At 42.1% G+C, this 72,089-nt stretch overlaps 1 protein-coding gene across 1 annotated transcript; it reads right to left on the bottom strand.

The window, feature by feature from the left end:
- Positions 1-15,855: 15,855 nt before the first annotated feature.
- Positions 15,856-70,166, bottom strand: Pah (phenylalanine hydroxylase). Its single transcript, XM_076919881.1, has 13 exons — positions 69,972-70,166; positions 64,566-64,673; positions 55,254-55,437; positions 40,434-40,522; positions 34,610-34,677; positions 30,659-30,855; positions 28,255-28,390; positions 27,219-27,288; positions 22,444-22,500; positions 20,225-20,320; positions 19,631-19,764; positions 17,444-17,559; positions 15,856-16,107 (listed from the first exon to the last, which is right to left on the bottom strand). The coding sequence occupies exons 1-13, from the start codon at positions 70,029-70,031 to the stop codon at positions 16,061-16,063; spliced, it is 1,362 nt and encodes a 453-aa protein (XP_076775996.1). The 5' UTR covers positions 70,032-70,166; the 3' UTR covers positions 15,856-16,060.
- Between the last annotated feature and the right edge of the window lie 1,923 nt (positions 70,167-72,089).

Raw genomic sequence — 72,089 nt, 5'->3', positions numbered from 1 at the left:
CAGCAAGCACATCTGGGCAGTGCTCCCAAATTCTCTCTTGGAGTCTCCTTTACAATATGGTGTTTGGCTACAGTGTGAAGGTTATACACACAAGTCCTGAGGCTAGAAGGTCTCGATTTTAAACCCAGCCATTGCTTCTAAGCCTTGTGCCTCTGTTTCTTCATTTGTAGAACATGCCATAATACTAGTTGTTCTCTTGGGTGTTACCATGGAGATGTGATAGTCGTATAGGTGAAGCACTTAGCGCTGTAAGCATGCTGCCATGCTGGGGATTTTCCATCATCAAATTTATCTTCCAACTAATTCATAAAACATCGAAGTCACACACATCGGTAGAACAGTGTGACATTGCTGTGCCTGTTTCATCATGCAATGTTTGAGTCAGGTTAAACATGTGTTCTCAAACAATCACGTCTTTATGGTGAAAACATCTGAATCTTTCTTCTTTTTCACCATGAAAGAATATTAAAAGTTCTGGAAAGTCCTGCTTAACCTGATTAACCCTCAGTTTCCCAATCTCACCTGACTTTAGGATTGTCTTTTTCATGAGTATTTCTTCAGAGTACTTCTGTAATTTGGGAAACAGATTGTGTTCAAAAGCCAGGAGCTCGAAAGGCTTGGTTCCTCTAAGGTCCTTCTCTGTGTAAGGGTATGCTGCCCCCAGCTGGACAGAAGTCAGAGCGACACTCACAGGTGAAGTGAGAAAGTCAAATGAATAAAATAACTATTATGTTTTCGGTTCTCCTGTGATTTTAAAAGAGCTTGCAAGGCATTCTTTATTAAAGCACCGGGTATAAAAGCAGACATTGTAGGCAGAGGATTCAGCCACACCTAAAGCTCTGGTGAAAGTACAGTGCTTGACACCTGTGGTTCCTGCATAGAAACCTATTCATACAGAAGATAAAGGTTTATGGTAGGTGACCAGTAAGCATTTGCAGGATAAATGGCTGACCAGTGGTTTCTTGACAAAGAGGGACAGAAAGTTCTGGAAGCCCAGGGAATTGATCTGGACTCCTGTGACCCTCCAACTACTCTGACTGGGAACCTTTCCTCCGGGAGGTGTCAGCACTCACTGAGGGAGGACATCAGCTCAATGCTGAACAAAGTTATGAAGATGCAGGGGTGCTGGACCACTAGCTAGAAAATTCAACTAACAGGAACAGCCAGCCTCAGCAAAGCTACACAGCCCTCTAATCCGTTTTTTTTTTTTTCATTGAAACAGCTGTGTTACAAAAGTAGAGACCCAACCACTGTTTCTTCCCAACATCATCTTTGAGAAGATTCCACCCATCAAAATTCTCCAACCAACTAACTTCACTTTCCTTTTGTTTTCTGTCTACCTCTTTTTATATGGCTGCTGAATATGAGCTCTTTTGTCAAGAGAGTTGGGAATATACTCACGCTAACCCCAGAGAAGATAGACTGGGAGAAATCCTGGGCATTGTTTAGACAGGGACATTGAGCATCAGCTGGCCTTACGTGTTGCCAGTGAGGCAGTGAAGAACTCTGAAGGAGGACAAGGAGAGGAATGCGGTAGCTGTTCTGCGAATTCTTTCCCTGCTGGGGCCTGTGTTCTCCCTCCACTCCAAGTCACCGCTCCTCCAACAGGTCTTTCACCGTAAGGATAGGACCTGGGCATGTTTCTCCCATTTAGATTCCCTTGGGCACCACCTATTCCTTGTACCTAGTCTCTTTCATTTACCCTGATTAGGCAAGTGCCCTGACTCCTGCTGAATCCCGATGGATATTAAAGATGTGTTTCAAAACCCATTGGCTAAATTCTTGACTTCTATGGGCTGTGGTTTTCCCAGCTGAAAGCTTAGGTTCATACTTTATAGCGTTATAGCAAGGCTTAAGTGACTGAATAGAAAGATCAGTATATTAAACAAATCTCAATAGAACTAGACAAGTATTTTCATCACTTTATCTCTGCAAAGGGATAATGGGCGTGCCTCTTCCATCCTGCATGGCCACCCATGGCTAAGCATGAGAGCCAAGCCTCAGACAGGCACCAAAGGCTCATGCAGTTCTCTCGTGAAGAATGTAATTCTCCTTCCAGTGAAAGCTCTGGATCCAAGGCCATTGTCTGAGGGGTCTGCCTATTCTCTGTAACCCAGTTAGCTTCCAAGGTCCTATCCCTCCCCTCCTACACTCTAGTTCTAGTTCTGTGTCCTTCGAAGGACAGGCTTGTTAATAAGCCCCTCTGATAGGCACTGCACTGAGATCTTTATTACCGTTTTCCAGCCTAGTATTCAAAATATTTTAGGCCAGAAGTTCTTGACCCCTTTGTGAGTTAAACACCCCTTTCACGGGGATTGCCTAAGACCATCGGAAAACACAGATATTTACATTAAAATTTGTAACAGTGGCAAATTACAGTTATGAAGTAGCAATGAATATACTTTTATGGTTGGGGGTCACCACAGCATGAGGAACTGTACTGAAGGGTCGCAGCATTAGGAAGGTTGAAAGCCACTGATCTAGGCCAGTATCATTCCTACCATTGCCTCCGGTCCCCACATGATGAAATTAGGGCTCAACTGAATGAGTTACCTGATGTCACACCACCCATAATTAAAGTCAGATATTCATCTGACACAGCATGATCTCAGAGCTCTGACCCATCCTCAACGCCTCTGCCATATTACCTCAAAATAATGGTAAAAAGACAATGGGGAAAAAGCCATAGAATATTCATGCCAAGATGGCTGTTGGAGTGGAACTGATAAATCAGCAAAGCATGTGACATGTATTAGAAATGAAGGGGTATCTTATAGACCAAAGGGTCTCAGCTATGACAGGATATCGTTATAGCTGCTTTTCTTTCAAAAACAAAATAAAACAAAACAACAATATACTCTAAACCTGGGCATCACTGAAAGAAATTCTGGATCAACTGCTGTGGGTGGACTCTTGGCATAGAGTTTTAAAACTTCCATGCAACACTAATGAGCAGCCAGTGATAAACCAGTGGTGTGCCCTCTCCTTGCCCCTGAAGGTGTCTCTTAGTCACATGACTTCTTGGAATTCTTTAAGAACTGGGTTTGTTTATCTTGGCATTTGGTTCCCAACTAATTAGATGATCTTCACAGGCTAGGCAATAACACATTGTGTAAATTCTGAGTTGAGACACCACTTTGCATAGAAATATGAGACTTCTCAAGGATATTGTTCTCTATCCCTGACCATAGTCAAGTTTCCTTTGGAAAATGGCAACATCCAAATCGTTTTCTTCCTGCTAATTATGTATTGAAAAAAAAAAAAGTTGTCTTGAAGCATTGCGAGGCAGCCAGCACCATTCAGTAAATTACACCATGTAACTGGCTCACTCCTCATTAGGCTTGCCCTCCTTGGCCTTATGGAGGGAACAGTCACTTCCCTTTGCAAACCCTCCTGGGAGTAGATTTCTTCAGTCTTCTCTGAAAGGTCAGACATCCGCCTTTCCCTGAATCCCTCATCAAGTGGTGATGGTTCAGCCCTTTGTTATCTTCTTGTGTTGTTCCCAAGAGGGTTTGTACTTACAAACTAAAGATGTCTGCAGTTTCAGATAATTTATATTTGGAAGAGATGCAGAATAACTTTATTTTGAAGGATTCCACACTCACAGTGAATCCTGCTGGCCATCCACAGAGCCTTCCCCTTCTGCCTCCCAAGTCATAATTTTATGTGTGTACCCCCTTCCTCCTCTGCACCCCACACATGTTCAGCACCCACTTGTGCTAATGTCCCTTTACTCCTGCAAATGCACTCTTGTCCTTCTCTCTTCCAACCCATTCCGTGTGCCTGTTCTGGAAATAGCCTTGTATTAATGGCTTCCTTGCATTGTAGCTTTCAGAATGATGTCACCCATCTTTCTGTTGGCTTTTTCCTTGACTAGTAGCCTCAGGTTCACAGAGTCCTCCTATAAATGGACAAAGATACTCAATAGTAATGTTCTCTATGCACGTCTTAGGACCTATGTCCTAATACCAGCTTTCCCTTCTTGCAGCTCAGGGAAGCACCACCTCTGGTGGACTCTCTCATAATATTTGTCTACCACTTTGGTCATTTTATTAAATTCTCCTCATTTTACTATATTAAAATATCACCTGCTTTCTGCTAAGACCCTATCTAAGATATTGTATGACTCATATCCCAGTTCATGGATGGTGATTGGTTCATCTAGTCTTGGTATCACAGTTATCAGTTCAGACACTGGTGTTAAGGCAATCCGTGTATGAATACTCCATTAAAAAATAGTTTGGCTAAGACATGTGGCTGCTGCCTTTAATACCACCATTCCAGAGGTAGAAGCAGGAGGATCTCTAAATTTAAGACCAACCTGGTCTATAGAGCTTGTTCCAGGACAGCTGGTGCCACACAGAGAACCTTGTCTGGTGGAGGGGGGGGAAGGATAAGAGAGGGAGGTGGGAGAGAGAAGAAGGAGAAAGAAAAGAAGAAAGGGATGAAGGGAGGGAAGGAGGGAGAAACAGAGGGATGGAAAGTAAATATTTGGAAACTGATGTGAGGTCCTGACTGGTGTTGGTCAGTTAGTTGGAAGACAAGGAAAGCAGCTGACCTTGTAGTATATGATCAGCTTTCCTGTAAGCAGAAGACAGTGTTAGCACAAAGGAAGACACTGATGGAATAGAGCCTGGAATAGTGTCACTAGACTTACACTTTCTATTATAGAAAGAGATTTCCTCAAGGGTTAAGCCTTTTCTACTTTATCTTTGTTTGTTCGTAAGCAGGAGTGTTCTGTGATTTGCTCCTGTCTTAGTCAGGGTTTCTATTCCTGCTCAAAACATCATGACCAAGAAGCAAGTTGGAGAGGAAAGGGTTTATTCAGCTTACACTTCCACATTGCTGTTCATCAGCAAAGGAAGTCAGGACTGGAACTCAAGCAGGTCAGGAAGCAGGAGCTGATGCAGAGGCCATGGAGGGATGTTACTTACTGGCTTGCTCAGCTTGCTTTCTTATAGAACCCAAGACTACCAGCCCAGGGATGGCACCACCCACAAGGGGCCCTCCCACTCTTGATGACTAATTGAGAAAATGCCTTATAGCTGGATCTCATGGAGGCATTTTCTCAACTGAAGCTCCTTTCTCTGTGATAACTCCAGCTTGTGTCAAGTTGACACACAAAAAAAGGGATTACGAAGAGCTTCTGCAGGTTTAGTGATATCTCTCTGATGCACAAAATATCCTCTTGTTTAACACGTTCCCCCCCCCACACACACACACAACCTCATTTGATTTCCTCGGTGAATGCTAATGGTTGTGGTCATGGTGATGTTAAAGTCATTGGTTACAGTGCCAGGCAGTACTTCTGAAGTGCTTCCCCTTTAAATGTTACTTTTCTTCCTTATCACAGGAAGTCTCTCCTAGGCACTGTGATTATTCTGAGGGCAAGGCAGAGAACAAAAGCACAGTACAGCACCCCGGTTCCTCTCTCATAATGGAGGGAAAAGCTCCTGAAACCCCAAAGGTAAGCAAAAACATCACATGACTCAGAAAGTGGAAACTCAGAAGATTCTCAAAGACCCCTCTCCTGTACCAGTAAGCAGCTGCTGGGAGAAGTGGTAGGGGGCTTTGACCAATTGAGCTGCAAGAAGCTTTCCTAGACCAGTCCAGCTGCCTGCAAGTGGTGCAGAGGTCCAGGGTTGTAACTTTCATGAGTGGTTAGCCATATTGGCATGAGCTTTTTCTGATATAACTGCTGTTCTGAGCCATCTCTGCTTTTATAAATAATCCCTCACCTACATTCTCATTATTAACCCCAATAAAAATTCATCATCTCACCAGGTTAACTTTGGTGTGATCTTTGGTCTGTTTTGCTTGCTTGGTTTTGTTTTTTTGTTTGTTTGTTTGGGGTTTTTTGGGTTTTTTTAGGGTTTTTTTTTGTTTAGTTGATTTTTGTTGTTTTTTTGCCAGCAGACATGTATGTGCTTTATCTCCCCAGGAAAAGCTTGTCCTATCTGGATCCTTTATAAGACTCCAATAAATAGTGAATTGTTTAAGATTGTAATTTTGCCATAAGAATAATAGTTTTATTTTATTTTTTTGTTTTATGTGTATGAGTGTTTGCCCTCATGTTTGTATGTGTAACAAACACATGCATGTGGTGCCTATGGAGGTAAAGGAGGAAACCAGATGCCCTGGAAGTGGAGTTACAGGTGTTAGTGAACTGTCATGTCACTGGGAACCAAACCTGCGTCATCTAAAAGAGCAGCAAGAGCCTTTCATTACCGTGTCTTCATACCAGTTCCCACATTAATGGATCTTCAGAAAAAGTAATATACACAGAAGTTCATGGGGCAACCTGGGTTAGTTTGCATTAACATTTCTAAACAATTCCAGTAGCTGACTTTGAACAGTTCCTCCCAGGCACAAGATTTAAGGAAATGTCCAAAACTTCCTATAGCAAATCCCACTGTCTGCTCCTGACAGTGACAGGCCTGTGCATTATGGGTATCTTTCTGTCCTAGAACCTAGTTGATTAAGACATAAGTCCACCGAGAACGTGTAAACAGAAGGAAGCTATGCTTCCTTTGTTGTTCCCTCGTCTGCACCTCAGCGTTTATCCAGTTATACCGTGTTTCCTTCTAGAAAACTATACACTGTAAGACTCAGTTCCCATCCTCAGTAAACAGACTCCTGGCAATCGCCTCGCCTATAAAATAGAAGTAGCCTTCTATTTTTAGCAGGTGTTTGGTGTTACTGCTGATCTCCTGCAGTGCGTGGTATTTACACAGACCTACAGACTTTTTACTTTCTAACAAGGTCTCGCCTTTGTCTATAGTGGCTGTGTAATAACCCTAGAACCAATAATTCTAAGACATGTTGCTTGTTAAATCATGTCTGTCACATCTTCTCAACTCAATCCAGTCAGGAGTGTTGTGTTCTGAGATAGCATGGTCCTTTTCCATCTTCAGGATCTATAAATTCCATTGTGATATGTGACCCTTTGTGGTCTAACAAAATGATGCTATTGCTGTCCATAGGGAGACTGAGGACTAACACATCCCATATGTTCAAGTACTTGGAATGCATTGGGTGTAGTGGTGGTAGGAATTAAATAAATTGGTTACATACCTAGCAACGAAGTAGGCAGGTTATAAAACTAGTCTTTCTCTAGACCACTCAGGCTAGTTTGTAGAAAGATGTTTCTTGGGTATATATGAGCAGGAGAGCTCAGTTGTCAGCTGTCTATGCATGTGGGGTTGAAGTGTAGCATGTGTACTGACCTGAATCTATGTTCATATGCCACATACTTTTAGAAAAGATAAGAGTTTACTGGTCAAAATCCTACATGACTGTGACCTTAGCAGATTTATTTTGGGTACAGATTATCAGTCACTTGGAATCCTCTACTAACTGCTGGAGAGATAAATGATAAGTGAGAGGATGAAATGATGGCCAAGGTGGTGCTTGTGGACTGATAGTTGTCTATAAAGATTTTTTTTTTACTTAGTTAACAGCTAGTGGTTGTGTAGTCTGGAAACCATGGAGCTACAGAAAACAGATGAGAATATATCTAAATTTCGAAAGAAAATGGAAACGTGGAAATCAAATTGTTTCCTTAGATAAGAGCTTGTTACTATGAATCTTGAAAGGCAACTACTCTGGACTGTGTATGAACAATCTATGACACCATTGTCATGGCTGCCACCATCAGTGTCATCAGCCTTTTCATCATTGTTGCCATTGTGTTGTGATTGCCTCTGTCACAGTGTTGGTTCTCCCATGGGTGGGCACTAAGGGAAGGATTGTACTACAAATGGTTTCTTTATTACCTGGAGAGAAGAAAGTGGGAGATGGGGTCAGGGAAAGGAAAACAAAGGTTAAATGCTCAATGACTGAGCAGCTACTATTATAGGCAACTGAGCTCAGTCCCACGGGTGACACTTGGGAGTCGGTGAGAAAATATTTGTCAGTTCTCCCGGTCATTGGTGGAGAACCACTGGGGTTTATTCATTTTCATGCATTCCTGGTTCACCATAAGGAGAAGTAAATTGCCTTGGAATACAACTAAACTTTTAACAAAAGCCTTTAGGAGCTGTGATATATCACACCAAAGAATAACTCAAGAAAGAAACTGACTGATGACAGCATCAGGAACCAGTTGCTTTGACAGGACAAGGCATGCAGTTAACACTGTATGCATAAAGCTTGTCATTCCATGTAATGCAGGGTCCGGTTTTTTTCGGCACTTTGTGGTTAAGAAAAAGACAGAGTTATGATGTGACTGGCAGTGCAGAGGTGGCTGGTACTTGCTTAAGTCAGGAGTTGAACCCAGTGATCCTGACTCTGAAATCAATCATGTTATTCTATCTATCTTTATGCAGGACTGTAGCTGTCCTCAAAGTAATGATTGTTTCTCCTGCCTCAACCTCCCAAATGCTGAGATAGTGAGAATGAGCCACTACTCTGGCTTCTTAATCTATGCTTGCGTCTCCAGCTTCAGCTTTCTTGTCTATACTAGATAATTTTTTTTTCTGGAAAAACATGCAGCTTATTTCTCAAAGCTTCTTCTGCAAATAAATTTGAATTATCCTAGGCAGGGCTAGTAATAAAGACTGGTGGCAATTAGAATTCTCCTAAACTCTATGGATCTTTCATTTCCCTTATTACACCTATACTGTTGTTCCTATTGTCTTCCCTGTACTGATGTAAAAGGCAAACTACAGGTAATGAAAACAACTTGCCTGAGCCCGTATACTCCGTACTGAGAAAGCCATGGTTCAGCCTCTGTGACTTACTTGCTTAACTATTATGTTCTGCTGCCCCTTTGTCTGGACTGCAGCACTCCACGGTGCCGAGAACAACCTTTAAAATGAAACAAGCTTAGTACACATAGCCAGTCCACGACAAATGACAGAGTATTGTCTCTATCCTGTTTGCTTTATAAAGTCTGAAACGCAATGAGATGCCCTTCCCTTTTGAGGCAGGCTTGCACATAACTGGGCCTTGTTTTAGGACATAGATATATAGGCTAGCACCAGACTTAGGAATATCTTATTTCTTGTGAATTTCCCCCAGGCCAAATCACTCCTGGTTTTGGAAGCAGTTCTGGGCTATAGATGGGAAATCTTTCTCCAGGGGGCTAAAAGAAGGTACCACATTAGTGAATAACTTCACGTACTGGGGTCTTCTCTGGTTTCAATAGTATTTGTCACGTATAAGCTATTGGAATAAAATCAACAGCCAAAATCAGATTCACATCACTTCAACTGCATCATATTTTTCTCTTTAAAACAATGTCTTTTGTTCAACCTTTGTTGCTTATTAATAACACAATCACAAAAACTGAGTTAAAATATACAAATGTAAATAAATACACCACACATTTTACACATACATACACATTCATACAGATATACACACACATACTCGTATAACACATAATACAAGCACATACATACACACACACACATATCACACACATACACACACATATACACATATACACACATACATCACACACATACACACACATATACACACACATACATCACACACATACACACTCACATACACACACATATACACACACATACATCACACACATACACACACATATCACATACATACATCACACACATACACACTCACATACACACACATATATACACACATATATCACACACATACACACTCACATACACACACATATACACACACATACAACACACACATACACACTCACATACACACACATATACACATATACACACACATACATCACACACATACACACATACACACACACATACACATATACACACATATACACATATACACACATACACACACATATATCACATACATACTCACACACACATATACACATATATACACATATATCACACACATACACACAAATATACACATATACACACATATATCACACACATACACACACATATACACATATACACACACATACATCACACACATACACACTCACATACACACACATATACACACACATACATCACACACATATACACACACATACAACACACACATACACACTCACATACACACACATACACACATATACACACACATACATACTCACATACACACACATATACACATACACACACATATATACACATGTACATACATTGATGACAATTAGCATTTTCTTAAACTCGACATAAGCATACATACATATATCTACAAATACACACAAATATATACAGACATACATGTACATATACACACATGTGCACACACTATAAGAAAAGGAGAAGATTATTTAGACAAACACATATCACATGACAAGCACAGAGCAACCAAGAGACCTAGCCGAACTGGTTCTTACAGCAAGATCTGTCAAGAAATCCACTGAACTCATTAATCACACAAATGATTGATCCACAAACCCTAACCACCTCTGACGATGCTATCTGTTTCCACCATTTACTATCTCATAACTGGAATTAATTTTCAACATGAATTTTGAAAGAGACAAAAGATAGTATAAGGTAAAGAAAGAAATCAGCTTTTAGCTTGGATCCCAGCCACAGCGGTGACCACTGTTGACATTCCTAATTGCCATGCTATTTCTTCTATGAGCTATACTTCTAAGATGTTACTATCTTCTAAAAACTGAAAATGTGCTCTTTTCTTCATTTTGCAATATATACTAGACTTCCTTAGTCAGGATTTATATGTACCATATCCCGCTACACACACTATATCTAACCAACGTCTTCCTGATAGATGCCTGCCTGGCTTGTTTAAAGATACTTACTAATATAACATATAAGCTTCTTTTTGCAGTGGGTGGGGTTTGATGCAGAGACTTACAACCTATCAAGTGCTGACTGTGAGGTGATGTGGATGCTCAGCTGTGGAAGGTCATCTGCATCAACCTCTTCCCTATTCGAAGCTCAGGAATACAGCAGAAGAGGGTGAGGAGAGTGCGAGCCAGTGAAGGGGGCTGTGCTGTCCTTTGATTCTGTTCCTTTGATAAAACATTCTGACTAAAAGGAACTTGGGAAGGACAGAGTCTATTCCAGCTTACATGTCTAATCATTCAGAGCATCCAGTGTAGAAATTTATGCAGGAACTCACAGCAGGACCAGTAGAGAAATGATTCTCTCTAGCTTGTTTGGGTAGCTTTTAATACAACCCAGGTCTACCTGTCTAAGGCTGGACCATCCTCCATCAACTAACTATCAATAAAGACGATGTCCCACAGACATGTTCACAGGCCATTCTGATGGACTCAGTTCTTCACTTGAGGTTTTCTCTTCCCAGGTGATGCTAGGTTGTGACAAGTTGTCATTCAAAACTAACTAGAGCAGGAGGATAGCTGTGAAATGCTGGCTTCTGAGTGACATGACATGGCTGCTGTACACATCAACTCACAGCAACTATAGTGGGTATCTGCACAAGACCTAAACAAGATTGAGCCAGTCAAAAAATTCCAGCATGGATGGGGACAGAACCCTTGAGGCATCACCTCTAGTGGATGAGTTGTTGGTTGTGACAATTGATGGTTGCTGAGGGAGGGATGTCACTCACCTTTGGTGATGTGACTACTGGTAGATTGTCCATGCTCCAATAGATGGTTCCATACCCATGCACATGTGGGTAGCACTAAGGACATTATTAATAACAGTAAAATGGAAGACATAAAGTTAGAAAGTTGAAGAGGCTTGAGAGCATGAGAGGGAGTCAGAGGAAGGCAGTAGCTGTGACCAAAATGCATTGTATAAACACATGAGATTTTCAAAGACTAAATAAGAATAATAATTTTAAAAGAAAAAAAGGGAGTTGAAGAATGTTAAGACCTTTCGATGGTGGCTGAAATATGGACATTGAAATATGGATATTAAAGAGAAAGACCCATATAAGAGCATATAAGAAGGTCTTGGGGAAGGACAAGAAGATGGGTGAGGAAGAGGGAGAAGGAGAGAGGCATTGTCAATTCTGACTAACAATCTCAGCTCCATCCTTAGCCAGTCATATTCACCCAGTTGGGGAGCTCTAGGTTCAGTGAGAGACTCTGTCTCAGAAAATGAGGTGGAGAGCAATTGAAAAAAACACTCAACATTGACTTCCTGCCTCCATGTGAGCAAGCACATATACATGTAACCACACAGACACTAACAGAAAAACTAACTTTGTCTGTCTACCTGCCTATCTATCTGTCTATCTGTCTGTCTATCTATCTATCTATCTATCTATCTATCTATCTATCTATCGATCTAATGCATCCCTATTCATATATCTACTGTGTGGAGGACTCTGACATGTCTCTCTTTCATCTTTTCCATTCTAGGATATGAGTCAAACCACAAAGGAAGCAGGCCTGGCATCTTTTCAAGAAGTCATTTCATCCTCAATATCACCCACTAAAGAAAGAGCAGTGATTTAAGCCCTAATATCTCTAGCCCTCTATCTGCTACTTTCTCTGTTGTGTGTCCTAGTAAATTATCACTTGTCATATGAGGACAAGGACAATGAGCTCCAGCTTGCTGCAAACATTGTCCTTGGCAGGGAATTCCTTCTTCAGTTTTTTGGTTCTGGAACTGTGGGGCTCCTAGCTCAAGGCTGAAGTCCAGCAGTTAAGAACACATAGGGGTGAGTAGACAGTTCTGTAACGAGTGAAAGACAGTTCCATCAGTGTAGTACTTATTCCAATGGTTAGACTGGAGACTGATTCATACACAATTCAAGGACAGGAAGTGGGAGCTGTCCTTGGTCCTGGCCAGCATTGCCAAGTGGGTATCTAAAGCCATGGTCAGTCCCACCTAGGGGCAACCTCTGAGAGGAGTTTGGAGTTGCTGGATTTGGTTCTTTACATATTTTGCAATCAGATATTTTTCTTGCCTTTTAGTTGAGCTTTTTATATATTTTTGATCGATGGGTAGATACATAGATAGATAGATAGATAGATAGATAGATAGATAATATTTTTATTCCACAGGTTGCCTTTTCACTGTTGGTTGTCTTGCTATGTTTCTTTAATCCATTTTGAACTGATTTTCAAATATGGTATGAGATAAAACATTAGCTGAATCCCCCTGTATTTGTATATTTATCTTTTACAATATTGTATTTTAAAATTTGTCTTTTCCCCTCGGTATATCTGTGACACATTTGTCAAATTTCAATTGACCATAAATGTGGATTTATTGCTGAGATCGCTATTCTGTTATTTCTCTATATGTCTTTTTCAAATGACAATTCCATGACATTTTGGTCATTAGAATTTATAGGACATTATGAGATCAAGCTTTATTCTTTTTGCTCAAGATTTCCTTAGCTAATAAAGATCTTGGAGAGGTCTTACAAATTTTAGGATATACATTTCCATTTTGTCAACAGATCAGTGGAATTTTGGCAGGTATTACATTATATCTGTTAATTGCTTTAGATTAGATGGACACTTTAAATTATTTTTTTTAGATTTCATATGATATGTTTTAATCATATTCACCCCACTCTCCTCTCCATGACTTTTTCCTGATCCAGTCCCTTGCCCCCGCACTTCCCAACTTCAATACCTCACCAAGTCCATTTGTGCTTTCCGTATACTCTTGACCATGGAGGGGGAAAACATCCTTAGATGGACTAAACAATATTATTTCTTCTAATCCATGAACATAGTACATCTCTCCATTTGTCTTTCTTCTTAGTAATTTCCAATTTGGGATACAGGGTAGAGAGTTAGTATGGTGAGTGAAGTTCTTGCTGTATTAGCAATAGAGAGTAGAGAGGTAGAGATAGCATGGTAGGTAAAGTTCTTACCATGTAAGCATAAGAACCTTAGTTCAGATCCCCAGCACCCAAGCAAAAGGGCAGGTGAGACTGCATCCACTTGTAATCCCAGCACTGAGGAGTAGAGACCAGAGGATCATGATATAATTGGCTGCCCATCATAGACAATCAGTTCAATGAGAGACGATGCCTCAAAAATTAAGGTAAGCAATATTAAGGGGAGAAACCTAACATTGATTTCTAACCTTCAAATGAATAAGCACAGGCAAACACATCTGCATATGTATATATTGCTTACACATAAACACACAGATGTATGCATATATTACCCATGCACATAGACCCCAAATAAATAAGTAAATAAGTGAATGTAAAAGAAAGAATAACTTGGGGTGTCTCAAAATGTGGCTCTCTGAGCATCTTGCCCAGTAACTGTAATTGGGAAGAGATAGAAGAGTAGCCAGGTTTATTGTTGATACTATAACTGGTCTTAGCAATACACTTGAAGAAGCACCATATAAATCCCTAAGAATTAACTACTTTAATGATCAATTTTGTAATCATGTAAAAATGTTAAATCACAGCATTAAAGACCCTGACATCTCCTCTTTGCATCTCATATGTTACATGTATTCATGTATGTAGAGGAATTTTAGTCCAGTACTATGGCTGCTCTGGCAAGGGATCACATCCAAAAATACGATCAAGCCAGAATGCATACACACCCTGGATTACACTATGATCTGGCTGGAATACAGACACACCCTGAGTACCTTTAATTTCTAACTATAAAGGTAAGGTTAGTCTGTAGAAGGAAGCAGCCATGTTTGAATGTGACATCTAATTGAGGGGCAGACAAAATGATGAATCAGAGAGATATTTGGCAGAATGAGTCAGAGATAGGATAGGCCCAACTCACACGAGAATAACAGAGGAAAGAGAGGCAACTTAAGAGCAGCAAGAGAGAGCAAAGGGGTGTGTGTATGTGTGGCAGTTTCACCAGGACAGTTTTACAGGCACAGGTCACAGAGAGAACAAGCTAGACACAGGTGAAGACAGAAGGAGCCAGAAACTTAGAACATATTGCCAAAGTTAATTTAAGACCAGACAGAGTAATTCATTCAGAAGCCAAGAGAAGCCAATTTAGTCAGTCAGCTTGGAAGATTAGATTGTATAGAGGTTAGAAGCTTCCAGGCCTAGGACCAGAAATAGTTAATCAAAGAAGGAAATGTTCTGGACTCAGCCCAAGCCATGCATTCACACAGGTTGAGTATGGCTTTCTCATCTGGAGAAATAAAAGCAATATATACACTCATAAGATTCATAACCAACAAAGATCAGGATCTGTTGACCCTCCACAACTGACTTCAATTATCACAATGATTCATGCAGTGGACTGGGCTCTCGAGCATCTTATTTGTGTCACAAAATTTTCCAGCTAATAGATTTCTAAAGCAGTAAGAGAAATATTTCATTCATTTGAAACTTTAAATTTTGTGATACTAATATTATTTATATTTTTCTCCAACATAGATAAAACTCTCACTTCTCTAATGAATTTACTATTTTAAAATGTATCCAACTAGTTTCCCAGAGTTTCACAAATATCTACTGTGTCTTTGGCTAATGTCTGCTGAATCACAAGTATCCAAATATCTCTCAAACATATTTGAAAAATACCATAAAAATGGCGTCAGAAGTTGTGGGATCAGGTGGGCAGGCCTATATCTCCCAACACTTTGCAGCACATATAATAAAGCACACAGAATGTTTTATATAATGCTCTAAAACTTTATTGCTTATAACTATCTTAATAGGGTCTTAGATCCGAGGAGATTTACATAAGCAGGATAACAAAGCAGTTCTCAGAGCCATAATGAGGGAATGTAGAAACTAAGCTTTGTAGATTACAATCTGTACTGAGCAGAATGATTCACTCCTGATGACAGCCTTACATTTTACACTCAGCCGTATGTATTCTGTCAGAGCTTACCTGAGAGGTTAAAAATGAACAGACGAAGCCCAAAGGATATGAACCCTAAATCTGATGAATGTTGATGAGAGCTGAGAAATTACATTTTAAACCAAATTGAAGGTATGAGATAACTAAATCAAATGTGACTCTGAAAGATCTACCACTGGAGGATTTTAATATACTTTCATTCCAGAGAATTTTGATTTATTTGGTGATACTCCACTGTGTTAGCAAAAATAATAAAAGCTGACATTTCAAATAAAACTTTTTTTTTTTTCTTCAAGGGAAAGAAGCAGTTACTACAGTTTTATCAGCAGATTTTTGGCTGGCCTCCTGAGTTCTGCCCATGCTGTCATTTTCTGTTCATGACTTTATTTTCTGGAGGGCACTGCAAAGGATTCCAACCTCACCTACAAAGAAGAACAGCAAAATAGTGGGCCACTCATTAATAAATGCAAAGCCCGATAGGACTCTGAGATGTATCAACCTAGACTTCACGATGCTTACAGCTTAGTTGTGGAGATTACAGTAGCCCAGTTCTGGTGTGTGTAATGAGACCTGGGATGGCCTGAATAATTTTCTCCCTCCTTTCACAAGCTGTTTCCTGGAGCTTGGGGGGGGGAGGGGGCGGTGAGGGGGGTTCTAAGCAACAAGTTTCCAAACAAATGCCTAGCTCTTTTTGACAGACCTATCCATAAAAACTTCAAGATGCTAAATCGTTAAACCTAAAGGAGTGGAGTTTGTTTTAAGTGGGATTTACTTAAGTCTCCCATGTTAGAATCATCTGAAGTCCCAAGCGTCTGCACAAATTTAGCAAATTTATTTGGGGACTATAACTTAGAGTTATGGCTTTTTTTTTTTCAATTCTTGTGGTGATTTTGATAGGAATGTCCCCCGTAGGCTCAAATATTTGGATGTGTGGTCACTGGGGAGTAGAGCTACTCAAGAAAGATTAAGAGGTGTGGCCTTGTTGGAGTGGATGCTGCCTTGTTGGGGGAAGGGTATGACTGGAGGTGGGCTTTGGGGTTTCAGAAGCTCAAGCCAGGGCCTGTGGCTCTTTCTCTTCCTGCCGCCTGCCTATTCAGATATAAAACTCTCAGCTCCCTCTCCAGCACCATGTCTGCTTGCCTGCCACCATGCTTCCTGCCATACTGATAATGGACCAAGCCTCTGTGCTGTGAGCAGATCTCAATTAAATGGCTTCCTTTATAAGAGTTGCCATTGTTCTCCAAGTAGGTCTGATATACACTAAACTGTACACAGAAAACATAGGCTATATTGTTAGACACTTAGACCCAGCTGAGAGAGAGAGAGAGAGAGAGAGAGAGAGACAGAGAGAGAGAGAGAGAGAGAGAGAGAGAGAGAGAGAGAGGCTAGACATATGAGATAAACTGGCTTTGGACATAGGCATGGAAGAGGACTATCTTAAACAGAAAGGATGACGGCAAAAGCTAGGAGAGAGCATAGTGACCAGAAGCTGATTCATGCTGCTAGAGGGTTATTTCAATGGCTCTAGAGAATTAGGCTTAGAGATGGAATGGGATGTCAGATCAGAGGTCAAAGGAAAGGGACATGTGAGTCAGTTTGCATAGTTCTTCCCCCTGCCCCCGCCAATGGCATATGTGGAGATGTTTTCACCTTAACTCAACACTTAAGAGGTTTATTTTTGTCCCTATAGGAAATGTAAGGAGACACAGCCTCTATTTATGGAAGAGAAGGTAGTCCCCACAGGTGTGAGCTACTTACTATTAATGGAGTCAGCTAAAATCTTCAACTGCTGAGTATTGTCTAGGACTTCAACCCTTTGAGTGTAGGGGTCATAGCGAACCGAGAAGGGCCGAGGGATTGTGGCAGCAAAAGTCCTGAAACCAAACCAAGGCCCTCAGATGAAAGACACCATTTAGAGATAGGTTGTCCTGAAGGAGTTCCAAGTGGCTTTTACCTTCCTGTGAGCCCTCAAGGTTCCCAGAACAGAGGCTCAGATGCTGGCCTGAGATGTAAAACACAGTTGAATGAGGTCCTATGAGGAAGCCTTTGTTTGTGTGGATGTGAAAAGGCACAAAATACAATGAAACCACAAACACTTGTTGTGTAAGATAAAAGAGTAAATGAAACTTGTGCAAAGAATACTATTTTTTTAAAAAAAAAAATCTAAGGTACTTGATCATCAATGCAAACAGAAACATATCCCTGGACAATTGAATAAAACGTAGTGGCAAGGAGTGTAGCATGGATTAGGTGTCTGAGATGAACTGAGGATCACAGTAAACTCTAATAACCCTTTGAAAGTACCATTCTTATGTTACCATTTACAAAAGCCCTAAGAATTAAGTAATGCCACTAACCCTGGCAGCCTGCTTTTTATCTGGGTGCTTTCTTGTGTTCCCCATGCATGACTTCTGTGGGTACCTCCCAAGAGGATCTTTATGAGTGTCATTAATATAATTAACAAGACACTTCAAAGACACCTCAGATATTATCCCTATCATGAAAGTAAATGCTACCATATTAAAAGTGACATGGTTAAAAAATTATTGGGACAGATAGCAGGTTGCTCCAGGTTTGGCAAGAGCAGCATCCTAAGTCCCCAAGTTAGGCTTTCTGTGTTCCTTCCTCCTCAGTAATAGCCCTCATGGTCATAGACAATGATTCTTCACCCCAGTTCTTCATTTCCTTATTCTTCTGTAAGAAGAGGGTAGTAACAATCTTAAGCTCAGAAGGGCATGACAAGTGTTGGCACACCACAGAGTAAGCTGTGGTTAATTGTTGCCTTTTATTAGTGGCTGGGGACTTATAGATTTGTTACATCTACCTCCCCATCTCCCCACTCTCTGAAAGAAGCTTTCAAGATGGACTCTTCTAAAGACAAGTCAAGCAAGTGATCAGTCCACAACAGCAGGAGAAATATTGTCAGCACGCAGCCTGTCAGACCTTTAAAGTCTCAGCTGTGCCACCAGTGCCAGGATCCAGGGAGAATACCCATTTCGTTCCATTCTGCTGAGGGGCTGCTCACAGAGACAAAAAGGAAAGCTACATTCAATTAATAGTTGCTGTGCATGAAAGAGAAACAGTCTTCTCCAAGGACAAGTCCCCTGACAGTCGATCCAATCCCAAATAGCCCCAAACACATGTATACATAAGAACACTAAATGGACTCATCAGGTTTCATTGAAGTTCAGATAGTGGAGTCTTGGGGATAGGATGAAAGAGAAACTCCAGAATAGAAAGATATTTAACCATGTTTTAACTTTAGTGTCCTTCTGCTTATAAAGATAAAATAATATGCCACATTATACCCACAACAGCCCCTAATCAGCTTGAATTTATTATGTCATTTCTGTCATTTTCTCTTATGTTATTTCATTATATTTGGTTCATCATGGCTTTAGACTATCCAATTTATATGTCACACAATCTATATCTGTAGTAGATAGCATGTTCTATGTGCGTGTATGTAATATGATATGTATGTGATTTCACGCAATGTTGAAATCACAAAATAGCCCACTTTGCAGAAATAGCTCCCTTGTTTTTAGGCATGATTGTATTTGGTTGGACAAAGATGAGTTTGGGTGAAGATACAAAGGGGTGATGAAGTGAGCTCTGCTGGTATCTGGGAGAATAAAGAGGAGAAGGTATTTTCCAAGACTTGAAGACATCTGGCTGGTTTGGTATGGAGGACTTTTGTAGCTGCTCTGCACACGGGGAGGACTTTGTGTCTGTGTTGAACAGGTAACAGGGTTTTCTGAATTTGGGAGGGAAATGAGGTCAATAGGTCCAACTTCCCAACAAAATGGAATAGGACGAGTATGGAGAGCAGAGATGCGGGGTCTGTCTGCTGTGCACAGTTGCTGTGGACATTGGAGTCCAGGTAGCATTGCTAGCCTTATCCAGGAGACCCAGACAGCCAGTGACCCTCCTTGGTAACCTCACCTCACTTTCTCCTTGGCATCACTGAAGCTCTCCGCCACATAGTACAGGGGCTGGAACTCTGTGACTGTATACTCCTGGCAGGCTGTCTTCTCTAGCTCCAGGGGCAGGAGCTTTGGCTTGTCTGATAAACAGTACTGGAGTGAAAAGTTTCCAGTTAAATCCATGTTCCCTCATACATTCCATCTCCCCATTTTCCTACCTCAGTACAAATTCACTAAACTGAGAAATTTAGCACAGACTAGATTGAATGCTTTGTGGCCCCTCTAAAACCCACAGTTAACTAGAAGATAATAATTCATTTTCAAACCCTTTCTAATAAGAAGTTCAATAGACATTGTGAGAACTGACCATACCTACAAACTTGTCGTCCTAAGTCAGCTTTGGGCTCAGAAGGCTTCTTCTCCACCCAGTCATGTAGATTCATACTTGAATTTCTATCTCTAACAACACAGATGTGGTCAAACCATAGCTGCTAAGGTACCAATGGCCTGTGCAAATGCACCCACAAATATCTACTAATGGCATTTTGGCAAAACCATGAGGCTGAGAGTGATCCTCCATACCCCCTGTGCTTGGTTTCTATTAGACTCATACCTGTAATTCTCCAAAGGATGACAGGAGCCCAGCACCATATGCCTTTATGGAATCTCCTTCCTTGCAAAGCCCAAACTCCACAGTAAACCAGTAAATCTGAGACAGAAAGCAAGCAAAAGGCACTTGTCAGGAATGAGCAAGGCATGCAGATACCCAAAGCACCAAGACAGATCTGGTTGGTAGGAGTCTTGCACATACATTCTCTGAACCAGTGTGACCTAGCATCACTTCAGTGTCCCGTGTCCTATTCTATCCAGTTATCTGTTGAGTCGGTGGTGGATGGGTCATGGTGTGATGTTAGATATGTTAAAGTGTACTAAGTTAGAGAGAAGAGTGAAGGAGCTGAAAGGGTTTGCAACCCAGTGGGGAGAGCAACAATACCAACCAACCAGAGCTTCCAGGGTCTAAGCCACCAGCCTGGGAGCACATAGGCAGGGACCATGGCTCTAGCTCTATATGTAGGGGAGGATGGCCTTGTCAAGTGGGAGAGAAAGTTCTTGGTCCCATGAAGGCTAGATGCCCCAGTGTGGGAGAATTTGAGGGCTGGGAAGTGGGAGTGGGTCGGTGGGTGGATGGGGGCACATCCTCATAGAGGCAGGAGGAGAGAGGATGGGGAAAAAAGTGTACTGAGATCCTATCAAAACATCCCCAACAAGTTCCTCTCTGTGTGACAGAAACTTCTCTATGCCCTTTGCTTTTCTGTGTCACAAACCTGAAAAATTAATCTTTATGTTGCTCTTAGATTATTAGGGTTCATCTGGTAATTGTATCAGGCAAAGAAGTGGACGGTTAAGGGATTGGATAGCGAGAGTCAAAGAGGAGCAAACTTTATCTGCTATGTAAAAACATGGGGGAGGGTGCTGCTGAAGTCAACCTCGACATGTGTGTTCCCAGATAACCACACCCTCTTCCTTCAGCACCCTCTGTTCCAACACGTCTTTGATATCTGGTCTGTTAACAGTCTGGGAGTTCTGGAGCCCAAAGAAGACCAGGGCTCAATTAGATGCGGGAGATGGTTGCCATCTTGGCGAATTAGAGGTGAGTTAACAGTTAAGTCTGTTTGTTAGACTAAGAAACGTTAAGTCTAAGAAGGTCATCAGAGCCCAATCAATATGACTTCATCATACACAGCAAGTCTTTAGTCCAGGAAGTTAAGGCAACATATGTAACAGTGACACACAAAATTGAAGGCACAGAGGAGACATGGTTCTGTTCCAAGTCCAGTGTAGCAATATGGTGGGTCTTTTGTTATCACTGAGGGACAGGATGAGGTTCTCTGAATTTTAAGATTTCACTTTCTATAAATAATTAATTATATTTACTTTTTCTCAACCCCTTTGAAAACTTCTCCTCTAAGATATCTAAAATATAAAATCTCACATTCACACAAATTTAACTCTTTAGAACCTCATGAAATACTTTTGAGATGGACAGTAAACTTTAATGCACATTTTTAGAGATAAACAACCAAAAGCCACTTACCCTGAATCTCAAAGTAGATGCTCAGTAACCAAGACCTAGAATTTTCTAGCCTTTCTGAGGAAGTGAAAATATAAACTTCTAACTGGACATATCTCAATGCTATCTCTATATTATATCCATGGTAGTTTTTAATTTAATATGAAGTTTTTTTTTTAATCTTCCAGGCTGGGCATATGATAAACAACATGGCTGTATACCTGGAGAGGAATATACTGAAACTGGAAAATGTAAGGACAGAATTTGCCAATGGTGTAGATCTGGCGTTTCCATAACTCCCATAAGTGCATGGCCGCTTATTCTTTTGTAAGTAGGAAATGTTTGACAAGAATGGGGAGTCCAGCCTTATTTTTACCATCTGTCTGAGAACAACCCTAAGGTTGGTTCTAGTGCAGAGGTATAGAGGTAACTACTCTCCAAGCAAAACTATAAATACAACCAGTGCCTGACAAACTTTGGGCCAAAGAATTTCCAGGGCTGTAATTATAGCTGGATGGTGTTTCCAAAAAGGTTCTATTAATAAGTATGTGGGAATATCCACATGCAAGCTGATGTAAAACTCAGCCCATTAAAGAAAAGCCAAAATGTGACATTTCATTCATGTGAATGTCCCTTGCCACATTCCTACTATTATTTCAAATGGCCCAGCTGCCAGGGAGAGAATAAGTCTTTAAAGATCTGAAGACCATAGCCTATAAACATACCCATAATCCTGCTCCCCATGGACAAAAAAGACTTACTGTGGCCAGTTTCTCAATGTACTCATCAGGTGCCCCCAGAGATGCAAGTCCAATTTCCTGTGTGTGGAGAAACAGAGTCACTGACATGAACAATATTAAAACTTTACCCTCAGTGCCAACTTGGCACACAATTGTGTCAGGGTAATGCATGACTGAGTACCTTCTGAAGGGTCCAGATAGACCCTAAGTATTCTTGGACATCTGTCCCAGCCAGGCAGAGGTACAGACCTCAAGAGCAGAGAAAAACTGTGTCACCAATACTTAGTTCCTTTGTTCTTTACAGAAAGGAATAATAAGGTAGCCTATCCAAGGTCACACAGTTAACATCTAACATGTCATCTCTTGACAGCAGCCCAGTGAGTCTCTCTCTCTTTCTCTCTCTTTCTCTCTCTCTCTCTCTCTCTCTCTCTCTCTCTCTCTCTCTCTCTCTCTCACACACACACACACACACACAGCATGAGACAGAAATTTCTGGGATATGAAATGAATCTTAATTGGGTATCTTGAAATTACCGTAGAAAGACTACAGAGAAGTGATTATATTGTTCCAGAAATACATATTGCAAGAGTGCCTTTTATTCACCTGACTCAATTGTCATCTCTGAGGCTTTACTGCCTCTCTGTGCTAACCTAGGCCTGATCTTGAAAGCTTCTAGCCTCCAATACAATCTTATGTAGGTCTGCATCCTCTGAGACTTGCAGCTGAATAAGGTCACCCTTTCTTTCTTTTTTTTTTTTCCTGATCTCTTGCTGGTTGGTTCAACGCAGCTGTTCTGGCTCTAACTCTTCTCCAGGCTGACTGATTCAATCTGGCTTCTCTCTCACCCTCTCCTGAATTGCTCTGCTTGTCCTCAAACTAATTCTAGTAATATGTTCTACTCATCTGGCTCCTTCTCATTCTCTGACTCCTTATGTCTTCCTATGTCTAGCTTTTTCTCTCTTCAACTTGTCATTGTACAACTGTCCCAGTAAAACTGCCTTCTCCCATTCTCCCTCTCTGCACTGCTCTTTTAAGTACTTCCCCCTTTCCTTTCTCTTCTCACGAGAGTTGGGCATATCATATTCTGTCAACTCTTTCTCTGATTCATGATTTTGCCTGCTACTTAGTTAAATACCACTTTCAAACATGGGTGCTTCCTTCTACAAACTAACTTTACCTTTGTTGTTCGGGATTAAAGGTGTGTACTTAGAGCATGTCTGTACCCAGCCAGAGGAACTAAAGCTGTGTGCTAAAGCAGAGCCATACCACAACAAGAAACAGGTTTTTCCAGTAAGCAACACAATCTCGATGTTCACTGTGTGATCAAATATCCTGCAACAACATAGCTGAAGCATATAAAGTGCCATTGATCATTAATTACAACCTCAACTACAAAACTGTCTCTTCAATAGCTCCCCTTATTTCCTTCTGTGTGTGTCTTTCCAAACATATACATTCATCCACTCCAAAAGTGTGCATTAACTGCTTCCTATGTGTCAGGACATATACAAAATTAGAAAATAGCCTTGACCTTGTGGCTTATAGTAAAAATACCCTATTGTTAATATGTTTTTAGGTATGTAAAAGTTTGTCAAGGTCTTGGGAAAAAAGAAACACAAGGAGAAAGAGACAAAAAGGAATGAGAGTTTCAAGTAATCTTGGGAAGGCTTCGTTATTAATTTGTGATTCTTGGGAAGCATCACCAAGAAGGTAGTACTTGGGGAAATACTTGAATGCTATTGGTTTTACTGATGATGGAAGGAGGGTTGTTGGTTCAACTCAGCTGTTCTAGCTCAAACTCCTCTTCAAGCTGACTGATCCAATCTGGCTTCTCTCTCAGCCTCTCCTGAATTGCTCTGCTTCACCTCAAACTAACCCTACCAATCTGTTCTAATCATCTGGTCCAAGACCCAGACCAAACAGCAAGCATACAATCAGTGAGAAACATCTCTAAGCAAGGGAAATGTGGGCTACTTCAAGGAGCGAGCAGGGCAAGTGAGCATATTGGTAGGTAACTCGGAAAATTCTAAATGCAACTGTGTGGAGTTTTTTAAAAAGATATTTTAGGACTTGGGTCTTTCTTTTCAGTGAAACAAAAAACTATTCCAGGATTTTAATAACTTTTATTAGTTTTCTTCTTTGGTAATTTCATGCATGTATATAAATTTTTCTGTTATGGACAAGATCTAGTGTATGTCATCAAAGACTGCTTTAGATACTTTGTAAGAATAGACTGTAGGGGTCAAGGGCAGGATGGCAACAAGGAAGCTACAGAAAATCAATAATGAGTGATAGCAGCTGAGATCATATAAGTGTAGTGGGTATGATGAGAAACAATCAGATTTTATACAGTTTGAAGATCAAACACATAAAATTTTCAGAAATACTCGGTCGTTTCAGAGAAAGGAGTCAATAATAGCCCCCAGATGTGTTTTCAGTTTGAATGAGTCAAAGAATGGAGTTACCGTGGACACCTACAAAGACACCTAAGGGTAGAGAAGTTTTGAAGAAGACTGAAAATTCAGCTTTAGACAGGAATGTAGAAATGTATAATCAGTATCGAAGTGGAGGTGCTGACTTGATGGTTCTTATATAAGCCTGAAATTAGCATTGAAAACAAGACATGAATGTTCATTATTATATTATAGATGCTATTCAAAGCCATGAGGTTGGCTAACCAAAGTAATGTGTCTGAACAGAAAGAAAGAGTAAGGATTTTGTCTACAGTGACACAAGAGGCTACCTACTCTATGTCACTGTATATCTCTCTGGGTCCCACCTGGAGTTTGGCCTACACTATCCATATAAAAAGTACTGTCTGATTTAAAATAAACTAAATTCACATATCCTCTAGTCTGGTTCTACTACCTCATCTCTCCTCCATGTCTACTCTACCCACCATATTAGATAGGTCAGTCCCAAGTTTAACAGAATCCATTGATCAAACTGAGGTCAAATCCCTCACCTTTTCTCTTGACATAATTTCCAAAGATATGGTCTTATGTATTTCAAGCTAGCCTAAAAATGACTACATCCTATACTTCCCTACTCTGGTTTAAAAAAAAAAAAAAAAAACTGCCTTTAAATCAAAAGAAAAGATTCTCATAAAACAACTCTTTGCCCTGGGACCATCTATGTCAAAGTTGAGAGTGTGTCGAACAGAGATCCAACAATGTCTGTTGACATTAATTGTCCACGCCTCCTCAGGGTTATCCAAAATGCAAATGATTTAAGCAAGACTTCCAACTGCCCTCCAGCTAGACAGAATATCTCTGGAGTCAAATATTCAAGATTTCTATTCTCCAAGGAGAAAGCATCTAATTCTCCTGTCACAGTAACAAGTCCCTGTTTTCAAACTGTCTTGAGCAATCAACACAATCTTGGCAGCTCTAACTACACTATTGGCAATAACACTTCCACAGTTAAAGTTCAACCAGACACTCCCATGTCTCTAGTCCAATGGTTTCTGGGCTCCATATTTCCCAAAACGTCACATGGAAGTAACAGGTGCTTTTGTTTGGTGAACATACATCTAAGAAGTCAAGGAATCGATTGAACTTTTTATTTGGTTTGTTTCAAATATCAAGGGGCAGCTTTATCGTCCCATGGCAGAAGTAACTTCTTACAGCTAATGGGAAATGCTTGTAAATTGTCACGCAAGGTCATTACTTTGAAATTCCTACTTAGAGTAATGTTTATTCATGAGTCATCCTTGGATCATAGTTTTTTCTAGTGAGAAAGAAGACTAATAAAGAAGGCATGTCACTGATCCAAATATGTGGAAACTGAGGCACAGGACAGCCTCACAGCTTGTCCTAGTTCACACAGCTACAGGCCATCAGTGTTCTGGACTGGGACTATGAGTACCTTGGAGACATCACTTACTCTTCCATGATCCCAGCTACCCATCTGTGTTTTCAAATATTTTATAGCCTTTTTATCATCCATATGGCTGTGTGGGTATGCTCACACAAGTGCAGATGCTTGTAGAGGCCACAGTCATCAGATCCAATGTAGCTAGAGATGCAGATGGCTATTAATTACCTGATGTGAGTGCTTAGACAAAAACTGGTCCTATGCAAGAGAAGTATACTCTTCTAACTACTGAGTCATCTCCCTAGACCCACCCCACACTCCCCATCCCACAAAACCATGTTTTAGACTCCTTCTTAATGATGAGAGAGAACTAGCATAATTTTCAACTCATCAGAAAACAGTTGTGAGCTTTCTCACTACTGTGAAAAATTAATCGAAGCCATGGTGCTGTTTTGACAGTGGGACATCTGGCTCTTTCTTTTATCTTTCTTTCTTTGTTTCCTTCTTCCTTTAGTCAAGTATACATAAGATCATTGACATTGGATTCTTGGTAAATGTCATCTCAGGGAGTTCAAGTATACGTGCACATGACTACCTGACAAGATGCAAAGTGCCACGTCTCTAAAAAGCATACTGGATGGAAAGTAGGAGATGTCTGTATAGAGATCAGAGATGCTTTCATCAGTGAGTAGGCTCTTAGTGTGCACCTGTGATGATCATTAAGATCAGCAAATTGACCAGAGGCATGTCAAAGGATGAGCAATCACCAAAAACCCTAGGCTGCAGTTCTTAGAATCAGTGTTCAACCTGGTCCACTGAACCACACACCCACCTCCCTACCATTTTTCTCAGGTAGGATCAGGATCATGTAATTGTATATAGTTTCTGCTCTAACAGAGCATGTGACATCCTCTTCGTGAGAGAGTAATTTATTCCAGCAATGCAATCCCAACCCAATGACTAAGTCTTTCTTCCTTACCTGAGAAAACTGGGCAAAGCAGCGATCTGAAAACAAAGGCACGTGTCCCAAGAGTTCATGGCAGATATCACTAAAACACAGAAGGCACTGTGTTTAGAGGAAGGACAAGTTAAACCAAGCTAAACTCAGAAATAACTAATAGATATCTGGGGCTTTGGTCTCAAGAATAAGCACTAGGCAGAGCAAATAATCCCTTGAAAGAAAGGGATGAAAAAAAGGAAGAAAAGAGAGGCAGAGTCTGCATGAGTCCTGGGAGACAAGAAGGGCTGAGATGCAGAGCTGAGGATCCAGAATTCCTTTGGGTCTCTTCTCAGAAACCTGAATGAGTTGTGGTTACAGACTCCTCCCACTCCAAGTCTTCTCCCCACTAACTTACCTGGAGGAGGATAATGTGCCCAGTTTTTCCAGTAAGGACTTAAAACAAATAGTGTTGGTCTTCTCTTGGCCCATAGTGGGTCAGCAGTTGAAAAAGAAAGGTTACATTTATCTAAAACAGTGCCAGGTCCATAGCAACAGGTCCTTTCTAATTAGGAGCCATTGACGTCATGAGGAGGGAGAAATGATTAGGGGATTTATACTGATCTCATTGGATCAATTTTTATGTGACTAATGAGATGGCTAAAGGCCCATAGAGGAAGCACAGTGGCCACCAATTCTCTCTTAGCCAATAATCTAGGCAAAGAACTGGAATCATCCAGATGTGCATTTAGGAGATGCTGAGGTCACTTGGATACTCTTGTTCCTGTCCTATTTGGAACTTAAGAGGTCTGACTTTGGAGCTTAATGGAACCTCTTTTCCTGGTACTCAAGGAGTTCCAAATCCTTGGTTCACAGAATGTCCAAATCTGTGCGTCCAAATTTCATCTAATTGGACAGAGAAAATCCAGAGAGTATGAGTTTCTCTTAGAACTATGATTACATAAAGCAGGAAACGAATCATGGGGACAAGCCTACAATGAACATGATCAGCATTCTTACAGCAGGTGGAGCTTGTATCCTTTGTGATTGGCAGTGGTAGCTGCAGAATGATACTTACGGTTCAGGTGTGTACATGGGCTTAGATCCATGTCTAATGTACTGTGTGCAGTGGAAGACTCGGAAGGCCAGGCCACCCAAGAAGTCTCTAGATGACAGTAAGCCAGCAACAGGTCGGAGGCGGAAACCAGTACAAGCTGGAAAGCAGAAAAGAACCTAAAACTCAGGGCTTATTATAAGTGGTTCGAAGCCTGTGGGTTATGACGCCCACAGGGGTGGCACCTTAGATAACCTGCATATCGAATGAATCAAATGTTATGATTCATAATACTAGAAAAATTGCAGTTACGAAGTAGCCCCAAAGTAATTTTATACTTGGGGGTCACCACAACATGAGGAACAGTATTACAAGGTTGCAGAATTAGGAAAACTGAGAATTGTAAGCCTTATGGTAAATCCAGAGAGGCTACAAACCCCCTTGTAAAGAACCAATGCCCAAGATCATGAGCTTTGCCAAGAGAGACTTGGTTTCTTGTCTCTACCTCCTTGGCTGCTTTGGGTCAAGTAACCCCACATGGTTGAGCCTCAGTTTTCTCCCAAGCAAAATGTCTCTTGGCACTACTGAGGGATGTCGTAAGCATCAAAACAATAATGACTAGAAGTTACGTAGCAGAAACTGGTCCACTGCAAACAGCCAAGTAAATTTCTCTTCGGTTAGTGTTAATTAGGACCAAACACCTTCCCACTACTTTGCATGTTCTCTCAGTAGCAAGATGTATATGATTAACATCAGGAATAGAGCATAGTACAAATACTTCCACCTTCTCTATCATGTCACACATCCTGGGAGGAGAAATGTCCTGTCTGACTGGAGCAACGGGGAAGAGAAAATTTGCATCCAATTTCTCTTTCCTTCCTCCCTCTCCCTTTCCATTTCTCTTACTCTCTTTCTCTCCCCCTCCCCCTCCCCCTATCCTATCCACAAAACAATGTGTGCTGGTTTCTCTTAGTTTTACAGTATAGGATGCACTGAGAACTAGTAAGTGTTTCCCTAATCAAGGATTAAGGTATTGGGAAGTTTTTGAGCACACATTGATACCACACCCTCTAAATAGCGTTTCTTTAAAGCTACCATTCTCTGTTTTCTATATCTGTTTCTTGGTCTACTCTACAATGGAACTAGAGCAAAACATTGCAAAAGCCAATAGCTAACATCACATACTACCTAACATATGCCAGGCTCAGATCTAAGCATTTTGCACAAGCTTACCTTTGCAATAACTGTGAGGAAGCCATTTTACCATCCCTACTTTAAAGATGGGGAAGCTGAGGTATGGGTTAAAGCTCTCAGTCCAGGGTCACAAGCCACAGGCCACGTGGCTTCAAAGCCTATTGATTACAATTATATAACTTCCCAACTGTTAACATTGATGTTTTATTATTATTACTACTGGCCACAGCATTAAGGTTAAAGCTGCAGACCATCTTTAGGACTCTCTCTCTCTCTCTCTCTCTCTCTCTCTCTCTCTCTCTCTCTCTCTCTCTCACTCTCTCTCTCTCTCTCTCTCCTGTCACTGTATATTCACTGTTAATTACTGTTTGAACCTTTGCTTCTTGCTTTATCCTAGAAGTGGAAGAGAACTGGAAGATCATCACTGCATCCAATCTGTTCCCATTCTAACCTTCCTCCCTGCTGTGTCGTTTTCTGGTCCCTTTCCTATCTACTCATGGTTCTGGGGATAGAAAAATTCTTCCCTTCTATGGAACTGTGGTCTGTCTCCCTACCTCTCCTTAGTCAGATAGCATATAGTAGGTGTTCAATAGGAATTAGTCAACTATTTGGGTTTTGCTGAATGAGCATCAGGAAGAAAAGCATACTCTTCCCTGGAAAGGCTAGACCAAAGCTCATCACGCAGATGGCGCCCCCTGAGCATCCCACATTACCACTAACCCCCAAACTCACAGAACACTGACTTCAGACCCAGCTCTATGCTAGGTGCTCTCATAGACTACACCTATCTCAGTCTATGAAGGATGCCAATAGGGTGACTGTATGTATTAGGCAGATGACAACATCTTTACACAAACAGAAAAGGTCAAAGGCAGGATCTGTCCCGGATGCATAGACTCAGAGCGAGTGACTCTTGGCATGGGCCCACGGAGAGCATACTTTTTTCCTTGAACTGACATGGCAGCCATTTCCTGACAGCAAGCTGCATAGCAAACCCTAGACAGGGCACCTTGGGCTTGGTTAAAAAAAAAAATTCACACCTGACATCCTTGCATGGATGGAAGATTGATAATAAAGGGGAGAGGGAAGGCAGGAGGCGCTGCAGCTGAGCTCTTCCTGGGAGACTTCATCCTGCACTGCACCACCAAGTCTCACCCTCTATTTACCCCCTACCCGGTTCCCCCAGCCCCCGCCCTTCACTGTCTGCTGGGTTTTGACCATGATGTGGACTTACTCTGCAGAAACTGAGAAACGTCTTCTAGCTGGGGAATATTGTCTTCACGGAAACCACAGTACTTTTCCAGGAGTGGGAAAATGTGGTTGTGCTCGTAGCAGGCATGTGTTTTATACAAGGCCTTCAGCGTCCTGAAGACCGTTCCCCAGGTCTTCTTCTCCTCCTCCGTGTACTCCACCCGAGGGATGGGCTGCCCACTAGAATACAGGCATGGAAAAGGTGTCTCCAGCAGGGAAGGGTCAGGGCACACAATGTGGTGAGGTCAGCACAGGGAATCAGGGCCCCAGAATTTGTGAGGGACCCCAGAATTTGTGAGGTGTCGCCAGTGACCAGCATGGGCTTCCAGCATAGTTTAAAAGACAAAAGTCTCATGGAAAACACTACTGTGTTGGTTTCCACATGGAAACATGGTTGGGTTGAGGATTTGCTCTCATTTTTGCAAGTCACTTGGCCTTACTGCTCTTCTCAGAGCCTCAGCCAATGGTTCTCAACCTTCTTAAGGCTACAAACCTTTGATACAGTTCCACATGTTGTGGTGACCCCCAACCATAAAATTATTTTCATTGGTATTTCATAACTATAGATTGGCTACTGTTATGAATCATAATGTAAATATCTGATATGTGGGATATCTGATATGTGACCTTTGAGAAAAGATCATTTGATCCCAAAAGGGTCATGGCCCACAAGTTGAGAACCATTGCTTTAGACTGTTCAAGGTAGAAACTTATTTTCAGGAGCTAGGCAGGTGGCACATGTGTAGAGCAGATTGTCTGGGGCAGTATAAAGAATGGGAGCAGAGACAACTGGACAATGCATCTTCTTTACAAGCAAAGACACTCAAGTTCAGGGAAAACACTATAGCATCTTGTATTATGTTCATGAAAGTAATCAACTCTGGCTAACCTGGATTTAATAGAGAGGTGTGTGTGTGTGTGTGTGTGTGTGTGTGTGTGTGTGTGTGTGTGTGTGTTTAAAACTTGTCTGGGGAGTTTGCACCTGCTGAGTTTGATGCTTCTGATCCTGGGAAATTATAAAGCTGTTTAAATTTAGGCTAAGGTTCTACCATGTATAAATCTATATATCGTGTGTGTGTGTGTGTGTGTGTGTGTGTGTGTGTGTGTGTGTGTGTATGAAAGAGAGACAGAGAGAGACAGAGACAAAGAGATGCTGCATATCCTAAGTACAGAGATGTGTCAATTAACAAAGTTCTGGACCAAAAGTATGACACTTGTAAATATTGGGATGGGGGAAGAAAATAAGAAAGCCCATGCTAAGATATAAGATATGCTTATATGTGCCAGGTTTGTCAAAGCATCTACATGAGACCCCTGTCCCACTGTCCTGAATACCCTGGGGAGGGAATGTCAAGAACAAGTGGGTCTTAACAAGTTCCCTGGGTGACTGATGCAAGCTGCAGTTTAAGTCATTAGTCTGAAAGCTTCTAGGCTGTGTCCTAAAACAATGAAAACCAAACAAAGGCTGACCTCCTGAGCCAGGGACTGTTCCCTGGGCTGCAGGCCTGCTCCTCTCACTGGGGACACAGAGTCTGGGACAAAGTGGGACTGTTTACCTTGGAAACGTGGATCTGGTTCCAAGCTAGGCTCCTCCTGAACTTTCAGAATTGAACCTCATCCAAGGACATTAGAGCAAAGACTGTTATTTTCTACAGAAAGGTGGGCAGGGACTGGGGAGGAAAGATAGATTGTTGACCGAGAAATGAGAAGGTCCCAAGCTCAGAGGATCTTCTGGTAACCTGACAAAACAGTGTCAGGAGAATTTTTGCCAGAGACTGTACTATACTCCAGGGTTAAGTGGTGAAGGAAGAAAAGGAAAAGGCTTTGGATGTAATCTCAGGTGATTTAGTAAACTTTTATGAGCCCTTAGTCCTACACTTGACAAGTATTCTTAGTATGGAGGTTTATATACATAAAGTAATATATGTAGGTATATACCTGTATATATTACTATATGTGTGCATGTATATTCATAATTATCTTCCTATTATTGGAACTTTAGTAACCACTGCTCATTAAAATAACTAGTTCTCATTCAAAGAAAGGGATTGATGGGGCCAGCAGCATAACTCTGTGGTCAAAGGTACTTGCTACCAAGTCTGCCCAGAACCCACATGGCAGAGGAAGCTGATTCACACAAGTTGTCCTCTCACTTCTGCACATGAGTCACAGCACACACACACACACACACACACACACACACACACACACACACACACCAACAATTAATTAATTAATGTAAAAACAAAAACAAGAAAGTCAACTGGTACTTTTGCTGTGACAAACTTCCAGAAGTGGTGACAATTTGAACGTACAGCTGTCCTGGTTCACACTTCCTCTCCCAGTGACCCAGTGTCTCCTCCCCTTCTTAAAGCAAAGCACCTCCCACCTCTTCCAGTGTGTGGGGTTTGAGAAAGAGGACACCTAACGTTTCCTCTGCTTATGGGAGTGTGGTCAGGGTTGTGCGATCACAGAGCCTCCTTATCCTGACCACAGTGACCGGCTGACACATGGGTCCACGTCTCAGAACTGAGACCCAGTGACAGAACCTTAGCACTCCTTGTAGGAAAGGCTTAGAACTTCTAATGGAGCTGAAACATCATATGGGATCTGTCGCCGAGACAGATGAGGCAGAGCCTGAAAACAAGAACAGTCCTAAGAACTTGAGCCAGAAAGACAGCATGAGACCCTGAGTCCTGGGCCTGCCTAGGCACACGGTTAATAGACACAGTGGGGATGCTGACAGTGGTCCTGGGGACAGATAAAATTAAAACCTGCCCTTGTCACCTACTAGGTAAATGACTTTGAAAAGATACTTAACTTCTTTCAGCATCGATTTCCTTATATGAAAAATGAGGATTTATTACAACACGAAACACACACACACACACACACACGCACACACACACACACACGCACAAACGCACACAGAGGTATGTATTTTAGAGAAGGTAATGCTCTGGGTGTCTCTCCATCCACACATAGATTTGTGTTCACCACACTCTAGCAGTTCCTTATGCCATTGATGTCCTACCGATGCTGTTAAAGAACTAATACCTCCATCTTGGGACAGCTCTAGAATTTCTTTTTGAGTTTATCTTTTTATTTATTCCCTTGACTCAGAAACTGATGTCTCCAAAACACCAAGCTTCCCAAGTCTAATTTACATATTATTCCCTGAGGACTCACAACAGCAAAGCCGTTATGTTCCCAAACAACACATTTGATATGGCCATTTTCTCTTGGCTAAAATACGATAGAATTCTGAACAGGGTGGGGGAAATACATCCCATCTGGCAGTTGCCCTACAGGACTGGGTCAAACCAGATAAGTAGAACACAGGAGTGCAGCTGGTCCACAGCCTCCGGTGATTTGTTACTGCATTGGAGCGGCCAGCTTTCTTCTTCCTGGACTATTGTGGAGAAGACCAGAGCCTGTTTCATTCATGATGGAAGTCTTTCCAATCATTTCAGACACAACAAACAATTGTCTAACAAAGCTTAGGAGAGACCTAGGCTGCATCACAATGGGTAGTTTTGTTTGATTTAGAAGCGACACTTTAAAATGTGTTATTAATGAGAGAGATTAAACACACACATACACATATATATACACACATGTTCAAATATACACACATATACACATGCATATATACACATGCACACATATACACACATACATACATAATACATAAATGCTCACACAAATACATATACACACATACATATACATACACACATGCATACATACACATATGTATATACATACATATATATATGTACATACGTATATACATACATGCACACACACATACACACATATACACAGACACAGACACACACACACACAAAGCAGGAGGTTCTAGGCAGATTGTTTCCAACCGAGAGCGGAGGTTGGGGGGCTCTTCTCTCAGTTGTCCAACAGGAAGACTTACTGGCGGTAGTTGTAGGCGATGTCGGCAAACTGCTTTCGTCTCGCCCGGTACACAGGATCTTTAAAGCCCTAAGAGAAAGAAGACACTTGATGACTCAAGTCTGCAGAGGGAGAGGCCTGGCACCTCCAGCAATGATCTGAGTGGAAGCTTTTGAGCTATGACGACACGTGTCTCCTTGATGATGCTCTAAAACAAGGTCTCTGTTAAACACAGAGGAAGGGAGGGATGCATTCTACCACACCTTTGATTTGGGGAAATCTTTTCCATTCTGAGATTTCAGTATCTACACATATACTCTTGTCATAAAGAAATGTCATCTGCTCCATTCCCAGCTTCTAAACTAAGTGGATCCAGCCAAGTCAGATCCCTGCGATAAAGGCATAGAATATTCACACAATTTCTGGCAAGTGTTGTGTTTAGTAATGCCTCCTCATGTCTGTGTGTGTGTGTATGTATGTGTGTATATATGTATGTGTATATGTGTGCATGTATATATATGTATATACATACATATATACATATATATGTGAATGTGTGAGTATATGTATGTGTATGTGCTTTCATGCATATGTGTGTGTTTCTGTGTTTGTGTGTTTGTGTGTATGTGTGTGTGTGTTGGGATGTATGTACATTTTGGGGGTTGGAAGTTGGGAACATGATGAATCCAAATATCAATCTTGGGTGTCAATCTTCAGGAAACTTCTACCTTGTTTTATGAGCAAAGCATGTGACATTATGCCTAGCTCTTTACATGATGCTGGGGACAGAGCATGGCCCACCAAGCCTTACATATATACTTTTCTAAATCAGCTATCTCCACAGCTTTAATTTCAAAATAATCACCGCTATGGAAATTAGTATGGAGGCCACTCTTCAGTCCTTGGTAGACAAATGGATATGTGCTTACTACTATGGTAATTTTATGCCTTACATTCTAATCTCTTGACATAGGGTATTTCGGGACAGACCTCAGTTCTCTTGCCTCAGCCTCCTAAAAATGCTAGGAAAATGTCATTCTCCACCTCTCTCCACCTGTGGCAGCTTTTAACATGAACTTGTCAGGTTGATCAGTAAGTGTGTTCTTCCAGAAACAACAGAGTCCCCAGGAGGTAGATCCATGAAGAGAGGCCCCCAGCTGTGGTGCCCCCAGTTCCCCTGCTCTCTTTACTATCTTTCAGTACTTGTGAACCTTTCTGACCTGGCAGGCGCTCCACTGACTGAGCAAGCTACCCCAGACCAAGGGATGGCAATGTCTTCTCTGAAGCTGACTGGCAGGCAGTCTTCTCAGTCGTGCCAAGCAGCACATTTCCAAGTGCAAAGCAGCCAAGTGTGTCTCTGAGTGTTTAGGGTGCAGCGGGAGCATCATACTTGAGAAGTGTCCCAATAGATGAGAAGAGTATTTTACAGAAACGTTCACTGTGGTCTGAGTTGTGGTAAGATGAGAGACTGGTCCACCGCCATGTTACTCCTCTTTGTTCCTTGCAAAGATTTCCCAACAAGGCCTTCCAAAAATCTCTTTAGTTTGCAATTTCCCAGTCTCTCCAGTCCTCCCAACCATAGACTGAATGGCTTGAAAACTAAGGCTTTGTATCACAGGCAGTGTTTAAAGATGGCTTTGAAGAATATTCCCTGACTTTCAAATGTTGACGTTGCCTTTGCTTTCTTTGCTTGACTGGCTTGTTAGGTTTTGCTTGCTTTTTAAATCAGGGTCAACCAACATTTTTTTTTTTTTTTTAAAAAGGAAAGTAATTTATATAAGGCAATTTTATCTAACAACCTGGAGCATGGGGCATAGAAAGAAGAAACGGAGAGAGCTAGAAGGAGGGAGAGATGGAGTGAGGGAAGGGGGATGGAAGGAGGGAGGGAGAGACAGTAGGAGAGATGTGGATAAGGATATTTCTAGGTATTTACTAGAATGCATTTTAAGAAATAATAATGAAAAAACCCTGGATGCTTCACACTAATAAAATAAAATTATCATATACTTGTTCCAAATCCCTATCCCGACGATAAGAAATATTCCTCAGTTTCTACAATCCGGCATTAATGTGCCTTGTCTAGATGCTTTATGGATTTTTCCTATCCTTTCGGGGCCTTGGCTTTCCATCATTTAGGTTGCCAGGTGACCGTGCCCACGAGCTGCATCTGAGTTAAGCTGTAACTGGTGTTGACTGATCACCCTCTTGGTTTAGACCAATAGCAGCCATTTCACTAGCATTGCGTGCAGTTTATTTATAACCACCCTGTCTCAGTTGAGCTAATAGCAGTGATTTGGGTTGCCCTACATGTAACCACATGTGTTTTAACAGGAAAGTATATTGTCCATGAGGAAGGGGTGAAGGAAAAGATGTCAGAAGGAGGAAAGAGAAATCTGTGAGATAAGAAATCATGACACGTCAGAGTCTTTATGCAATCCCTTTTCTCTCTCATAAATTTTGTTGCTTGAGAGTACTTATGACAAGCCTTCTGAGGACTCTTCTAGGCTGACAGACCTTGTTCACCATGTTTCCTGTCACCGCTGCAGTTAAAGCGGTGACAGACCTGCCATCTTCCAGACAGCAAGGTGATCATGGGTTTCAAGCTGCCATTCGCACTCACTAGGAGTGTGGCCTCCTGATGGTCAGCGTATCCCTGGAAGCTTTAGTTCCCTCTTAGGGAAAAGGAGATTGCTGATCGTACTGTTTTACAGAATAACATGGATAGGTTAAGTCATAGGCGGAACATCGTGTAAAACCTGTGAGCACAATGGGTTGCACCTAGGCCCCCTGCATGTTTGTAGCAGAAGTGCAGCTAGGTCTTCACGCAGGTCCTTGGACAACTCCCTGTATCTGTTGCCTGCCTGTGGATCTCATTTCTCTGAGTTACCTGGTCTGGCCTCAGTGGGAGAGGATTTGCCTAGTCCTGCTATGATTTGATTGTCTGGGGGCAGGGATACCCAGAGAGGGATCCCCTATCTCAGAAGAGAAGGAGAGGGGAGAATGGGGGAAGATCTGTGTGAGGGAAGTGGGGAGGAGGAGGGGGAGAGGGAGAGGGAGAGAGGGAGGGAGGGAGGGAGGGAGGGAGGAAGGGAGGGAGGGAGGGAGAACGCAAAAAAGGCAAGAAGGACAAAATGAAGGACAGACTGCCATTTCCTTGCTTCTCTGAAGCTTTAGGCCGAGCAGTTTTATCTGGGGTTTCTAGAACAATCCTTCCTTTCCCCCATTTCATGAAGTGGCTGTTTGGGAGGCTCTGAAGCACAAGGTCACACACAAATGCATCTTGCCAAGGGCAGGGCGTCAGGGGAGGAAGGGATCATACTGACTGCAAGGGACAAGGCAGAACAGAGGGTCCTCGAAGAAGAACAGCCCCTTCATGGCTAGGCTGGTGTCTGCTTGCATTTCACACCTTGAGTCCAGGCCTGTGGGGCCTGGCGGCTGCAGGAAACACCCGCGATTTTGCTCTGTGCTTGGCCCCTGTTCCCAGCATCTGATGAAAGACCAAGGGAACAGAAAGACCCTGGCGCCTTCTCTACAGGGGGACTGTGTACCTGATATGCTGTGTTTTTATGATAAAATTCATGACGCGGGGAGGTTGGGAAGCCAAAGACGTGGCCTGGGTTGGCAGAGAGAAATGAATTCCGGAGAGTTTTAAAGCCAGCTTTGGCTTCTGAGGGGACACAAGGCTAGCGGGAAGGACATGTCCCTCTCTCTCTGGACTGGCCTCTCCCACCCACCCAAATGTTTAGGACTGAGGCCAATGGGAAGAACAGAGGGTCAAGGCAGGACTTGGGGGCTAAGGAGAGAAGAAATGTCCTGATGTGTGCACCCTGCCTGCAGGTTGAGTCAGGTCAGACTTGTTTTCCTGGGGGAAGATATATCTAGAGCTGTTTCTGCTTTCAGGGCCCCCAGCTGAGAGGCACAAGCAGAGGCTTGTTAGAGGGGACATCAGAGTGTCTGAAGTGTGGCCTTTGCCACCTCTAGGCTCTATGACATGGGCTGTTGTCATATACAGAAAGATAACAGAGAATCTGTCTCCCCCGGGCTAGTATTTTCAAATTGTTTTTCAGTTTGGTTCCATTTCATTTAGTTTGACCTAGTTTTGGTCTGCTCTGGTTTGGTTTGGTTTTTCTAGTCTTACTACATAGCCCAGGCTGTTGCAGAATTCAGGAGCCTCCTGCCTGAGACTCACCAGGGCTCACCACCAAGTCTATGAGACTAAGAATGGCGGGCTTACATAGGATGCCTATAAATACTTCCACCCTTAATGTAGAATAATTTATTCCAATGTCACACCTAAGGTTCAGGAAAGCCATTGTGAGTCCTTATGAAGATATGAGGCAGAGACTGTCACTTGGTGTAACAGTGAAGATAGAGTTGCGGTTGGCAATGCCTGGTAAGTGACAGCACCAGATGGATGGACACATATATGTGCATATGTGTGAACATGAGTGTAGGGGGACTCTCCCAGATATCAATATTATTTTTTAAAAGTCTGAAAATTGGTTTTTCCCTGCTTTAAAGTGTAGAGGATAGGATTAATTCACACCTTGTTTTTGTTCAAAAAGTACTTTCTCTTTTTTTTTTAATTGAAGAATGGGATAAAGAGAAGATTCTGGATAACTGAAGTTGCTGTAGTCTTCATTGCTTTCCTTGTGCATCCCAAATCTGCTCACAGGGGTTTGCTACGCTGGATGGTCATGCTTTAAAAGGCTATTCCATGACTCCCTATTTCCTGAGTTGTTGCCACCAGCAAGGCCTGTGTCTTCAACTACCCTGAGAACTGGGGTAATGACCAAGGAGCCAAGGTCCAATTGACAGAGGACATTAGAGAAGGTACCTGTCATGGCTGGGGTTGTGTAGGATGGAAACCTCCACCTGCTTATGAGAAACTGCCTCTGAGAAGAGCAAGTCTCCCGTTAGCTGTTGGACCCCACAAGGTAGTGAGGAGACGCTGAATAGACACACCTAGCACCAGCCACACTAAAACCTTGTTCGTATAAACAGTTACCCGGTTATTAAAGGCCGGAGAGTCCGGCAGAGAGGAGAGAAACTAAGGTCATAACAACACACTGCCCACCCAAGGAAGCTGCCAGACCACCTTGAGCTTTGGCCTGGGCTTTTGTCCAAGGACCATTGGCCTGAGAGAAGAAGGAATTAGAAGACACACACACACACACACACACACACACACACACACACACACGTTGAGCCATTCCTCTAGTGAGAACCCATTAAAAACTGAATCAAAACAACAACAACAAAACCATGCCCTCTGCCACAAGATGCGGGGCACAGTGAACTTGGCCACTACTCTGCTGTATAAGACTTTAGAAAGTCTGACCTAATTCATGCATCAGCTGGCTCTCTCACCATCAGACCTAAGGTACCACCCACCCATCTCCACCACTGACTGAACTCTTCAAAGCAGATGTCTCTCATCCAAATGCCCTGCCCCCTCTCTCATCTGACTAGAACCTTCTTCTCTGCTCTCTGAAGGCACAATGTCACCTCTCTCCCTGTCCCCTACCTGTGCTTGATTTAAATGTCTATAAAATGTACAAAGGCTGAAAAACAAATACACACTACTGTATAGGGATAGCATTTTCTGGCCACTGGTTCACAGTCACTCTAACAGAGATGATTGAAGCAATGACGACAGTGAGGTCTCATGGTCTCGTTAATCTTCCCAGTCCTGGCATCCATAGGAGCTCAGTAAAATTCTTGTAACCAAATAAACAAACATGTCGCTCCAAGCTGAAGAGGTAGGAGGAGGGGAGAGGGAAAGAAGATGGAGGGAAGGCGGTGAGAAGGTTGGAAGACTCTAGTCCTCAGAGTCCTGGACTCACTGGGTGGTCTGCATCCAGTTCCGCTCCATAGCTGAGAATCTGATTGGCGAATCTGTCCAGCTCCTGAATGGTCCTTGGGAACCAGGGCACTGTAACACAGAAAAGGCCAAGTCCTGAGTGCAGATTGTAGAACACGTGGCTAACGGCCTCTCGGCCTCTCGGGGCCCCAGTTGGTCATGCTGATAGTGACAGTAAACAAGATTTTGAATAACTCTTAAATTTAAATTCTATTTTCTTAGGAAACTGATTTTCAAACACATCCCAAAGAGGCCACCAGACTTAGACTGAGCCTCGGCCCCTAGGCTGTTCTTTGGGACTCTCTGTCTCAGAGATTAAGGAGTGAGAGGTCTTCTTCCCATTCCTCTACTGGAGCCCACTAAAGGACTCTCTCCTGTCCACAGAACACAAGACAAAATCAAGTTCCATGCTCTGGAATATTAGACCTTTGGGAGCAGCGCACATCCAGCTCCGTCTCATGCCTGAAATTTTTATGAATCATCTCAAATTTATTCCCTGCCCACCTTTTATAGTAGCTGTCAACAAAGATTTCTTTATCAGCAAAAAATTATGTATAGCCCCAAGTATAAATTATACGGAAGTTAAAGAGAGAAAGAGGAGCCCCAGACACCAACTTTCTACCTTGTGGCTCCCTCCTGAGTACTTTGAACACCCCTACAAAACCTTTTGATCTCAAAGCAAATCACTGCCCCTGTCAAAGTGACAGAGTCAGGTAGCTTGGAACTTGCTTTCATGGAGAAGGACAAGGTACTTGAGTTTGTGTCTGTACTAATGGTATCTTTCCTAGAGAGACCAGAGCAAAAAGATGACACCACCTAAATCCTTGAGCCTTATAAGAGATGTACCAGGTCCAAATGCCCTGTGTATGAACAGAGATCAGGAAAGTGGGACTGCTAGGCCACCCTGAGGGCAGGAGCCATGAGTGTGGAGTGTCTGTGGAGAGGTTGAAGGGAAGATCACATAAAGGAAGGTCTCTGGTTGTGTTAACATAAGAGGTTTTAACCATAGTGATCGCCATTCACAGCCTCTACTCCGACCTAGTTTGCATTTCTTAAGTCCTTCCTCAGATAAGGAAGATATCACAGCCTCTATTATACAGATGAAAAAGCGAGGATTTAAAAACCTGAGAAGGAAAATAATTAGCTTAAGATCACATTGGGACTAAGACAGGGCCAATGGCAGGGTTCATGTGGTGAGCCAAGGCAGTGGCTATTAACCCCCCCGAAAGGAGGCTGGAGGGCCCAATGTTGAATTTGCAAGCCTGGCTTCAGAGGATTAACGACTCTGTGCCCAATCCCTTCTCTGTGAAAACCGAAGCGGTAACAATAGGAAAGGCAACTGATGTTTTCTGAAGCATTACCATGTGCTAGGTACTGGGGTTAGCATTTGGGATGGAGTTTGTCCTTTAATCTGAGGTCGTTGTGAGGAAGGGATGAAGGAAGCAATAAGTACAACCCAAGGTAAGGTTCTGCCGCTCAAGCGGGATGAGAAAGAACACTCCTGCCATCTAGTGGCCAATTTGAGGAAATGCCCCCGGGAGATCTAAGCAAGCGCCTCAGCAAAGATTTCCCTAAAAAAGTCCCCCAGACTATAACATTTATCCCAGACCCTTCCTCTACAGACCTTGAGCATTGTTTCTCGCTGAGAAGAAACCATCCCTCGGGGAGATGTCACATGTACGTCTGTACGACCGAGACCACATCTGATCCTCCCCTAGGCCCTTAAGCTGCCTTAAGTGTGACTGCTCACATGGCATTGAGATGTTACCAGGAAATCTTCTCCCAAAATATTACTGTTCTTAAATGCCTAAAAATATAGACTGACCAGAATCAGATCTAGAAGTCTGAATCAACATCGACTAACTAGGTTATGTTCTCTGGATTCCCTTCTTGTCTCCCGAGAAACACTTTTTTTTTTGCAGGGACCCCCACAGCTACGAGAACTGCTTCCCAGCTCTGGCCCCTAAGCTTTGCCCCAAGCTGCCCTTTCTCCTCTGGCCCAGTGTTTTCCTGGCATATTGAAAGTCTGCTATCAGCAGTGACACCGGTGCCTGTTTTCTAATAAAATCAGAATTGCCAAGAAAAGGCCAGGCCTCGCACGAGACCTCACCTGTCTCTACAGGTGTTGCCACCAAAGGGCCTCTCTGAATGGCCCTGATCTGGACAACAAGACCTGCCCCTCTCCCCTACATGACACACAATTAACAGTCTCATCTCCTCAGTTCTGATTAACCCTTGCTGCTTATTGCTTGTTTATTGATTGCCTGAGAGTCACTTGCAGGTCAGGCAGCACCTGGGCCAGCAGAAGCACAAGTCAAACTTTCTTGTTGTGTTGCCATTCAAATGTGGACCCTCAGACTCCCCAGCAGCCCCACATGTATTGAGCACCCCTGCACTGCAGGCCTTGGGCATGAGGGGTGACAACACTGAGGGATACCTTAAGGTAATTACATTCTATGGGGGCAGCACAAAACAAGCAATACAAAAAACAAATACACATCAGTACCAGAAGCTCCCAAAGAAGAAAGCAGAGCCAGAAGGCAGAAGTCACTGGGTGTGCTATTGCATTAATTTCTTTTTAAAATTCTCCAGCTTCATTGAGGTATAGTTAACAAACAAAACACATATATGAATGTATTTAACAATAATAGTTTTATATACATATGCTTTGTGAAATGGTTACCACAACAGGTTAGTGAACTCACCCATTGCTTCATATAGTTACTACTGTGTATGTGTGTGCAGATGTATGTACATGTATGTGTATGCCTGTGCATGTTTATATCTGTGTACATGCATATATGTATGTGTGTTCATGTACATGTGTGTGTTGAGGATACAAAAATGTCTCTTATCATCTTCAAGTATATACTGTATTGTTGTTGTTATTACATGTTGCATGTTAGATCTCCAGAACTTATTTATCATACAACTTAAACGTTGCACCATTTGACCAATATCTCCCTATTTCTCTCCCCCCAGCATCTGGAAAGAGTCATTCTCTGCCCCTGTGTTTGACTTTCTGGACTCCCTGTATTATAAAGATCCTGAAGCATTTGTTTCCCTATAATCAGCTTATTTTCCTTAACAAAGACTCCCCTTCATATTGCAGCAAATAGAAAGTCACCTGCCATGGCTGAATGATATTCCATTTACACACACACACACACACACAAACACGCACACGCACACTCACGCGAGCAACATTTTCTGTATCTACTCATATATCTATGGAGATTTCTCCACAATAAACAAGGAAGTTCTGGTGTGTTTTCAAGATACTGATTTCTTATTCTTTGAATGTATAACCTTAGGTGGTATAGCTGGGTCATATGCTGTTCTGATTTACTATGAGGGGCAACTACATACTGGGTCCCACTAAACTGAAACAATTTCCTGCCCATTCAGCAGTGCACAAGGATTCTCTTTTTCACATGTCCTTACCAACACTGGTTATCGCTTCTCCACTTTGTGAGTTATAGGATGCTATGAAAGGACATCTATGCCTCCAGTTCTTCCAGATGCTAGTGACTCAGTCCTACTCTGCCGGAGTCCAGTGGGTCTGGGAGAGTCAAAGTTTGTGCCTGCTTCACTGGTTTCCTGTGTCTTCTGAAGACAGTCGGCCTAGCAATAGCACAGAGCCCCACAGAGAGGCCAGACTGCCTCATTTGCATATCCCTTCTCTACTCTTGCCATCTAAGGGACCGGAAAAGTAGTGAAGCCTCTTGGGCCTCAGTGTTTCTTCTGTAAAATGGCAACAGGAGAACCACTACAGAGTATACCTTCATGAGAACTATAGGCATGGAAATGAGTCATTGTACATGCCTTTTCTGAAGAGGTGTGGCTCGCAATGAATGGTACTACTGGTCAACTGCAAGCACGCACACACACACAGAGAATCACATATCACTTATCAAATGCGTTCTGAGAAGTGCACAGTTTCATCCTGTGTGATCCAGAGAGTATTCGTGCAAGCTCATACATCATGATCACTAAGCACTAAGCACTATCATTATAAGGGGTCCATTGTTGTTGATAACATCTTTATATGGGCCTGACTGCATATATTGTCACATATGTATTCACACATGCACATACAGAGAGAGAGAGAGAGAGAGAGAGAGAGAGAGAGAGAGAGAGAGAATGGGAGAATGGGAGAATGGGAGAATGGGAGAATGGGAGAATGGGAGAATGGGAGAATGGGGAAGAGAAGGGGAAGGAGAGGAGAAAAGGGAGAGGGGGAGGGGAAGGGGAAGAGACAGAAAGACAGAGAGAGAGACAGAGACAGAGAGAGACAGAGAGAGAGAGAGAGAGAGAGAGAGAGAGAGAGAGAGAGAGAGAGAAACAGGGAGAGACAGAGAGTTGGGTTCTCCATTACACAAAAAGCAGAGTAAAACTTCCAGAAAAACTAACGAACATGCCACTTCTTTGTAATGTAATTATATACACAGTTGTGCTTTGTCTTCTGGTTCCATAAAACAGATTCAAATCATCTTTCTTTGCTGAATGCTACAACAGATGGGACACATCTCAGCCCTGTGGTCAGCATACAGAGGGACTCGATCCATGTTTACTATGATGACAGATTTAATAATTCTGGCAGTAATGGAAGAAAGGGGAGAGCCAGAGTTTGGAGTGAGGAACTGTCTCTCCATCCAGTGTCCTGATATTAACATCCTTCTGGATACTGTGCCTCAGTTTCCCCCTATAAGCCATGTATGTTGTGTTTACTTTGTGCTGAGGTTCTGGATGAGTTTTGTGTTCTGGGATGCATGGAACGCTGTGAGACGCAGCCCAGAGGACACATGGAAAGATGCTTCCACCACAGTCAGCAGGGCAGCCGTTTTTATCTTCAGGGAGTAGAGCTGCTACATTTTTCAGCCCCCAAGTTACCGTGCACAGCATCTCTCCTCCATGAAAGAGCCCACAGACTGAGCTGTGTTATCTCCCAACTGAACCCCAGAGGGCAACAAAGACAGCCAGTCCCAGCTCTGAGGAGTTCTTCCCTCAGAGCAAAGACAATCCATTTGGGATCATAAGGCTTAGTTCAAGCCTCTTAGTAGAAAAGAAATGACTTAATTAATTAAATAATTAACATAAACAAATAAATCAGAGCTACTGAAAGAATTACAAAGGCTCCAAGACACAAACAACTCAACAGCCTGGTTGGTAGACCCCAGGCATTTGAGCTCAGGGCCTGGCCTATAGACCGCAGGAGACCCCAGAGCTTCTCTATAAAGGCATGGGGTGTCCACCTACAGGGGCTTCCAGTACCTTTCCAGCCTCATAAGGAGTTTGCAGGCTATCACCTTGGAATAAGGCAGGAGTTTTGAGACAAGAGACCCAACGGAGACAAGGTCCCAGTATAGGGCTAAGAATGCCAGAGGTACATGACCTCATTTCTCTTCAGAGTATGAAGGACAAGCAGTCTGGGGACCCCCTAAATTAAAAGTATGAAGCCCAGAGTAAAGCACCTTTTGCACTCAGCTCCAAACGCATCCACCCTGAGACCCTGCATGGAAGGGTGAGCACCCAAGGCAAGAAGCCAACAAGTCTCTCTGTGCCGGAGTGTATCTTCCTAAACCTAAACCATGTGAATCTGAGCAAGTTACTTGCTCCCCCAAAGAGTCTGGCTTTTCCTCTGTAAAATTTATGGGTGAAATAAACCAGCCATCTGTCTCCTTCCTTGGTATGGGAAGCAACTAACCCGTAACAGGTGGCTCTATTGCCAGCCATTGCGTTTGAACCCCATAACAAAGTCCACAGGTGCTTGTCTGGCTAAGTAAATATGCTGACTCAAGCTGCTGGTGGCAGAACCCAAGCCCACTTTTGTGCTCCCAGCCCGTAGGCCTGACCAATTTGTCAGCCCAAAAGTTCTAATTACCGTTTTTTTCTTTTGATGAGCTAAAACGGGACCCGATAGGGCCTTGAAGAGTTCCTTCCTGTTTTCCATCCGGACCTTCCTGGAGATCAGTGGTAACTTCATAAAACTTACCTTCTCTGTACACTTTCTTCTCCTCAGTAGGGTTGCCAGCCCCACACACCCCCACCCCACCCACACACACAGGGGTCTCACTCACAATGCTGAGAATAGGCACTGACCCCAGTGACCCAGGCCTTCATTTTGAAAACTTAAATCAGATTAGCTCATTAATGACCTTGCCAAATACCCTAGTGGTGGGTCAGGTTCCGCAAGCTCCTCCACAGGCGCTGGGCTCGGGGTTAATGAATTACTGAGCCGGCTGGTGCAACAGAGGCTCTCTGTGAAGCCAGTGGCACCCGGGAGGGGGTGCAGATCATTAATAAATATTGATTTGGCTCAAAAGGAAGCAGCCTGCCGGAGAGCAGACCCCTGGACACCCACGTTGTGGTCCCATTAAGTCAGGGTCAACTGTTCTACCCAGATGTTAAGGGACTGCTGGCTCCAGAGTGCTCCTAAAGAAAAGGCTCCCAAGAGCCGACTTCCTGCTTCGTGGGTCAGTGAGAGTCCATTAAATCCACCAGTAGTTCGAGGCAGACAGATCCCAATCTAACTCTCACCCTCAATCAGATGTTCACCAGCCCTGGGGCTGAGTCAACAAGGCACCCAGGATTGTGGCCAGCCTGTCTCAGGAAGAGCAATAAATCCTCTGAATTAGAGACCCAGAACAGAAGGGTGTTTTCACCCAGACTCCAGAATCCCCTGTGTCTCCTCTGAGGCCCTGGCCCCCAAGCCTAGTACTGAAGCAACTACTGTGTGAGTTCCAGGAGCCCCTCCAAAGGGAGACGGCATGGCTGCCCGATCTTGCAGGTGAAGACCTCCAGGGTCTTATTCTTCCTTTAAAGAACTTCTGTGTCTGTTTCTAGGGAAAGAAAAACCATCAGCGAGGTCCCGGCAAGAGTAAAGAAGCCAAAACTTAGCTGATAGGATAAGCTACCCCCTTTTGCATCACAGTATCGGCAGTGATGAGATCCCGGCAAAGCATACAGCCTCGGTTTATTTATCCAATCCTTAGAGTCAGACATAGAAATGAGTGAAGACGAGAATTTTCAGTAAAACATTGAAATTATAAATAAACAAAATTCTGCAGGGCCCTTTACTCCAGCCATCCCCTAAACAGGAACTACTCTCCCACTGACCCTTCCAACGGGCCATGTGTCTCCATGTTTTAAGACTTATTTTATTTTTAACCAGGGGAAGCATGTGCATGTGAGTGCCAGAGCCACAAGAGGCCTTGTCACTGGGGCCCCTTAGAGATGGAGTTACAGGAAGTGGTGAGCCAGCCCACTTGGGTTTCAACACCCAACTCCCATCCTCAGAAAGAGTATTATATGTTTTAAACTATGAGCCATCTATCTCTCCAGCCTCAAAGATACTACATGCCCCTTACAGGTATGTAATGGGAGGTAACTCATTAGAATCCCTAAACATCTGATTCTGCCTTCTAAATACTTAAAGGATCTGAATACCAGCTGATATGTCACTCAACAACTTGAGTTATGGTCAACTCGCCTATATCAGGTCAAACATAATATATGTACGTGATGCCTTATCCAACCCCAAGTCTTCCTCTCCTCTCACCTGTTGGCCCAAAGACGGAGTTCAGTGCACACCAAAGGATACTGCTTAGAAATACCATCTCTCTCAACATTGCCATATATCACGCCATACAGGAACAACTCCACACCAGGCTGGGTACCGAATCTGCTTTCCCTCCTACTATTAACCCCCCGGATGGCATGAGTGAAGGAAAGCCAGAGGGTAAATGTGAATGAACGAGAAAAGAGTGGGAAGGCTAACCCAAGTTCAAGAAGCACAGTAGTAAAGGGAAGAGAATGACAATAAGTGGGGTATTAAGAAGAAAGGGCCATATAATGTAAGCAGAGATAAGGATATCAAATGGTGCAAAGATGATCAAAATATACCCTCCGAAGACATCGTTTGGGTAACGAGTATTATCAGAATTGGTAGGAAGGGGAAGAGGAAGGAAGGAGGAAAACGTGGAGGAAATGAGTAAGGAATGGAAGGAGAAAGGAAACTGGAGCAAGAGTGTCCAGCTCGCTGGCTCTCTTGCCCCTGCTATGCCCACTAAACACATAGCCAAGTGGCCCAGCCACACGCTAAAGACTTGGAAGTGGAAACATATTTGCAGGGCCATCACAAAACCCCACACATGAAGGTTATTCTTGACTGATGTGTAAAGTCAACCCTAATGTGGGGAAGGCTTGCACCAGCTCCTTCTGCATTACTATCCTGCATCCACACGCATGGTGCTGGTGCTAACACATAGGCTGATGTTGGCTGAAGTTATGGATGACAGAGGTATCTCGCTATTGAGGCCTGAATGTGTCAGAGACTAAGGTCCTATTCATCTTGATCAAGTTCAGCTCGGTCACTCAGGCACCAAGATCGGAGGCTCTCACATGACCTTGCTCATGATCTGTAGAGAGCAGCAGAGTGGTCTTAGTTATGTCTCACAGATGAAGAAGAAAAGGCTGGTGGAATTGCCAACTGAATGGGGACAAGTGACCATGTAGAAAGCAGAGAAGCAAGTACTGGCTCTTGACTTTTAAATTATTGTTCTTTCTGGGTCACTATGAGGTTCCCCTTGGACCAGTATGAATGACAAGTTGGCATTTAGTTACAATCATTTGGGGACCATCCGTGTCACATGGAGAAAAGACATTTTCAGTCTGGCCCTTCTAACTTTCACAATCTTAGTCTTAGCCCAAATAGCATGTGGTGGTGCCCCCTATTTAACAAAGATTGTGAGTTTGGGGACTCTGGACCCGAACACTCATGAAAGTTGTTGTGTATCCTGTTAAAAAGACTCACATATTAGTTTACTGACAACATAGGCACTCCATGTCGGCCTCTACCAAAATTACATTATGTGATCCATATAATCACATTATCACTAAATAGCTCTACGTTTCAAATGAGGTGCAAGAGGCTTAAGGAGAGCAAGCAAGTTGGCGGGATGGCTACAGAACAAGAATTAAACCAGAACAATGAAGAATGCAAAACCATTCTGCCTCCCAACTTTACCTCTCTCTCATTTCCTCATGCTGAAAACATGAATAATGTTCTCTGGTTACTCTAGCTGTTATGAAGATCAAGGAGACAAGAAAAATGAGGAAGGATTCTAAGAGCTGGATTTGGAATACAAATGGGGAACTCTTCACCTGCTCATCATTCTGTGATCTTCCTTAGCTTGAACTCAGTGGCCAGCCAGCTTCATGAGGGCATTGGTTCCGATTTTTCTTTGCCAATGAATTATTGACAGAATTGGGGGAGCAAGCAGAATATTAGCACCATTAAGTGGTTCTGCATAGAGTCCCAAAATTCTTCCTCTCCTCCTGAATGTGTGTATCCTCCTAGGTTGGGCCGGCTTGTCTTAACAGGAGGCAGTCTGAAGATATAGGAGTCATGCCCCTAGCTACCAGGACTTACAGCAATATCAATACAACCAGTGAGCATCTAAACAAAGACTTAAAATAGTGACACAACCATGAGTTTCCATAAATCCAAAGATATATTATCTCCTTCAGACATAGGACCATGAGAATCTACAGTTAGAGCTGTGAAAGCCACCCACAGGGCAAAGCCAAATGTATGGAGGAAAATGTTCAATTGACAGGGGAAGGAAACATTAGAAACAGAATACATAGAACAGACAAAGGAATAGAAAAAAAATAAAGATGCAGATGGTGAGACTAAAGAAACTCCAACCATCTGGACCACTCAGCCTTAAGCAGCTTTCTTCTAAAGACTCTTAACACTTTAGGAACCATGACTCCTTTGAAGAGTGTTCTCGTCTTAAAAGCAAACAGGCATGCACACATGTGCACCGGTTTGCCAAGTCTTGGGAGGGGCAGGTCAGAGCCTTTTATGGGATCCTATCACTCATCACAGAAATCCTAAATGAATCTAAAACATCTGTCTTACTCAGTAAGGCTCTTCAGAACAGCAATATTGAGGAAGAAAAGAGAAACCTATAGGGGATAGGGCTAAGAGAGAAGAAATGTGTGTAATAATGATTCTTTTGTCTTCTATCAATAATCTTTACTCTTATGTGAGGCAGATAAATAAGCAATAGTATAGAGATAGATAGATAGATAGATAGATAGATAGATAGATAGATAGATAGATAGATAGATAGATAATAGATAGATAAATAGATGGATGGATGGATAGATAGATAGATAGATAGATAGATGGCATATGTGTGTGTGTGTGTGTGTGTGTGTGTGTGTGTGTGTGTGTGTACTTACGTATATACATAGGCTGATGGGAAAACAAGTGAATGAGTAGATGATAGATAGATAGATAGATAGATAGATAGATAGATAGATAGATAGATAGGATAAACAGAAAGACAGACAGACAGGATAAACAGACAAATAATACATACATATATAAATATGTGGTCTTGTGTATGTACACAGACAGATGGGAAAACAGGTGAATGGATGAAAGATAGGTAGATAGATAGATAGATAGATAGATAGATAGATAGATAATCAGCCAATCCTTCTGTTTGCACAGAATATAATACAAAGTAATGGGGATCTGGGTTTATTGTTTCCACACAGTATCCTGTTAATCAAATCAATCCCCATTTGGAGAAAATCTTAAGAGTGTCCATTTGCTTTTAAGAAACATCTACAAAGAAGAAAGTCTCTCAAAAGGCCGTGCCCCTAACCTCCAACTACCTAGGACACTGTGTCGGTGTCTGCTTCCCCTGGCTGCAGTCTGTCTCCATGTAGGTATTTTCCACCCCCCACTAAATGCAATGTCATGCAGAAGACTCAAAGGGAAAGTAAACGGATTAGTAGATGGATCGATGGCTGATATTAACGCTCTTTCATGTTGGGTTGAAGAAGGATTTGAGGTCATCAGGAGAGAAGGCAGCAGAATAGACTAAGTATTCAAAAGGCTCTCTGGATTAAAATCCTATTAAGTTCCCATCAGCGTCTCCAGGAGGCGTTCGAGGAGGTTGGGGTTTCTTTAACCTGTCACCATAATTAACCTTCCCCCAAGCTGTTTTGGGTGGGGCACATTAGCAATTAAGAAACTGAGAAACTTTCATTTTCTGTCACCCACGCTGCTGTTTGAATGCTTTAGAGACCAAAGTGCAAAGTGGTTTAGCTTAATTGATTTGAGGGGCTCAGGTCTCTCACTTGAACCTGCTGTCAGACTTGCCCCTGAGATCTGAGCCCCTCATTAAAAAGGGCATTTTGTCTGGAGAAAGAATCAAAGGTTCCGATCTACTCCTATGCTTTCTTCCTCTTCTCATTCCCCCAGTGAGCCTGACAGAAAGGAGCGACGGTGCAGGGCCATGCTTGCTTCTTTCAAAATCCCTACTTCCGGACCCAGACTCCTCTCCCCAAATCTACCACTGGAGTTCTGATCATCAGTCTCTCTCAGCGGGTGTCACCTCAGCATCTGCCAGATCTCTAGCAGCTGTTGAGTCACAGAGAAGTTCAGTCCAGGTGGGAACAGCCCTATGGGTGAGTGACCAGCTGCTCCAAGACGTAGGGGTCACAAAGCAGTAGTATCACAAAACACATTTCAAACAGTATTGGCTATTTCTTCTTTGCTGTATAAAATTGCCACCCCTATTTCATCTACAGACACACCTGCACAACCACACATGCTTCAAACATGAGCACCATGATATCTGAGCAAGGAGGTGAGCAGCCTCCTAGGGCATTAAGTTTACACATCTTCCAGTGCCTAAGAAGCCCAGCAGTGGTTGCAGGATACCTCTGTAGCAAAACATCAGGCTTTTTGTTGTTGTTGTTTTGTTTTTAATCTTTCTCACTGCTACATCTCGAGAGCTACATGATACAGCATCTGTCTCCTTAGTGTCACAGACCCTTTTCTTGTCAACCTGGGTGTCTTGTGCCCTTTTGCCAGACTCTGAGCTACCTAAAAACAAGCACTTGACTTTGTTTTTTTTTTTTTCTCCAGCTCCTAACACAGCTCCTGACATAGATCACTTGGTACTTAACACACGGTAGCCCGTGACTAATACAGACTTTACCCTGCCTTAAAGGCAAGTCACAACCTCTATTTGCACTACGTAAAATTTAGGAGTCAGTAGGGCCGCATGACCTCCAAGATCATATTCCCTCTATGAAGAAAGTATCTGTACAAACTGGATTGCTGTAACTCTGGTAGTTGTACCTTTTCTTATAACTGATAATAATGGTGAGAATATAGAACATTTATGAAGCCCCTCAGCATCCTCTGTTTTATTTTCAGTGCCTGATGATGTGATGTCCCTAGCCTCAAAATGTCAGGAACTCTTGTTTCTTCCACCGAACACAGCTTGAGATCCTCAACCTCTGCAATTTGTCTAAAGTCACACCAAGCGGGCTATATTTTGATTCAAGAAACTGGGCTCTTAATTAATTCTTCATATCCTCTCCAAGAACCTCCTTTTGGAGCTTACAGCTCAGGCTGCAGCCTTCCAGCTGGCCTACATACATCTTCCCAGCTCTCCAAGTGGTGCCTGCCTCCCTGCCTCCCTGCCTCCCTGCCTGTCAATTGCTTTGATTTCTGACTCCAGAGCCCAGCTGGCCCAGACTCCACCTGCTCCAACCAAGGCAGAGTTTGCCCCAGGACCCAGCAGGCCCTTTCTTTGTCCAGAGGGCCTGAAGTTCCTGTCAGGAGCAGGTGGCCTGAAAAGCAGGAGAGGATAACCATCAGCCTGGGAAGCAAACTGGAGGAGGCAAAGAAGTCTGAATAAGAGAAATTAGAAGAGTCCCTCCCAAGAGACCTGAGACTATATGACCACTCTGGGCAAAGGGCAAGGCAGAGAGATGGGGCTTCCTGTCAAGAGCTCTATCTGTGAAAGGTGAGGATAGAGAAGACATCTTTAGAGATTCTTGGAGCTTCCTTTCAGGAGACATTTCTGTTACCTGCTCTGCGTGGTGCATCTTGTCTTATTTTAAAGAATCTCTGCTTTTTAAGTGAAATTTTTATAAATAACTTTTCATTGGCACATAAGAACTGTACTGATTCTGTATCAAGCTCAAGGATCTAGGATATTTGATACCCTGAACAAAGAGAGGGAACAGTGTGTGGAGAATTCAGATGGTACAATGTAATATTTTCATACACATGTATATTATATAATGTTCAGATTGGAGTGATCATACTTATCCCCCTCAAGCATTTATCAGTTGGTGAAATGCTTAAAAAATATTTATTCTATTTTTTATTTTAAAGAATAGAGCACATTATTGTTACCTGGAGTCATTCTTTTGTACAGCAAAACACCAAGACTTATTTCTTGTATCTTACTAAAGCTTAGTATGTGTACCTATAGATTAATTCAGCAACAGTGTGTTCAGGACCTCAAGCATTTGGCGTTTTGGAAAGCTACTTTAGATTCTGAAGTAGAAAAAGAGTTCACTGAAATTAGGTTCATCTTAACAAGCATGCTCTTAGGTGTCTCCCAATGCATTGAAAACATGTCCACACAAAAACCTATACATGAATGTTTATAATATGTTTGTTCATAATAATCCCAAATTGAAATCAACCAAGATGTCATTAAAATAGGTGAATAGGCAATCTGGGGTTATTAAGTTAATACATTGGGATATTATTCAAGAGTAAAAATGAAATGATATATAAAGTCAAAGATAAACAAAGCCCCATATTGCTGTTGAGCCAGTCCCTACAAGATGCTAGACACAATGCTAGGCAGCATACGTGTTATGATCTTATTCATAACAAAAGCTCTAGGAAAACACAAAGAAAGGATTTCAAAGTCAGAAACTGAAGGAACGACTTGAACCCAAACCAATCCAGCTCCAAGCCTGTCAGACTTATAATGCTTACTGTAAGTGTATGGTGAAACACTGTTTGTTTTTTTACAATGTCTATATTAGTTGTTCATTCCTCAATGGTTACTATGTGCCACATGGTGTGCTACATTCTGTGCATATAATAAAAGAGACAAGTGATCCAGTAGAAGAGCAAGATAAATGATGAAAGATGACAACGAAAGTACCAGGATGAAGGAACTAACTGACCTCTGATCCAGGCTTGACATGTTATAAGAATTTGAGGAAAGCTCTTTGGTTGGGGTAAAGATAACAGAGCATCTTGTTTTCTGTTTACATTCATCTAGAAACCACACTGAATGTGGTGGTTAATTATCAACCACTTGGGAAAGAGTCTCACTGAGGAATTGTCTAGATCAGGTTGGTCCTGTTTTGGGGGGAGAGATTGTTCTGGTTATATTAACTGATGTGGAAAAACCCACCCTAAAAGTGGGCGGCACCATTCCCTAGGTTTGGATCCTGGTTTGTATAAGAGAAGAGAAAGTGAGCCAATCATTAGGCATGCTTGCACTTATTTTCTCTCTTAAAATACTGAATACTATGTAACTAATTGCTTCATGCTCCTATCACCTTAACTTCCCCCACAATGACGGACAGTAAACTGGAACAATACACTGAAATGAATCTTTTCTCCCCTAAGTTGCTTTTTGTCACAGTATTTCATCTTATCACCAGCAGAAAGATCAGAAGTTCAAGAGCAACCTTGGTAACTTAATGAGTTTGAGATAACTGTGGGATATACAATATCTTGTCTTTTAAACATATTCAATGAGCATAAAAAACAGCTACACTGAGGAAGGGGGAAAGAGAGAATTATCATACTTATGATATGCTAGTGCTTTTGTCTAGGTCCTTAGCTTAGTTCCTCTCCATTATGCCCATGTTGTTATGCATGCTAATACTAAGTGAAAACAGTGTGGTACTGTTTAGGTCACTAGACAGTAGGTCTTTAGACTCTCACCTGTGTTCTTTTCCTTGTCTCGAGAAAGTTCGTGGACAGTGGCACCAATGTCGTTCCTCAGGCTCTTGATGATGCTGCCCAGGACAGGCTTGCTACGCTTATCTAGATAGGTGAAAAACTCATACTCATCTTTGTTTAAACGAGAAGGTCTGGATTCAATGTGTGTCAGGTTGATATCATTCTCCTAAAAAAGAAAATTATAGGTGTGAGGGACTGGCAGTCACTATTACCACAGTCCAAATATACAGAGCCAGAACATAAGACACCAAACCAGTGCTGAAGAGCAGGGTTTAAAAAAAATAAGAATGAGTACAAGGAAGCCCTTAAACATTTAGATGCTTTTTTTTTTTTTTACCTTCTGCAAAAACAGGTGCCAACTGACAAGAGGTAGGAAGGATGAGACAAGCGCATCTAAACTTAATCACATGGAAATCTAATAACAGCCTAGAGTTGCCTGTGTAAGGCTTCAGTTTGAATCAAATGCCTAAGACAATAGTTGTAAAGATACGGCATGGGAAAGCCTCCCTTCTGTCCAATGAAATGCCACAAAAAACTCAAAAAATAATATAGACACATTGTTTTTGCTTGAATATAAATCCCCAGGGCAAAAGCTCTGCATTCATAAGATCTAAACTGTATTATCTATGAAATGTTAGACATTTTATTTTCATGCTTCTACATCCCTCAGTTTCTCCGTCTACACATGGGTGGTCTCATTAATACCTGCACCATGAGCTCTTTGGGGGGTCTTGGACAAATTAACACATACATACACTGATGAGTGCAACATAATGTGTAGAACTGCAATTAATATTATCATATGTTACATAACTATATAAGATATATTATTTGTATTATATGTGAAAATACACGTACATATACATATATAACCTATATAAATATATATGTAATATTCACTAGATGCCCATCACTCTTTAGAGGAACAAAACAGATCTAGATGTTTTTCTTTTTAAAGTTTACATTTAAGTAGAGATAATAAAGACAGCAACCATAAAAGACAATTAACTTATGTATTACTTCATAGTGATAGGGGATAAGAATAAATAAAAGGCAGGACAGATGAAATGGACGAGCTCTATTGGGATAGCATTAGGATACAGTCTAGTATTTAAGAGCATCTGCACATGAGGCCTCCTTAAAAAATCAAACCATATGCACATCCTAAAGGAGTTAATAGACATGGAGACCCCATGCATATGGTGGATGGTATTGGCCTAAAATAAGTAATAAAACAAGTCTGATAAGTCAGAATAGCCACAAAGATGAAGGACAGCCAGGTAAATTATTTGAAGGAGTCTGGCCTTGATTCGAAAATTCATAGGGGTCTTTATGAAGTTTTGAGCAAACATACAACCTGATATCACTGTATTAGCATGATCAATCTGTCTTTCATTCTGAGTCTAACCCTTGTAGACCTGACAGAACCACCAAGTCCTGCTGAGAAGTCACTTCTGAAATCCTGTATGATGGTGGGTGTAACCATGGTGGCAAGTGTGACAGTGTCAGGAAGAGTCATATGCTGGTACTTCATGTAATTACCTCAAATATCAAAACTATAAGGAACATGAGAGGAGTTTGTAGATAATAAAATGGAGAAGGGATAAGTAGGTACCATTTCATCCTCTGTTTTTGAAACACTGTGCAACTGATAAGAATTCAGAATTCCTAAGAAGGAACAAGCACACACACACACACACACACACACACACACACACACACACAAATCTCCCTAGAGTTTCTTCTTTGAATAAAATACTATCGCAAAGTTAGAGAGATGAACAAATACTTCTTATTTGACATCAGCCATACCTACCACATCTGTAGATGTCAGAGATAAAAGCAAGTCATCAGACTTGACAGAAAATGCCTTTACCCACAGATCCAATCTGCCAGCCAAGCACTGTATGATTTCTCAGCAGTTGTATTTCCAGTACATTATTTGGGTTTGTCTTGATTTGTACAACCAGTGTTTTAGTGACTGGCATGTGAGTTTCCTCATATGCTTTGCCACTAGAAACAGTGACTGGCATTGTCTGTCTGCATGCTTTTCCCTGATTACCTAGCTGATTTCCTATGTTAAATGCCTTGGGGTCTCCATGGTGAACCAGAAAGTATTCACCCCTTAAAGTTTCTGTAAGTATCTTACCCTACTGCTCTTAAAGGGGCTACATCATCTCTTCTACCCGCCACAAGAGAACCTATATTCTTCACCAGTACCAATTATTAGGATCCCTGATGTTGTTTGTTTTCTTAACCTGTTATATAAAAATAGTTAATAATTCATTATTGAACCTTTTACTCAGTTGCTGATAAGAATAAACATCTTTTCCTGTCATTATTAGCCATTTTTTCTTTTTTTGTGATTTATGACATTTTTCATAATACAGCTACTTTTCCTGATCAGCAATACTTGTTTATAGATTGATAGTAATTCTATTTTGTGTTATTTTTTCATGATAATACTATCCTTGTCTATTTTTAAATATTTTCACACAAACAATTTTTTAAGCAGTCTCAAAGAATGTAGGGAAACAGGAAATGAGAACAATTAGTTTTGAGGGAATGTTCCTTGCAGTGCTTTTCTCAGATAAAGGAAACTTGTTCTGTTTTGCTGCCCGAGTACCAGATATCCCTTTGTCTGTGTCTAAAGGGCTTCTAAGCCAAGCTCCATGGGCTTCTCTGGTTTCTTTTGACATCTTAAGGGTCAAGTGAAGGATCACCAAAACATTAGCACTCACAGGGGCAGAGGTCTCAGTTTCCCAAATTCACTCCCTACAACACCATTCATTTCACAAAAGCAGAGCTCAAATGACTCACTTACTCCTGGATTGTCTTTTGGAGAAATGAAAAGTGTCTTGGTTATCGATTTATTTCTAATATTGATAAGTCTTTTCAAAATCTAGGCACTTTAAATTGATCCAGACGCAGAAATTGACTAACAAGCAAATGTTGGACCAGTGGTAACAGTTTCCCTTAAATGACACTCTCTCTCTCTCTCTCTCTCTCTCTCTCTCTCTCTCTCTCTCTCTCTCTCTCTCTCTCTTTCTCTGTGTGTGTGTGTGTGTGTGTGTGCGTGTGTGTGTTTTAGTTACTGTTCTATTGCTGTGAAGAGACATCATGACCAATACAGTGTTTTTTATAAAAAGAAAACACTTGAATGAGAAGCTTGCCTACAGTTTCAGAGCCTTAATCTACTCCTAGCATAGGATGGCAGCATGTGCTGAAGCAGTAGCTGAGCGCTACATCCTGATTTGCAGACAGAGAGAATCCAGGCCTGATGTGGACTTTTGAAACGTCAAAGCCCCAACCAGAAGGACAGAGAAGTTCTGCAGGAGGGAGAGCCAGAGAGACCTCGGGAACTCTGAAGCTTCTATGAGCAAACAGAGGTCATTTCCTAAACAAGGCAAAATGCAAGGTCATATTTCTTGGCTTAGGAAGAAAGGGAATTTGTGAACCCTGTTATTTACTTCTGTTGAAATTCAAGAGGCAACTAAGGTCTGTGTTGTATAGAGCAAAGCAGAGAGGATCTGGGAGACGTGAGGGAATGGGGAAACATAACCTAAATATACTGCATGAAAATTTTAATAAAGGCAAGAAAGTTTATGTATGCTGCCAAAAACAGAGAAAAGAATACTGCTAAGAACCAAGGTGAGTACACATATTTGTCTCACCATTTGAGAAGGTAAAAAGACAAAAGACAGGAGATGTGCGTGTACTTGGTGGAAGAAATGCCAGAACGCAAAACACACTTTAGGGGGACTGACCATGTACCCACAAGGCACCCTAGTATCACACTAGGGAGGCAGAGGCAGGAGGAGGCCTCTGTATGAGGCCAGCCTGCTCTACGTGAGTCCCAGGACAGCTAAAGCTATCTAGTGAGACACTGCTCCAATAAAAATTCAAAAGGAGGAGAGAAAGGAAGAGGAGGTGGGGAAGGAGAAGGAGAGAAGAAGGAGAAGGAAGAGGAAGGGGAGGAAGAGAAGAATGAAGACGAGGAGGAGGAGGAAGAGAAGGGGAAGAAGAGAAGGAGGGAAAGCAGTACCAGCTCCTTGCTTTGGGAATAATCACAGAACAATTCATACAGCATGACTTCTTCTGGTATAATACTAGAAATCTAACTTAGGAAAAACATTCACAAAGTCTGTCATGAAATTGTGTAAGCTAACTAAACACCCTCAGCAGGGGAATGGTTAAATGGATTATAGCACAATTATCCAATGAAATCATATAAAGCAAGTAACAGTTTTTATAATGCAAGATATCAATGACAACTCCATTTCCATTGTCTGATAACAAGGAATCTAACTGCTATAGCCACTGAGGAGGGCTGCCTAGTTCACTTTGGTGACTCCATCATCTGTATAGGACCAAACAACAGTATCTGCATCCAACAGTAGAGGAGTGGCAGGAATATATTCCCTGGACAATGGTAGGGCACAGGAAATCTGTGTATCAAATGTAGACAGTTTCCTTTCAATTGTTTCTAAAAGATTAATCATATCCACGAAAGTGTAGTATAAATTCAGGAGTAATATCCAGATGTGCCTCTCTGAGTGTGGGCAACTTGCTTATTCTGAAGCTCTTCAATGTCACCAGTTAAACAATCTAGTTGAGGCTGCCGAAAAATGACCAAGATGGCCTCAGAACTCAGGGTTTTGTGGATCTGTTTCTTTGCCTCTTCCCTTCCCTGGGAATTTATGGGCAGGTGAAGAGAAAAGAAAAACATTCTTCTTTGCCTCTTCCTCCAAGGAGACTGCTTCTGATTTTATGGTTCATGACTCAGCATCTTGCAAGAAAGCCTGTTTTCCTAAGAAACATGGAATATGGGATAGGAGGGACTAAAAATGAAAAGCTGTGGAAAATGTTTAAATAAATGCATAAAGAACTGAGAGGGAAAGCAATCTTCTGAGAACAGTGGGCATAAATAGGTCAGTAAGAAGAGGTTTGAACACATTCCTAACTATTGGGACATAAATTACCAGAGTATATACTTAATTTCTAACCATTACTTAACAAACATATGCCAATACACTGATCTTTGTCTCTTTTAGGGCCTTCTCTGTCTCTGTTCCTAGCCATTGGATCCCCTTCCTCCTACCTGGACTGCCTGGATGGGCCTCAGTGTGAGAGGATGTGCCGAGTGCTACTGGTATTTGATGTCCCAGGCTGGGGTGGTACCCAAGGGGACTCCCTATCTCTGAGGAAAAGGGAGGAGGCAGTAGAGGGAAGGATTTGTAAGAGTGGGGCTGAGAAGAGAGGAGGGAGGAGAGCTATGATCAGGATACAAAATGAATAAAAAAATAAATTACTGGAAAAACAAAATAAATAAATAAATATGGGTTACATTGGCATGCATTCTGATGTAGTTACCAGCTATAAGGCCAAGGACAGGCACAACCGGTTCCTTTATGGGGTGGTAGCTTTGAGCTAACTATCCCACCCACGGAGCGATGAAGTTGAATAGAAGGTACAAGACCCTGACTAATCTAAGAAGAGTCTGTACATATACTATAGACCTTTCTTTCTCTGAGAAGCTAGTATGCCTTAGTATGTCCTACTAGGAGCCAAGTCAAGAAAGTGTCCACATGCGTCAGGCCAGAGGACCAGGTGGTCTAGTCTGACCCTTCTCATCCTAGTCTAGAGACTCTACATCACTGTGAGTCTCTCCTTAGTCCTCTGAATATTTACTAAGAGTTGACTAAGTATCCAGTTGTATGGCTGCTATGCTACAGGTATTGAGGGTTGGGGCTACTCATTAAGCCTAGAGTCATTGTAAGGCTATTCAATAAGAAAGTCACAGGAGATAGGCAATTATCCCTACATGAAATACTTTTCCCTCTCAGACCAATATTGAGAATATAGACTTTTGCCTTCTGTCTCTATTAAGGAAAGATAAATATATTTATAGCACAGTTTTTACTCTGATGCTTCCCTTTGGGGTTCTAATTTAACAGGAGTGTGACACTTGAAATGAATGCCTCCCAGTACCCTCCATATTAAAGAAGTCACTTGTAAATGGTGTGAAATATATTCCCTGAATTTCTACTCATTGTGGTCTTGTCTCTGACACTAACAAAATATCTAGACATCTCCTTCCATGGGCAACCTCAGATAGCTGAGTGCTCCCATCCCGAGCCTTTTCCTCTCAAACCAAATGAACCTCATTCTTCTACCAGTTTTTCTATATCCAAGAACTTGAGAGCTCTTTAGGCTACAGTACACAGAAACAATATTTGAAAAAAAAATGTTTAGTGAGATCTTACTCTATGCCAGTTGCTGTTCTAATTAGTTTTCACAAATGATTTGGTTTGATTTTCGTGGAAACCCTTTTGGTGAAGGCTTATTGCTATCTTCACCTTGAAACCAAGGAAACCAAACCAAGAGGGAAAAAAAAGCTTTCTTTTGCCCATCTCCATAACAGATGGATCAGCTGAGTTTTGGTTCTAACTGGTAAACTTTTTACTTTGGTTCTAGTCCTCAGCACCACAAATTCAGGCCACTGAATGGCAGTTTCTCCAAACTGAAAGATTCTATCTAGGAGGGAACAAGAGGTTCTGGAAACTCTAGAGGCAAACAAAGAGTCACATGACCTGGAAAGTGAAAACTCAGAAGATTCTCAAAGGCCTCCCTCAGGTTTATAGCATCAACTGTGCTGGGAGCATGCTCTGACCTGCTGGGCAAAGAGACTGGTACCCTGGACCTGCAAATTGGCAGCAAGTTTTGCAGAGAGCTGAGGATTGTAGGTTTTGGGAGCTGTCACTCATATGGAGTCGCACAGGACGGTTCTTGCTTGGTGATGTGACTGCTTGACTGATTTTTTAAAAATCACTCCTGCTTTCTTGCTCCTCTAATGCCGCACCCCTACTTGTTATAGTGACCCTAACAAAAATTCCTTTGTTGCAATCATTACTTTGGTCTGTTATAAGCTGAGAGGACTGTGTTGTGTATGTGCATTGGGTCTCCCCAGGAAAAGTCTTTTACACCACATATGCTGTTGCTGACAGTTTAGAGCTCAGAACCAAATCCACCACAATACTAAAACCTAGAAGTTCAGAAGGTACCATGGTCAAATGTGTTTAAGAAGTACAAAGTGTGACCACGTTGAGTAAGCCTTCCCACTGCCAGTTTCCCAGTCCTTCCTGTGCTTGTGTGTGCACTATAGCTCTCCGAAATCCAGATATAGAATGGATTGTTGGAATGCTTTTTTCTTTTAACAATATGGAATTTGCTAGAATATTTTTAAAGACAATATTGCTTTATGTACAGTTCAGATATTTTTCATTTGCTCTGTTATTTACTCCTTTAAGTTTCACTTTTTATGTCCAGAAACTTTGTCAAAGAAATGATGGTGTAATAAAAGAGAGAAACACACAAATGCACAGTGACCTCAGTACCTTCCCCTCCTCCTCCCTCTGCCAGGCTCCTTTTGTTTGGCAGAAGGGTGGGTGTTACAGAAAGATCATGGACTTGGAAGCCTGGGATTCAGAGTTCAAACCCACCTCCACCTGCACATTCCCTGACTGATCTTGAATGAATTGCTCGACCTTTCTCAAAGCCTCAGTTCCCTCATTCATACAGTAAAAGAATGGCTTCCACCCCTGGGTTTCATGGATATCAAATCAAGAGCCTGTATGCCTGGCATATATGTGTGGTACCATGAGTACAAGAATTTGCTTTCTTGATTAACTCAGTACTTTGAGTAACTATAAACTATGACCTTTACCAGACTGCTAATAAGGGTATAAAAGCTGTACCAGGATGGGGAGTTTCCATGATAACTGCAGAGGGTGTTTGGGAAAAAAAATCAATATACACTAATAACAGCCTTCCAGCAACCAATCAATATGTTGAACATTGTATCCTCCGCTGCAGGATGGGTACAGTGAGGTCCCCAAGGAACTGAGATTTGGATTAATACATCAGAGAATTCACGGAGAGTATGTACATGCATACACTTATGCACTTATGCACATACACACACATATACATGCACACACGTAAACATGCACACACACACACACACACACACACACACACACACACACACACACACGCATCTACCTCAGGTGCACTTGATCCAATTCTGCTAATTTACTGCTTGTGGTTTGTTTATTATATTGTAAACAGCTTCTTCACTTACTTCACTTACTTCATGGGGCAAATGCTCAAGAACATGTGACTTCCTGAAACAAAGGCTAAACAGGTGCACTGGAGTATTTTTCAGGAACAGTTTGTTCCTCAGAAAATATATATTTTTTTCTCTCTACTGCCTTCTGCTTCCTCTTGGGCATTCATTTACCCACAACTGCCACCATCACTTTAGAAAATCAGGTTTTAAGTTTTAAATACACTTCATTTTCTGAGCACTTTTCGATATCTGAAATGGATTCATAGGACTGAAGGTGTCTCTCAGCATTACAGCACTTGCCAGCATGTGAAACACTCAGAATTTTATACACAGTACCAGGCCACTGTTATTGATATTATGTTAATTCGTATCTATTGCCATCTAATGATTGCTAAATCTTCATTATCAATGTGACTGGGTTTGTAATCAGTTATAAAACAAACATTTGGGTGTGTTTGTGAAGGTATGTCAACAAGTCATAGGCTTTAGGGGGAGAACCTACTAATTCAGCTAAATTGACATAATATTAAACTAATATTACACTAATTTAATTAATTAAATTAGTATTGATTTAATAAATACTAATTTATTAAAAATAAATTAAACATAATTTATCACTATAATACCTATAGATCAGTGTATCTCTCAACTCATCAGATAAACTTATGTTTGTGGTAGATGGTGGTTAACAGAAATCCATGGCTGGTCAAGTTTCGGAGAAAAGGGAGCTAGCATGCTCAACCTTAACTGAGTCATATGTATCACATCCCTCCTTCCAAGGCTCCAGAATCATTGAAGAAGGACTGGGACAACTTTAAGAGCCAAAGGATGGAGGATTAAATCAGAACAGAATGGTGTTTTCCAGATATTACAGTGCAATCATGCATATGAACTCAAAACAGTTGTGGTAGCACAAGACCTGTACAAGCTCAATGCAGACAAAATAACACCGTAGAAAGTGGAGGTAGACCAGAAGTCCTATCCTTAGCTGAGTAGCTATTGTCACATGATTGCTGGTGGAAGAGGGGAGTCTGGGTTTCCCTAAGGGTGTGGTACTGGTAGATCAACAAAGTTGGATGGTACAACAAGATTAGGGAACAAGAAGTAGATCAAGGAGAAATCAGAGGAAGGCTGAATGTGATCCAAATATGTTACACACTTACCTCAAATAAGCGCAAAACCTTGGCTAGGGCACCAACTTCCTCTTTGAGTGAGAATATCAGAGACACGGCACCACTTTGATTGGAGTTGTCTTCGATGTAACTTGTTTCCTACATAATTAGATTACTTGGTTAAAATGTTTTTCATAGCTTAGCAATTATCCCCTTGAAACATCTCAAGAAGAGGCGAGCCTGAGCTTTTTCTGCTCGTTAAGCTTTGAAACACAGTGAACCACCTGTATTCTACACAGAAGGCAGTATGGTCAGAAATAAGTAAGCTGAGGACAATGAGAAGATGAGTCACTCCTGGGTTGGCTTTCAATTTCCAGAACCTTAAATTATGCATTGATGTCACTTGTCACTGAGAAAAATCAATAGTTTTTAATGAGTGCTCCAAATATCCTTAGAAGGATACTAAGCTATCAGACAATAAGTGCCTTCAATAAAGGAACAAAGTAAGCCAGAATACGTGTGGGCATTCCAGAGTTTGACGAGACATTTTCTTAAGTTTTAAAATATTACACAACATTCTATTTATACCCAACAATGCACAGCATGTCCCTAAAAATGAGGAGAAAATGTGAAGAACAATTACTCTCATGTAAGTAAGTTAATTAAGTTAGTGGTGTGGATACTCCATCATCTCAGGGACAGGAGGCAATAATGGGAAGATTCTAGTCAGGAACCCAGAATAATAAACTTGGGAACACTGAAGACTCTTAGGACAAAACATTTAAGTCAAAAACTCATATTTTCCCCAAAAAACCTTATACAATGAAACTGGAAGTACCAAATTTATCAGTAAGTTAGAATTATAGTGAGCTTCAAAATAAATTAGAGATTTGTTCCTACCTGGACTATGTCATCATATATCTTCTAAAAATAGTAATGTGTAGGGGCTGAAGAGATAGCTCAGTGGTTAAGAACACTTGTTGCTCTTGCATAAGACCTGGGTTCAATTCCTAATATCTACATGGTGGCTAACAACCATCTATTACTCCAGTTCTGAGGATCCAGAGGATCTAAAGCCTCCAATGACCTCTATGGGCTCCTGCTTGCACACATGTGGGTACATACATATACACATACACATACTCATAAAATCAATAAATATTTTAAAAGAAAAACACTATTTTTTAAAATTTTAATCAAGATCCAGCACTTGATTTGGACAATCTTGTTAACTTTGAAAACAGTCAAGGAAATGGGTTTTATTGTACACCAAATCTTTTCTTTCATTGATGACAAGATTCAGACTTAAAGAAGCTAAGGAACTGGGCTATTGAGATAATCAGGCGTGTGATTTTCATCCCAAGACTTGGGGGATAGAACCAGATGGATCCCTGGAGCTTTCTGGCCACCCAGGCTAGCTGTGTGGCAAATTCCAGGCCACTGAGACACCTGTCTCAATAAATATGATAGGAGGTGCCAGAGAAATGAACCTCAAAGTTGTTCTCTGGCTCATATACATTTGTACAACTGCAAACACATGAATACTTTCTCTCATTCTCTCTGTCTCTTACACACACACACAGAGAGAGAGAGAGAGAGAGAGAGAGAGAGAGAGAGAGAGAGAGAGAGAGAGAAGTAACTGGCCCTTAATTCCAAAATTAGCATTGGAGTTAGTATTTGAACTGGGCCTTTAGATTATGTACGCTAGCCATGATCCATGCCTGCTTTGGTTCTCTCTCTGTCTCTCTCTGTCTCTGTCTCTGTCTCTGTCTCTGTCTCTGTCTCTGTCTCTCTCTCTCTCTCTCTCTCTCTCTCTCTCTTCTAAAGTCTGCCAGATATGTGCAGATGAGCTTGATTTTCTCTCTTTTTCACAGCAAAGAACACTGAGCCCCCAGTCCTTTCTGGTTTCCTTGAAACAACAAAGGAATTCCCTGTTTCTAGTTCACTATTGTCTTGTTGACTTCCGAGAAAAAGGAGCCACTCTTGGTACATGCCAACACATGCCACCTCAGATTAGGGAAGTTCAGAGTTGAAGATTCTTGTGATAGAAACCCAGTGGGATCCTCCAGCACTTCCCTCCTGTGCACCCAGCAATCACTCAGTCCAGTGTCATCTTCTCCAGAGATGACTCTTAAGAGCCAGGTCCTGTCCTGCATGCCATCACATGCATCTAGCTCTGGGTGCTCCATCATGACCCTATCCTAATAGGGTTTTCCCCATGTCCTTCATCATCAAAATCACTGTTAGTGAATTTTAACCATGGGGAATTTTAAAACACTGATAATAAATATATACACAAATTATACCTTTTCCCCCAGCTGCTTACAAACTCCCATTTATGATGTAACATGGCCCTACATTGCTGTTATTAATGACACTGCCCTGGTCTGCCCCTGAACGAGCATCCACTTATATACAGGAACCACACCATGTCATTTCACTCTCAATACATGTTGTCATTGGCAGTAGCTACCACTCTTTGCATGGTTTACCTGGAACAGAGCATTCACTCCGCACAAAAGCCCTGAGGGGTGAGGAAGTGCTGCTGTTTTGAAAATGATGACACAGAGTCAACAAGGCCAATTGGCTTGTCCTAGGCAACCCAGCTATGCGTAACAAAGCCTGGGCTAGAACCCATGTTCAGCTTTCTCAATGCCATTACTCTGCTTCCCATTGACATGCTTGATGGACACAACAGCTCCTTCTTTTCAAAGCATGAAGGACTTTACATGAAAGGAATCTCATCAATGTTTGTGAGGTTCTGTGGGTCTTGGTGGATCTGAATTCAAGGTTTACTTAGCTTATCCTGGGCCTCTGAGCAAATCTCTTTTATAGTGTATTCTTGTTGGCTCAGAAGTTATATTTTATTTGATTCTATCAGGCATGTGGATTGACATACAAGCAAAGGGATCTCCAAAACTGTCTAGGAAGAAACCACACAGAGAAAAGACTGGGAAATCAGAGAATGAAGAACTTTTATCACTGAGCAATGCATTCAGCAATAAACACTGTTCTCTTTAGATATGAGTGAATGAAAATGCCTTCTGTTATCTCTGGAAATAATCATATATCACATTTTCAAGCAATATGCTCTGTCAAGGGTGTTTTAGGGTCAATACTGGTGATCTGGGGCTTACAGAAGACATATGCATTTGCATGCTGAAGAACAATTAAAAGCAAGGTGCAAATGTCCTAAGCCATGTGTCTCTGTGTGGCAGACTGTAGACACATGTGTCCACATCAGCATTTTCCCACAGGACACAATGTTCCAGTAATGGGCAATGTGTTCGCTTGATTGTAGGAAGCAGATTGGATTTGAGCACTGGCTGCCCTGTCTCTCCTGCTGGTTAGCTCTGAGCTCCTCCCTGATCCCTCTCCTCTGCCTAAGTTTTCTTCACAACACTTGTCTCTATCAGAAGCTATAGGATGCTTTCATTCTGTTAGTTCCTTTATCATTTATCTCCTGAACTAAAGAAGCTTTACCAGAGAACAATACTGCTGTGACTGGCATGCAGTAGGTGCTTCCTGATCTATTGGGTGACTGGGGGTGTTAAATCACTCATCCCCACAGGCTGCTAATGTTTATTAGGTGGGTGCAGCTTTGACATATTATATGCCTTCAAAAATGGTGGCTCCTTTCTGCAATGTCCCTTTTATTAGAATTAAATCAAATATATACATTCTACCTGAGATAGAAGTGTTAAAGGGATGTAAACATTCCTGGGAAGATAGCTCAGGATAAAACGACTTGCTTGACAAACCTGATGACTTGAGTTCAATACCCAGGACCCACACTGTGACAGGAGAGAGGTGACTCTCCAGATTGTCTTCTGACGTCTACACATGCCACAATGCATGCTCCACCTCCTCACAAACATAAATAAATATAATTGAAAATTTTAAGAATGCATAAATTTGTCTCTTTTACTGACTGATGGAGCTAGAAGATACCCTAACTACTAAGCTATCCCAGAAGCCCTCCTTAATTTTACAGACAGTAAGCATCTGCTTCATCCCAGCCAGGTGACTTCTCAGTATGTAGCTTAAATGTCCAAATAGAACAACCCTGGTGTCTTGACTATGTATGTGGTGCATTTTGCATGAGCAAGCTTTACCAAGCACAGCATCTTTCTTGCTGTCTGTTTTTCCTGCTCTTCAAGACTCATTCTGTTGAACAAACCAACCAGCTTTGACCAAATGCACATGGCAGTTTCAGCTGTTCTAGAAAATGTAGTAAGAGATTTATAGGCATTGTTCAGTTGTTTCCATCTTAATCCTAGAATATGGGGGTGGGGTATTCTTATTTTTTGAAGGAAAATGTTCTGCTTCTGTTACTGAGTCTGTACCAGGACATGTTTAAATCCTCACGTGTTCCTGTTATTGGTAGGGACAATCTGTGGAGTCACAAACACCTAAGTGTTTTATAAATAAAGCTGTAAAGCCCCTCCCCCTAAAACCCCACCCCCAGATTACTGGCTTAAGCGCCCCAAATGGCCAAGGTGCTGTGCAGCCAGCAATATAGGAGCTTAGATTAGAATCCATGGACTAACCTGCCTGTCCCCTCATTCCAATCTTTTTTACCACAAATTCTCTGACTCCAGGCAGCCCTCAGCCACTCAGTCTTATCTGAGGAAAGGCTAGAAAAGGCATCTCCCCTAGTCCAGGACATGCTGCCAACTACATTCTGCTGTCTATCTGGTTATTCTGACTTTGACATCTACTCTCTCATAATGTCCTGAACTACTTAGCTCTCTAGAGACTGGCTTTCCCTAGGATTGTGTGCAGCAGCTGTCTGAATAGGCACAGTTCCTCCCGGGTCTGAATCTCAGTGTACAAACCATGATATCCAACCTGGGGAAAGTACAAATATCACAGTAAAGAACAAGTTCCACAAGAGATCCCTAGAGAGGACAAGCAAACACGTAAGGGAATGGGTTCCCTCTACCGCCAGCATAATCTCCAAGTCATTTACAGGCTCTGGGCTAACTCTTGTTCATTTACCTCTCTGTTTAATTTCTCCCATCTTGGATATGAGTAAGTGTCCCCAAATTCTCTTCATGCTACATCATCTCCTGAGAGTTAAAAGAGGGCAGTTTCTTACAAGCTTGTCATTTCGATACCAAGAAGAAAGGATTGATAAATATCCCTGGAGAGACAGGGACACCTACCCCATGACTAAAGACCAGCCCTTTCCTCTCAGGATACAGAAGATAAAGCAGATAAACAGAGAACACCAATGAGCCACCCAAAGACACACAGATGTTGGTAGCAGCTCACATCATTCTTAACTTGTTAAGGATAGTTTCATCAGTTGCCTTCCTGGGCATTTCCCTCTCCTCTAATTAAATTCCTATTTCTTAGTATCCTTAGTAAAGGAGGAAATACCAATATTTCCCAGACTGCTTTCATATCTGGGGAACCAATTCTCTCCTAGCAGTGGAAGCCCACCAGGCTTACCTGCCCAAAGTCTGAGAGTTTTCTGCTCAGGACTCCATTCTCCAGAAGAACAGCTGCCATGCCGGCTCTCAGTGGGTGAGGTGTCTACCTTAGCAGCAGGATTAGGAAAGGTTTGCACTCAGGATGTGGGGCTGATGGTTTTAACCTGGCTCTCAGAACAGGAGAGGAGAGGTTTCAAAGGGTGTCTCCTACTGCAATCTACAAGGTCACTCTTCAGTGGGCGTTGCCCTGACGTAGCAGTGGATGGGCATGAACAGCCCGTGCCCAACTCCAGGTCGCCAGTGCTGGGGCTGGCCCAAAGGGGTGGTGTTGTGGAAGGGGTGGCAGCCACAGCAGGACTCATTTGGCAGAGTGCCCTGGACAAGAGTAGAAGGCAGAGAGCCCAGACCACCTACATCCTGAAGCTCAGACAGGTTTGGCAGTGCTGGGACACTGGAGTACCTAGAATATGGATTCTTTGCAACCAGAGAAAATCAGAAATAATAACAATGATAATTAAGAATAATAATTGAGAATGATTGTTCTCTGTAAGCACAGAAATAGAGCCAGGATCATAATTTAAATGCTCTCCACTCTTAACTCACCTTTTATTAACCACCAAACAAGTCAATCTCCTTGACATACTTTCCTTTAGGAAACCACACCAGATGACCCTGTGAGGCTGAGTATAAGCAAAAGCCAGGAGGTATTGGGGCTGGAATCCAGCCTGAGTCTCTGCAAGGAGTACAGAAGGACTACCTGGCTAAGATATGTCACATGCATGAATAATGCAGACAAGGTGGTGCTCTGTGCATTTAGTCAGGACTGTCCTTGTCATTTACACTGCATAAATGGAAGCTAGTATGTAAACGTCTGTCTCAAAAAAAATGAAACAGCAGACAGCCACTGAGCATTTGTCCTCGGCACTGGGACTACAGCAGGAGCAAGCCACACACCCCCCTCCCATCAGCACTGCACCATTCTAGTGGTCAGGCAAAATAAACAAGTTCAGACAGGGCTAAGCCTCGGGGGAGGGGCAAATAGAGACAGAAGCAAGGAGTGAGCTGAGTACTAGATACTGGGGAGTGGCCTTGAGTGGACATGAAGATGGCCTGTCCAAAACCCCATTTTTCGGAGAAGGAAACTAAAGGCAGATATTCACTGGTAGCAGGGAAAGCCAAGTATATAAACATGGAAGAGTCAGTTCTCGAAAGACTGAGAAGTCGGGGGCATCGAGGGACATGGAGGGACTCAAAGCCTGCTTAATGTTTACCTGGGCAAAGTTAATGGGCTGTGAGGAAACAGGCCAATAATAGAAGGGGCTAGGAATCCACCCCATCGCCTCCCACAATTCTTTGACCTAAAAATCAAGTATCTGTCAAAAGAGAAAAACAACATTTCAAGTTGGAGACTCAAAGCAAGTGGCATATTTCCACATAGGATGGATAGCTACTCCCTCCTGTACCCCAGCGTCTTTGTCTTTAAATGTGGGTCTAGGGTCATTGTTTAAGATTTCATGAACCTCCATAATGCAACCAGCTTTCTCCTGAATTCCAAGACTATCAATACTCTAAGGATAATTTCTGTCCAAAAGGCATACTTAGGTATCTTTTAATCTTCCCTCTGGTAAGTTGCCAGGCCACGTGTTTGAATTTCAACCTGTCTGTCTGAGTCCAGTATTCCTCCTGAGCAACAGCCTCAACCTATGAGTCCTTTGTCAAATCCCTAGCTCCAAAAACTATTTACATTGCAACTCATAACAGTAGCAAATTACAGTTATGAAGTAGCAACAAAAATAGTTTTTTGGTTGAGGGTCACCACAACATGAGGCACTATGTTAAAGAGTGACCGTGTTAGGGAAGTTGAGAACCACTGGCCTAGAGGTTGTAGATGTGAAATAAGGTGTGTCCCTCAGCTCAGGACTTTATTAGAAATACCGCTCTACCTGTTAGTGTTGCCCAGAGACTACAGAGGGCAATGCCATCAAAAGAACCTGCAGCATGAAAGTGAAGCAATGAATGAAGGCAACAGTGATGGAGGCCTTATCTGCACGCACACTGGGTGCTAAGCACCAGGCAACAGTGATGGAGGCCTTATCTGCATGCACACTGGGTGCTAAGCACCAAGCCAAGCTCTTCC

The sequence above is a fragment of the Arvicanthis niloticus genome, chromosome 22 (assembly GCF_011762505.2).
Source record: "Arvicanthis niloticus isolate mArvNil1 chromosome 22, mArvNil1.pat.X, whole genome shotgun sequence".
Lineage (NCBI taxonomy): Eukaryota > Metazoa > Chordata > Mammalia > Rodentia > Muridae > Arvicanthis > Arvicanthis niloticus.
This window is presented reverse-complemented; position numbering and strand designations above follow the sequence as displayed.

Excerpts from the sequence above, each read along its gene's own strand:
- Pah (XM_076919881.1), bottom strand. The coding sequence starts at position 70,031 with ATGGCAGCTGTTCTTCTGGAGAATGGAGTCCTGAGCAGAAAACTCTCA. Across the intron at positions 22,501-27,218 it reads GCTTTGCCCAGTTTTCTCAG|GAAATTGGACTTGCATCTCT; the intron begins GTAAGGAAGAAA and ends CTCCACACACAG. Across the intron at positions 20,321-22,443 it reads ACATTGAGAAACTGGCCACA|ATTTACTGGTTTACTGTGGA; the intron begins GTAAGTCTTTTT and ends TTTCTGTCTCAG.